The sequence below is a fragment of the Lissotriton vulgaris genome, chromosome 5 (genome assembly GCF_964263255.1).
Source record: "Lissotriton vulgaris chromosome 5, aLisVul1.2, whole genome shotgun sequence".
NCBI classification, from domain to species: Eukaryota; Metazoa; Chordata; class Amphibia; order Caudata; family Salamandridae; genus Lissotriton; species Lissotriton vulgaris.
This window is the reverse complement of record NC_141693.1, coordinates 1,931,067,286-1,931,139,374: the sequence shown is the minus strand read 5'-3', so window position 1 is coordinate 1,931,139,374 and position 72,089 is coordinate 1,931,067,286. Positions and strand designations below refer to the sequence as shown.

Here is a 72,089-nt window from a genome sequence, read left to right as displayed (position 1 = left end):
TAATTACCAGTGGATGGATATGCTGCCTCTAATTACGCTTTAAATCTAGCTTGATGCCATGCCATGTCTAACTCGGAAAATGCATTCAGAAAGACGCAAAACGTTATTGAAAAAGTTCCACCAAAACGGATGCTAACAGTATTTCGGCTACAGGAAACTGATAAGAGAAGTAAATGAGAAACAAGTATTGGTAACTGCAGGAAAATATCCTACTGCTAATAGAAATTGAGGAAAGCCAGCAAATAGAGGGGTTGGGATATAAGCCCCTTTTAAGATATTATATAAAATACAATAGATTTCACAAACAAAGTGCAAGTGCTGTGTAGGTGAAACCTAAAAACGGTTGGCTGTTGCATTATACCACAGCTTTCCAAAACTGTGTGGCGCGACACGTTACTGTGTCGAGCCCCAAAGGGTAGGTGTGCCTCGCTTGTTAGGGCTGCCCCGTGCTGATCTTTCATTTAGCACGTGTTTGGAGCTCACGCTGCGGTTGTAATTACTGTAATCTCTGGAACAAGCATTTCACTAAGCCGAGAGGGTGGCGGGGCTCTGTCTGCTGCAACACTGGCGATCTGTCTTGTTTGAGCCCTGGACAGGACAAACAGAAGAGGAGTTTAAACAAGCATTGGAAATGCAATAGGTCTCGCAGTAGTAAAGTTTGAGCTATAGGTGTTATTTATTTTTTTGTTTTTTATTTATGTGTTGTTTTTTCTAAATAGCTAAATTAATAGCTTTCTTCTTTACAAAGCCAATAGTTATAATTTTTGTAAATGTGACACCTCTAGCATTTGTAAAGCAACATGTTTTGTATTAACTGGACTTATATGTGACTTATATGTATTGATATAAAAAATCAATGGCTTTAAAAAACAATTAATAATTAATACGTAAATAAAATGGATTTTATTTTATATTGCCAATAGCTTAAAGTTTATTAAATATATTTAGTGAAGATGCTGTGGTTGCGCTGAGTGAGGGTGAGTGAGGGTGAGAGTGAGTGAGGGTGAGGGTGAGTGAGGGGTTGAGGGTGAGTGAGGGTGAGGGGTTGAGGGTGAGTGAGTGAGGGTGAGGGGTTGAGGGTGAGTGAGGGTGGGTGAGGGGTTGAGGGTGAGTGAGGGTGAGTAAGGGTGAGTGAGGGTGAGTAAGGGTGAGTGAGGGTGAGTGAGGGTGAGTGAGGGTGAGTGAGGGTGAGTGAGGGTGAGTGAGGGTGAGGGGTTGAGGGTGAGTGAGGGTGAGGGTGGGTGAGGGTGAGCGAGGGTGAGGGTGAGTGAGGGTGAGGGGTTGAGGGTGAGTGAGGGTGAGGGGTTGAGGGTGAGTGAGGGTGAGGGATTGAGGGTGAGGGGTTGAGGGTGAGTGAGGGTGAGTGAGGGTGAGGGGTTGAGGGTGAGTGAGGGTGAGGGTGAGTGAGGATGAGGTGTTGAGGGTGAGTGAGGGTGAGGGGTCGAGGGTGAGTGAGGGGTTGAGGGTGAGTGAGGGTGAGTGAGGGTGAGGGTGAGTGAGGGTGAGGGGTTGAGGGTGAGTGAGGGTGAGGGGTTGAGGGTGAGTGAGGGTGAGTGTGAGTGAGGGTGAGTGAGGGTGAGTGAGGGTGAGGGTGAGTGAGGGTGAGGGTGAGTGAGGGTGAGGGGTTGAGGGTGTCTAAGGTCTCATCTGCATAACAACGATCTGATCAATACAGTGTTTAAAGATGGCTCCTATTGGTTTAATCAAGGGCAGCTGTACAGCTCTATCGGGTCAGAGTTTCCAGGGAGTTGTTGTGTGCGTTTGTGACTGAATTCAGTGTACGCTGGGCCCTTACTGTTTGTCTCCTTACAAGTGACTGAATAGCCAGGTATTGCACATACACAATGTCCGTGGTTTATGTTCGGAGCTGTGTCTTAATGGCTGCTGTTGTAAGAGGTCATTTGTGGTGCTCTGTTCAGGCCCACGCCATTATTTATTTCTGCCCTTTCGTAATACCCTGAATATACATACCCCTGGCATTGTCTGTCATATTATTGCTTCCGAACATTATTCAGTTTATCACTGGAATACCCGAGTAAAGGAATGCAGCACTCTTCCTATGTTCTTTCTTTGTGGACACCGATGTAAAATTAACCTCTTTAGAAATCAGGATTTGCATCCCCAAAATATATTTGAGAATCACATCTCGGCACATTTATCCTAAAAGCAGAACGTTTTAAAAGGCCATGGTTGTTGACCTAAATATGAACCCCCAAAAATGCTAATGTTCTGCTAAGCATCGCAGAGGTCATGCATGCCGCAGAGTTAAATGGCAGACTAACGTTGAACTAATGAAATGAGTACCACTGGTGTCGGTGAGAACACGTGATATGCCACAGCTGCTCAGTGTGCGGTCAGTACGCTACTTAAATGGTCATTGGCATATTAATGGACCCAAAAAAATCAGTGTGCGGGTAATATAATTAAGGGTGTGCACATGCGTGTTTGAGGTGGTTTCGTGCAATTGTTGCAGAATGGATTCTGAACCAAATCACCTCGTAGTCTCAAACTTTGACATTTACATAGCGCCCAGCTGTCAGAAGCGCTGCCTAAAGCTGCAACTGCAGCGCTTTAGGAAGGCATTCAGATTACATTTTGTACCAACAGGATGTCAGCATTTTACTTTGCGAGAGCACGCTAGAGAACAGAAACAGCAACAACATTGGCGGTTCAAAGGCTAGACTCCTTAATCCGAAATATGTTCCACTGGCTATGGGTTCCAGCAACAGAAAGGCAGCGCCATTTCTCGCGCCAGTAGTGGCACGCAGCCGCTGGGGTGACCGCAGCTCACACAAAGTAGGGGCTGGCATTCCTGGGATGCCAAAGATCTGAGGTGGGGGAGGGAGAGGTGAAAGGCTTCACAGATTTGTTCAACAAGGAAGTAATAAACAATGCGCGACGTCGGGAACTGCGGGCGAGCTCTTTTTGTGTGCATATAAAGTGTCAAATAAAGCGACTGCCAAGGTAGCTGTAGCCAAGGCGTGGAACGGCCGCCATTGTCCCGGGCTGATTGGAATGGAAAGTGAAATGTTTCAGGAAAGCATGTCGTGCCTGCATAGAAGAAGCTCATTAAAGACAAGACGGAGGGAAGAGAGGGGAGGGGGGAGGAGAAATGCGACACAGCGGGAAGGGGAGGGGGCGGAGCGGGTAAAATAAACAAACAAGACGGAGGGAAGAGAGGGGAGGGGGGAGGAGAAATGCGACACGGCGGGAAGGGGAGGGGGCGGAGCGGGTAAAACAAGACGGACGTGCACGCGCTTTTAAGCTCAATGCGCATGCACATTGAGCTTAAAAGTCACGGGCACTGCAAGGAATCGCCACGATTCCTTGCAGTGGATAAAGAGTGGATAAGCCCCCATAGTCTCGCTTGCTCGATGCGCATGCGCATCGACAGGCGAGACCTAAAAACCCATTTGGGGGAAAATGTTCTAATCCTAATCGCAGGCTGAAGGGGGCAGGGTTCTTGGCATGTCAAACAATGGACTCCACTAGCATCTTGTGGTTGCGTTCTGTCTTTATTTATGTACTGTACTTCTCTGTAAAAAGAAATGCAGTTCAGTGGTTCCATCAACAGTTTATATCGTCTTAGGGCTATGCAGTGATAAAATCCAATATTTCAGTCAGAAGGGGAGAAAGAGAAATTATATAGTGCCTTGTTTACCAATTTGTAGTTACATTGGCAGATAAATTCACATGTACTCGAAGGTCATCCTCAACTTGCCATTCTTCTTTTTAACACAGTCGTTTCAGTTTGTACCCTTTAGGTACAATCGAAGCCGACCACTTACAGATGGATTCTGCTAGGCCCAGTTGCTACCGTGGATTTTTGACACATTGGAAACTTTTATGAAAAGAGTGCCAGTTAATTCTGGTTGTGTCTTCGAAAAGGTTACTCGTGTCTAACATTGTCAATTTGTTACAGTTTGCATTTTTGCTCTTAATCTATTAGACTTCTGCTTGCTTTTTCCTGCTCGGCCAAAAACGCACGTGTGATAAGTGGGTGCAGCTGAAACCATTTGCAGTGAACATATACATAGGAGAAGTACATCCCCTTGAAACGTTTGCAAATGATAAGCTCGAATTTCCCTCATGATTAGTTTATATGATTGATGTATGGAAATCGCATTTTAATCATAGGGGAGCATTATAATCACACGTGTAGAGCGCAGCCAATATAATTGTATATAAAAGTATTACAATTTTGAAATATATTAACTTGAAAATTGATGTGTTTAACCCTTGGAAAAGTACAAAAAGAACAATTGATGGTTAGAATTCAGAACAATGTCATGCTTTCACACCAGTACAGAGATATGGCCTAAATCCATGGTCTTTTTGCTCACCGTGCCATTCCAGTTTAAACCCAGTCATATGCAAATCAGTCTTGACCCTGCACCCAATGGGAACAGTCTAGTCCCAACTGCCAGGCCAGGTCCTCCCTGGACTGGAACCAAGCAACCGAGGACCAGTTTCGGGATATCACCCCTCATCAGCCAGGATGGCTTGACTCCAGTGGCATGGATAGCACGGGACCCACGTCTGGGCATACCAGGCCCACTCGGGGTGACAATGCAAAAAGGACAGTTGATGGACAGAATGTAGAACAATGTCATGCGTTCACCCCAGTATAGAGATCTGGGCCTAAATCCATCGTTTTTTTGCTCACCGTGCCATTCAAGTTCAGGGGTCACAACAAACGTTTGTATCCGTTCATTAGCACTTATAAATTAACTGTTGCAAAACCGAAAGTATCCACTTTTGGCAAAGTACAGAAACACGAGATGCAACAGCTCATTAGGCCACTGGGTGGCAAGAATAGGCTTGAGTGTTGTGTGGAAAAGCAAACCCAGGTAAAGCCAGGATACTAGATCAAAAGTGTGGCCATGAAGAGCAGAGTTTTACGAGACAGAATTCCTCCAGGAACATGCAACATTCTGGTATTCTAGACCACAGAGATTTAGTCTAGTGCCGAAACTGGTGACCTGGTGATCTGGAACTTTTGGTTTTAATTCCAACTCTGGCACTTGACTTTAAAATGTGTGATTCTGAGCAAATGAGTTGACCTCACTGTGCATAAAATTGTAAATATGTGTGGAATGTATCGTGATTGTAAATATATAATATGTAATATCACAAATGTGCAAATCTCCTGTTCATGCTCTGTTATGAACCATGTGGGTTTTCTTCAGATCCATACAAAACATATGTACATTATCTGGGGGTGGGTGTGTGTGGGGGGGTGTGTGGGGTTGTGTGTGTGGGGGGGGGTTGTGTGTGTGGGGGGTTGTGTGGTTGCGTGTGTGTGTGTGGGGATGTGTGTGTGTGGGTGTGTGTGTGTGTGGGTGTGTGTGTGGGGGGGAGGTGTGGGTGTGTGTGTGTGGGGATGTGGGGGTGGGGTTGTGTGTGTGGGGTTGTGTGTGTGTGGGGTTGTTTGTGTGGGGGTTGTGTGTGGGGGTTGTGTGTGGGGTTGTTTGTGTGGGGGTTGTGTCTGGGGGTTGTGTCTGGGGGGGTGTGTGGGTGTGTGGGGTTGTGTGTGTGTAGGGGGTTGTGTGTGCGGTTGTGTGTGTGGGGTTGTGTCTGGGGTTGTGTGTGTATGGGGGGGTGTGGGGATGGGGTTGTGTGTGGGGGGCTATGTTTGTAGGGGGTTGTTTGTGTGTGGGGTTGTGTGGGTGTGTGTGGGGGGATGGGTGTGTGTGCGGTTGTGTGTGTGGGGTTGTGTGTGTGGGGTTGGATGTGTGGGGTTGAGTGTGTGGGGTTGTGTGTGTGGGGTTGGGTGTGTGTGGAGTTGTATGTGTGTGTGGGGTTGTATGTGTGTGTGTGTGGAGTTGTGTGTGGGGGTGTTGTGTGTGTGTGTGGGGTTGTGTGTGGGGTTATGGGAGGTCGGGCTAGCTCGCTGCGCTTACGTTACCGTGTCCCTGAAAAAAAATTCACAAAAAGGTGTGTCACCAGCATGAAAAGTTTGGAAAGCTGTGCATTATACCATAACGATGCAGTCGTGCCTAGCTGCCCAGCGAAGCATCAGAATGCGTCATAACATGGGATAGCTTCCAGGAGTTTTAATGTGAGCTGTTGTCTTAAATTGTCCTGTTTTCCTCAGCATACATAAACTACACTGTACAGTGAAGCAACAATGGTGGGTGATGCTGGCAGGAGCCAGCAACCGCCAATGTCTTTTAAAAACAATAGTATGTCTCCTTTGTACAACCGCATCATAACATACACGTTTATAATAACGTATTTTTTTAGCAAATTTTAAATCCACTTTTGTGTGACCATTTGCATTCAGTTAAAGTTTTTAGTTCTCGCAGGAGTGGATGTCTGTCAGGCCATCTGCGCTTGCTTAAAGTTGACTGTAGGGCTTATGAGGTTCCTCATCATCCATGATCCGCAGGGGACATACTGCTAGCCCTGGACCCCAACGCTACCTATGGCAGCGGTGTGACTGCAAGAGGTCCCAGCAAGGGGTGTCCAGGACAGGCCAAATTGTGGTCTATCCACATAATATCCAACAGGCCATGCCAAGCCACCCTGACACAGCAGCAGTGCTGGTGCTGGCAGGCACACCAGGGTTTACTAAAAGCTCTTCAGTGCCTCATCAGGGATTGGATGCGGTATAAATATGCAATAATGCACCGCTGATGCGTCTTCTAAGGGGTCTGCCTACTCTAGGCTCAAAGTGCTGCTTGGATCGCGCTGACTGGCTGAAGCAGGGCAGGATCTTTTTGGAGGAAGCTACAGTTTTTAGCGATGCTTCTATGTGTTAGATGGAATAAGAAGCGTCACCAGTGGTTTAGCGGGGGGCGGCCTGCCCCAGGCGGCACTAGTTTTAGGGGTGGCTGCCAGCCCCCCTCTCTTACTCGGGCCGTGGCGGGGCAGCAAGGACAGGAATCGCCATTCCACCACTCTGACTGCTACCACCACGGGCAGCAAACGGTCTAGCCTCGCCACTGAGCACCACACAGCCCAGAAGTGATCAGATAGACGCTGCCAGGGCGTAGCTTGACAGTAAGACTGGGGGGTGTGAGCATCAGATTTACCGGAGATTCAAACAAAAAGGGGGTTGCTGCACTGTTCCTGGAGAAAGATGAAGAAGTGGGGAGGGTTTTTCTGGCGTGACCAAGGGTGATTTAATGATACCCTGGGGCATCCATTATGTTGGATGTAATTGCCTCACACACCCCGAAGAGTGTCATGCTTCATCATCGGCGGTTGCTCCTCGTCGGGGAGGCGGTGCAATCCCCGACGGGCACACCTCAAAGAGGGGCTCTTTGGCGGAGATCTTTTTTCCAACTGCCTTTTGGTGAAGTGGGGGTATGTGGGCAGGATGGTGTATTCCTGTGATCAGGTAGTTAAAATGTAACAAGGGGTACCGGAATGGACTTTATTCTGGGGGTCCCCTGGCTACTGTTAAAAGGTGGGGCTAGTTTCCTAGGTGTCAACTAATTATGTTGTGTGACCCTAGAAGAAACTAGAAGTGCATGTGGTCAACATGTTTCTCGCTAATGGTATGTTAACCGCGATTCTTCAGGACCAAAGTGAAAACAACAACATGCTAGTATCATATGTGTTGTGTTTGTTACCTTAGTGGATCCTCCTATGCCTATACATAGAGAAAGGATAAGGGAACAGTAATTAAACAGATATGCAAGTCACAACATTGCCAGGGAGAAAATATATACATATACTTACATGCTGGTGGTACTGAGAGTGATTTTACACAACCACCGCATGCCAAGTGTATTGAGCGTGCAATGTACAAGGTGAAGAGCACACGCAATAACTGAAACTGTGACTAGGACTGTGATTAGTGAGGGTGACTTAAAAACATGAATGTAAAGATTTCTAGTTAAAAATGCAGCAGTCTTAATATGGATGCCTGCCTGTAGTGTGTCAGGTGCTGGGCAGGTCTTTAGTGCAAACACCAGTTGGCAACTTTTTAGGCGTAGCAACAAAATCCCACTGTGATCTGAGAAAACCGTTTATAGAAACACATGTTTGGTTCCCTACTCACCTACTGGTCATATGCTAGAGGCCACATGAGTGATCGGCGGGGCAGAACTACAGAGCTGAGCCCTAAGAGTGTGGCTGAAGTAGGGGTAGAAAAAACGTGTCCCTGGATTAGTACAAGTGGGCTACACAAGACCAAGTAACTGGTGTGGAACTAATCGCTTCCCCTCTATTTAGCGCTAAGCGCACTCACCTTTAGTCTTCTGAGTCCGCGTGTTGTGACCTACCCATGACCGCCGAGCTCGAGTAGATGTGAGAGCTCGGCGGCGAGGGTTATTTAAACAACACCGGAAGACCTGCGTGCCGCGTCTGGTCACCGCCCCCTGCCCTAGGTCACGTGTGTAGAGCCGAGTGTGTGGCGGCCATCTTGTGATGGTGTACAAACAGCGGAGTTACTTCTGCCCTGGGTTTCACACCGTTTTTATCGCTAAACAGAGCCTCGGTTGCAGGGACCTTTGTACAACTTAGGACACGGAATGGACCTAGATGGGTATGGCGGTAGGGGTTATTGAGACAATCCAATAATTATTACACTTACGTCAATACAGACCGGGCTGGTGTCTTATGACGGACGGCGGCCATGATGTAAGAGGTCCCTGAGATCGCTAGAGCATAGGAATGCCGATGACTGTATAAGTTCATGCTGCCCCAAGGCGACCATGGTGCCAAGGACTATCCATACTATACAGAAATATGCCGGTGGCTGAATCGGATCTATATATGACATTGGACCAAGGTGTCCATGTAAAGGGGGACCAATGGCAATGGGTGTGTAAAGGTCAGCAGTGGCACTGGCGAGGGTGGGAGTGACCCAGAGTTGGGTCGGAGTGTGGCACTGGCGAGGGTGGGAATGACCCAGAATTGGGTCGGAGTGTGGTCTTAGTATATGTCAGATCTCTTGTCACAGGAATGTGACTGATAACTGTGTCTCATGGGGGGGATTTGAGACATTAGGAATTTACAATGAATGCCAGGGAATGTCTTCGTTGAGCCCCTGTTTATCAGATGATAGTCGATGCACCCATCTCTGTTCCTTGTTGAAGAGGACTTTTGTCGGGCAGTTGGGACTGGATTCCAAAACTACCCACTTCATAGAATTCTCATCATGGTTAGATTCCACATAATGTTTGCACATTTTGGTGTGGGTCTTTCTGCAGCGGAAATTGCTGCGGTGTTCTATGATTCGAGTCTTGATGGGGCGGGTTGTCATCCCTATGTACTGTAAGCCACACGGGCATATTAGCAAGTATATACAATGTGATGTATTACAATTTGTGTGTTGTCTAAGTTCCCATTTGAAGGTCTCGGTGAGCTGTATGGTTTTGAGGGTTAGGGTGTATCTACAGACCCCACACATGCCACAAGGGTAGTGGCCCATCACGGGGGGTAAATGCCATAAGGTTAGTTGGGTTTCTTTCCTCACATGTTTTGGCCTGGTGCTAATCAAGATATCTTTTAGATTTTGTGACCTCTTGAAAGCAAACCTGGGTTCCTCTAGGGTCATGTCACCTGTGTTAAGTATGCCCCAGTGATGTTTAATCGTGTTCCTGATTTTGTTGGACAAAGGGGTAAATGTGGTTACACAGGTGATCGGTTGGTTTTCAACAGGGACTCTTTCCTGCCGTTCCAGAAGGGCTTCTCGATTATTGTTTCTGGCCCGTTTCCTTGCCTTGAGAACATCACTCTTGGGGTAGCCCCTATCTAGAAGGTTCCTTGAGAGAAGTGTGGATTCCTTCTTGTAATCAGATACAGTGCTACAATTACGCCTAATTCGTAAGAATTGGCCAAAGGGCAAGTTGGTACGTAGGGCCCTAGGGTGGTGACTCTTGTAGTGCAGGAGGCTGTTACGATCTGTAGGTTTACGGTACATGGTGGTGTTTATGGAACCTGCTTCCAATCTGATAGTTAAGTCAAGGAAAGCGATTTCATGAGGTGAGGATGCCATGGTGAAGTTTAGGTGAGGGTTTAGTGTGTTGACCCATACCAAAAAACCTTCGTGTGAGGTCGGTGGACCGCTCCACAGGATCAGGATGTCATCTATGAAGCGTTTCCACATTCTGATGTTGTTAAGAAAGGGATTGGACTCATGGTGTATATGAGTTTCTTCAAATTTAGCCATATATAGACAGGCCACCGAGGGGGCGAAGGTACTCCCCATAGAAGTCCCCTGGGTCTGATGGTAGAACTTGCCTCTGTATTCAAAATAGTTTTACGTCAGGGCTAGTGTGGCGCACTCCATGATGAAGGTCTGGGGAGTGTTGGAGCTCCAAGGTTCTTGACCCAGTCTTTCCTCAATTACCTCTAGAGTGGCCCTCTGGGGGATGTTCGTGTAGAGGGCTTCGACATCTAGGGTAATTAGAAGGTCAATCTCTCCCGTATCCTGGACTGTATCCAGTATTCTTAGAACATCCGTAGTGTCCTGAATGTAAGAGGGAATGCTTTTCACCAGGGGTTGCAGGAAATGGTCGCAGAATTGTGACAGGGGCTCCAACACAGAGTCTATCCCAGAGACAATTGGTCTCCCTGGTACTGGCCTGGTGGCTTTATGGATTTTAGGCAGGATGTAAAAATATGGTACCCTAGGGTCCTTTTTCATGAGAAATTCTGCCTCCTTTCTGCTGATCCATTGATCACATTCAGCACTGGTAACCAGGCTTGTGATCTTGGTCTGTAGTCGTGTGGTCGGGTCATCAGTGATTGGAGTGTAATATCTCTGGTCACTGAGCTGTCTGGTACATTCCAACTCATAATCCACAGTATTCATCAGAACTGTGGCTCCCCCTTTGATTGTGATTAAGGGGTCATTTGCCAGTGATTTTAGTACAGCCAATTCATTCTTAGAGATGTTTGAGTGTGGTGTCTGCCGGTCAAGCCTATTGATGTCTCTCAGTACTGCTTGTTCGAACGTCAACACTTCGTTAGGGACCATTCCATTATGAGGTGTAAAGGTTGAGGGATTGTGGAGTCCAGAATCTTCAGTGGGTTCACTGGGTTTCCCTTCAAAGAAGGCTTTCAACCTTATTTTTCTAAAAAAGGCTTTGAGTTCCCTGGTTTGTTGGAACTGATCGATCCTGGGTGTTGGGACGAAGCCCAAACCTTTTTGCAGGACTTCTTCCTCTCTTTGAGTAAGGTGGCGATCCGATAGATTGACCACCAAGCTCACTGTTGTCCTGACCAGCTCGTGCTCCTCGTGTCCATCCCTTGGGGGCGTGTGTCCTCCCATTGGACCCTTTTCTCTGCTGTGTTCCCTCTTTTTCGCCCTCGCCCTCTGCCCCAACCTCTGCCTAAAAAAGGAGGGTGTGAGGGGTTTTGGGGGGGATAGAATGGAGGGTATTGTGTTGCAAAAGGAGGTTGGAAGTGGGGGAATTGTGGGTATTGCCAGAACGGACCCATAGATTGCCCCTGATTTTGGTAATTGGGGAAGTTGTGCTGTCCCCGCCCCTTACCTCTTTTTGCTCTGGGGGGCATCTGGGCAGGGTTGTTGTCCCCGCTGCTGTCCGAGCCACTATTTGAGCCCCTCCTTGATGAAGTCGTTTTGTAAAATAAGCGTTTTTTAGGGCTTTCAAAACAGAGATGAGTGTGTTTTTTGTCAGTGTGTGCATGCAAAAATCCCAGGTGGAATCCGACAGACCTCTCTCCATACCCGACTGAAAGCACCTGTACACAACTATTCATCTGAAAATACATTTATTAAGGGGGGTGTAACACCCCAAACACTCCTCCCCCTCAAAGATACGCCCCTGAGACACAGACATATAGAAAGATCACCGACCTCCATGGGCTAGTGACAGTGAATAGGGAGGAGTTCCACAGGGGGGCAATTACATATTTATAAAATAGTTTAATCGCCCTTCTCTCATCTTACTCCTCCGTCTGGGCCTGGAAGCAAAGCACACTTCAGTGCTATGAGGGATATCTCTGCTGTCTCGGGAAACCAAACCCACGATTGCTCTGAACATCTCGGCCTGTAGCAAAAGATAATTGCTTGCAAACCATATAGCTTGGGTTGCTTCCGCAGCATATGCGACCTTCAGTCTAGTAACAGGCACCTGGCAGCCGAGGAGGTATGACGCCTGATACACCAGGGGGCAGTTTATGTGCAATGTGTACATGAGCACCAGTTACATTACACAAGGACACGTTTAATGTTTAGCCACGGGGAGATTGAGATTCGCCCAGAATCACAGGATGTCGAGCCGAGACCCGAACCTTGGTCCATATTATCAAGAAAGGGCGATACATTATCGCCGCTTTTATCGGCCGGAAACTGCAGCTAAAGCGGCGATAATGGGCTTGATAATATGCCCTTGTGAGTTCCCATAGAAGCCCAGGTACTGTTGTTAACCTGGGCTTCCATGGGAATTCACAAGGGCATATTATCAAGCCCATTATCGCTGCTTTAAAGGCAGTTTCCTGTCGATAAAAGCGGCGATAATGTATCGCCCTTTCTTGATAATAGAGCGCCTGGTTCCCCAGTTCCAAAGTTGCCAGCTCTGACTGCTGCCATGTTCCTTCACAGAACGAGGCACTACCCTAGTCCTAGCACACACCGTACCAAACACTAACCGCAGACCGCATTGAGGAGGAGAACTGTAAACAAAAGGGAAAAGGCCCGAATTTAAAGAGCTCCTCCTTACTTGCGTGCAAAATGAATGTAGAACAAAGCATGAAAGGATTGTAAGTAAACTTCTCAAACAGTGAATTGAAAGAGTTCTAAGAATTACCATCACCGTTGCCTTTTACACGCCTAACACTGCCTCATAAAATGGTATTAGTCAGAAAAACGTTTTAACAAGCACACTAAACTAGACCATTCACACCCTTTTCCGCAGGAACAATTTTGCAGGTGCCCAGGGCCGGACTGGCCATAGCGGGTTCCGGGCAATCCCCCGGTGGGACGCACAGGTGGGGGCCAGTTGTGGGCCCCTCGAGGCCGGTTTTTTTGTTACAGGGCCGTTATTGCAGTCGGCCCTGAACCAAAATAGGCCAAAAACTGCCCGGCAAAGAGCTCAGCGGCACCACCAACCCCCCCAATCTCCACCCCGCTCCCCCCCCCGAGTGGGGAGGCGGAGGGGGGAGCGGCCGAGCACATTGCCAGGGCCGGTTGTGGTTCCCACTCCGGCCCTGCAGGTGCACGATGAAAAGGTTCACCCAGCAAACACATTCAACATCACCAAGATGTGTGGGCGGTCATAGGCCAGTAGTATGTACACACTCCTCGTGCAGCTCGGCCTTTATTGTAACTGTAACTGCATTTATACTGTGCATACTAGCCCTGACGAGGCGTCAGATCGCTTTTCGGTGGGTAGAATGCTACTCCGGGACCCAAAAAGAATTAGTGGTGAATTAGTATAGAGAAATATGAAGCTATTTGAGCGGTGGACATGTTAGTCTGTTATTTGGATTGAAAAGAAAAGTGGGAGGATAGCAGAGAGAAGGGTCTAGAAAGTGTTTATTTGGCGATCATAGCAGGAGGAGGAGATTTGGGATGAGTAAAGGAGAGTTGGAGCGGGCAAGAGTCTGTAAAAGTGGGTTTGGGAGAAAGATAAGATATCGGATGAGTCTATGAGGGATACATGAGGCTTCCGCTGTGAGACCTGCCGCCATAACCGCAGCTTTTGGCGGAAAAGCAAAAAAAAACACTTGCTACATCAAAGCCAACGAGAACCGTGGCCAGCAGAAAAGAAACAAAGTTTTAAAGAGCATTGCACAAGACAAGTAAAGACGCAGTCCCGTGCCAAAGCTTTTGGATCTGATTCAAAAATCACATATTCCTTATGAATATACAATGCGTGCAAATGTGTTTGTGACATAACAGTGTGAGTTTCCAATTCCAGTTGTTTCTTAAGTAAATACTTCTGATGCCCCATGCAAAGCACACCAGTCACATCACAGAAAAGTTCACCTTCATACTCAAACTCGAGTGCAAACTGCTAAAAGTGCTTCTCAAAGAAGGTGCACCTCAGTAACCCTGGTGTAATTTTATTTTGTTAAATCTATGATTATAATACCTTCATGGCGTCATACCAATTATTTTCATGGCGAAAAATGGTGGTACACGTGAGGCCGGGCTTACACCACCAATCCCCTCACCCGCCAAAAAAAGTAACATAATGGGCAATTATCACTCCTAATAGGTCAAGGGAGCCATTGGTTGGAAAAAGTTTGGGAACCCTATTCCAGCTATTTTTGATTGACATCCTTGTTGATTTTCTCTAGACACGCTTACCCTACCTGTCCGATGAAGGGTATATTAACGACAAGTGCAAGTTCACAATATACAGGGGCGTAACACAGGCCCCCCGCAGTCCCCAGGGTGCGGGGGGCCTCCAAGCTCCAGGGGTCCCCCTCAGCATCGCCTTCCGGCCGGAGAGCTCCTTGTTCAATCCGTGGCAGCTCCTTTATAGGGGACAAAAGGGCGGCGACTCCCCAACACCTTATTCCTTACTCTGCACCGAATTGTTATGATATTACAGCTTTTAAATGAAACGATCTTACCGATCGTTTGTTTGCATTTAAAAGCTGTAATATCACCCAGAAGAGGGCTCCCCGGGGCAGTATTATGCATGTCAGGTGTGGGCTGCAGGGCCGGACTGGGAACCAAAACCGGCCCTGGTAAAGTGCTCGGCCTCCCCCCTACCCCTCCCTCCCCACTCAGGGGGGGGTTGGAGGTGCCGCCGAGCGCTTTGCTAGGGCCGGTTTTCGGCCGATTTTATTGCAGGGCCGATTTTGCTGCAAAAACGGCCCTGTAACAAAATCGGCCCCCAGGGGCACAAAACGGCCCCCACCCCGGCGCACCGGGGGATTGCCCGGTGCCGCTATAGCCAGTCCGGGCCTGGTGGGCTGTTCCAGCCCGTCTTTTCAAAGAGGCAATACATATCAGGCACATGATGTACTGGTCTCAGGCAGTGCAGCATGTCAGAATATGATGAATAGGGCCTGTCCCTCACGCGCCCTTATGGCCCATCAGAAGCCACGATATTGGAAAAGGACAGCCTTCCGTCCTATCTGGGCTTCTGATTGGGCATAAGGGTGTGAGCCTCGCTCTGGTGCACTTTTCACTGAATCTGGGCAGTTGGGAATCGTGATTCGTGAAGTGCATGTCATGGACTGCCTCGGGTAAATTGCACCTTATGTATATGTCTGAGAGCATGTACATATTGTTTCAGTGTGTCTGCGAGCCTTCACTGGTGTATGTGTATTCGAATGTGTGTATGTGTGAGATTGTACAAAATTGTATCAGCATACATTTAAAAACAAACAATTGTCTCTTTACTCACCCTCTCATGCTGTGTCATCATCGCTGGACTCCTCGTTCCACCGCGAGCTGAGTAGAGCTCGATTGATGTGGAGGGAGCCCAGTGGGTGAGACACTTCCTGCCAACTCTGCACTTCCGGTTGGAGGAGGTGAGCGGTCTAGCGCTCATACCTCACTCGCCTTAAAACCTGATGCGGGCGACAACGCGAAGAGGTCGCGCCGGCGGCGCACCAAAGGCGCCCAAAGTCAAGCCCGTCTGCGCCCGTCCGTGCCCGACCGGGACCAGGGGCCACCCCCCCTGTCGGTCATCCCTCCACCAGGGTGTACTCCCCTGAGAAGCTGCTCACCTTACGTGGCCAGGAGCCTCCCACTAAGCACCTTCTAACCCCTTATGATTATTCTGCCCTGTCGCAACACTCTCACTTTCCCCATGTTACCAACCCTACAACGCCCAATGCCAATTTAGATCTTAATGCCTTACAAACTAGCTCTGTCCCTGACGGTCCTGGCCATGGGCAGGATTGTCTATCTATCTGGTATTTAAACACCCGCTCACTGGTTAAACACCAAGTCGAGATATTTTACTATTTAGAAACAATTAAGCCTGATATACTGCTGCTGTCAGAAACATGGCTCACGCCAGAGTCTAGTCCTGACATCCTGGCTGCTATCCCCGACGGCTGCTACATCCTTCAAGCAAATCGACCACAGGGGAAAACTGGGGGTGGTGTGGCTGCAATAATCTCCAATGATTATAAAATTAGCTCCCTTATCATGCACCCCATATAGTCGGTGGGGTATGTAATTTTCAAATTTGAGTCGGTCACCCTTCCCCTCACTGTTGCCCTCTTTTATCGTCCTCCAGGGTAGTCGCCTGGTTTCTTGCATTCCTTTAGCAGCAAAGCGGCTGAACTAGCAATTAATCACGCTAGAACCCTCATAATAGGAGAGTTTAATTACTGGCCCCACACCCAACATGAAAGCGCCTCGTCTAGGGAGTTTACAGACCTATTAGTTGGCCTAAATTTCCTTCAGAACATTCATGCCACTACTCATGTTAAGGGTCACATCTTGGATCAGCTGTGGTCCCTAAATCAGGATGTCCTAAACCTTCAGATTTCACCATGTGCTTGGTCCGATCACTTATTTATTTCGTTTACTGTTTCTAGAATTCCAGTCACAAAAACGTCCCCCACTACCTGCCCACTCATCCGGAATTGGGGCAAAGTAGACATCCCCTCGCTTTGTCTTTCACTGGCCACTACAATTCCCTCCTTGTCGGATGAGACAGGCTCCCCTTTGTCTGTTCATATTTAGGCCGATAAGATTCACACCTGGCTTGCAGACGCTAGGGAAACTGTTGCTCCTTTAAAGAGGCTTAGGAACAAGCGTCCTCACGATGCACAGCGTTGGTTCTGTAAGACCTTGACAGACCTGAAGCTTGCCCTCCGACAAACCGAGCGCAAGTGGAGAGCGGACTACTGTCCTTTCAAGAAGCTTATTTTTTTGGCCGCATTGAAAAAATACAAATCTGCTATTTTGGAGGCAAAAACCAAGTATTTTTCGGATAAAATCCTAAATTATTTTAATAAATCCAGGGAGATTTTTGCCATAGTTGACGAGTTAGCCAGACCTGACCGGATTACGATGCCCCCTTCCTCTTCTCAGCACCTCTGTGACTCCCTCAACAATTATTTTGTTGAGAAGATAGCCTTAATCAAAGCTAGTATCCCTACACCTGATGCTGGCTTTGATACAGGCAATATCCCCAACAGTTCTTCCTCTTTTTCAAACTTCCCGTTAATCACATGGGAAAAGTTCGTATCTCTCCTTAGTAAGGTTCGCTCTGGCTCTCCCGCTGACAGTTGCCCTGCCCACATTGCCTGTGAGATCTTCCTCAGTCTTCCAGAGGTGCCCCTCTTGCTGCTTAATAATTCTCTTACTGTGGGGACGGTCCCAAGTACATTTAAATCTGCCGTCGTCTCACCCATTCTTAAGAAACCTGGGGCAGATCCGACGACACTGAGCAATTTCCGGCCCATATCCCTGCTCCCTTTCTTGGGTACACTCTTAGAGGCCCATGTCTCTAGCTGCCTTGGTTCATTTGTGGAAAGCTCCCGGTTCCTAGATCAACATCAAGCCGGTTTTAGACCGCAGCACTCCACTGAATCCGTGATGGTGGCAGTTTATGACGAACTAAGGAAAGGGGCTGACCAAAACATCTCCCAGGCCTTGGTGCTCCTTGATTTGTCGGCGGCGTTCGACACCGTTGATCATTCCATCCTTCTTAAACGGGCCGAGAACGCCGGCATCAGGGGCACCCCGCTTAGGTGGCTAACCTCTTTTTTACAAGATCGCAAGCAAGGTGTTCGTCTTGGCCCCTTCACGTCTGCAGCTCAGGACCTTACCTGTGGGGTCCCTCAGGGTTCTTCCCTTTCCCCGCTATTATTCAATCTTTATATTCCTCCCCTCATTTACAGGCTACGGGAAAGACCAGGGGTCATCCTCAATTATGCGGATGATCTCCAGCTCATTTTTAACATTGATTCCTCCCCTGCCTCTATTGAGAACTTCCAGTCTACTATGTCATACATCAGTAATTGGATGAACGCGAACCAACTCAAGCTTAACCCAGGAAAGACCGAGCTTGTACTAACTGGACCCCCGGGCAATCCTTGTAACTCCAGCTTCTGGCCACACTCGCTGGGAAGTGCCCCATGCCCGGTGAGCTCGGTCAAGAGTCTTGGAATTACCATTAGTGAGGATCTGTCTATGAAATCACAAATTAGATCTGTGATGTCGGCATGTTTCTTTCATCTTCGCCGCATCAGAAAGATTAGCAGATTCCTCACTCATGAGGCTTTAGTTCAAGTCACGCTAGGTCTGGTTATTTCCCGTATTGATTATGGGAACACACTGTACGCTGGCATTCCCCTTTACAAGTCTCGCCAACTCCAGCTTATTCAGAATCAAGCAGCGAGACTGGTCTTCCGGCAGCCTAGGGCAAGCTCAGCCAAGCATCTTTTGAGGAGCCTGCACTGTCTCCCTGTGATCCAGCGCAGCCTTTTCAAGGTGGGCTGCTTGACCTACCAGGCCCGTGCCTTCATATCCTCTCGCCTTCATCGATACATCCCTTCCCGAGCTCTCCGTTCTTCAAGCTCCAATCTGTTGCTCATGTGCCCCTACAAGCGGAAAAGGCACGGGGGATTAAGATTCACCACTCAAGCTTCCCTTTTTTGGAACTCCCTGCCCTCGGACCTCCGGCTTATCTCTTCTTATCATCCCTTTAGGAAGGCTTTAAAGACTTGGTTGTTCTCTCAAGCTTTTGATTAATGATTGATTGATGTTTCCATCTCGCAGTCTTTTCCTCTGTCTGTCCAAAGCGCCAGGAAGCCGTCGGTGAACGTGCGCTGTATAAATGTTTTTCTCATATCATCATATCAATGGTCTTGGCGTTATTAAAGGTAGAGCTATTGGTATTGCTCATGACATTTTTTATTGATTTTTTTAAAAATCATAAATAAATGGCATTGTCATTTACATTGCTAATAGCTTAATCGTAAAATAAATGGCATTGTCATTTACAATGCCAATAGCTTAATCGCTCGCAAATGCATGACCTATTGCATTTACACCCACACAGAGCCACACACACAAAGCCACCCACACACACATACTGAGCCACCCACACAGAGCCACACATGATTGTAAAGAGGGAGATGTGTGGTATTGAGAAGTACTGTATTGATGTCGTAAGTGTGACATCTCTCAGTTCAATGGTGGAATGTGGAGGAGAGAATGTTGGGGAAGGACCGTTGGGAGACACAGTTAGGAGAGATCTTGTTGGAGTTGGGCATGTTTACCTGCTCTACCCATTTATGGAATACACATACATATAATTCCTCAGACTGGTGTACGCTCTCCATTACAGGGACTCACCTGCTCCACAGATAGAACAACCTGCTGGACTTCTGAACACAACTCAGATCTCACTTTCTCTACTGACGCAACCCCCTCGCTTCCAAAATAAGACTCCACTGTTTATCTCAATGCAGCTACAGAAATCCCAGGAACAATATTATCAAATTAGCTGCTCTCTTTTACCAAAATAGCCCTTCATTTTTTTTAATTAAGGATTGAAAGCGTTGATCTTGGAGGGAAGAGTGCATAAGAAACTCGGCGGTCCCTGTAAAACACAGCACACAGTAAATATGCAGTAGTAAAAAGGGTATGATAATCAGCTATGTGTACACGCAGTTTCAATTCAATAACTAGCCCAGTCTCTATATCAAGCTTGGGGAATAACAGGCTGATTTGGCGGTATGTCCGTTTGCACCTATGATTTGATACATAGCCATAACTTGCTGAGAAATCTAGAGTTGACTGTATTATTATTTTTTTTAGGAGTTTCATGTAGCCCCAACTTGACCCGAAAGTATCAGACTGCTTTACGCGAGCACCAGTTGCATTACACTGGGACACATTCATTCTTGTTAGGTGCAGGGAGATTAAGGAATTTGCCCAGAATCACAGGATGTTGGGCCTCATTGCCGAGACTCTAACATGGTTTCCCAGATTTGAGATCCACCGCCCTAGCCGCTAGGCCACATCCTGTATTGTTGGAGTTTGTGCATCTTAAATCGGAAAGATCACACGCTGCTTGGGTTAAAACTACTTTGTAATAGGTAAGGGGCGGGAGAGGGGCCATGCATGTGTGTATGTGTGTGAGATGTTCGACGCTCACCTGGTTACATAATGGAAAACTCCACGTCACACAGGGCGGAGGGGTGAGAGGTCGGAAGGTAATGTGTAATAGTTTAGGATAACGGTACATATAATTGCCAAACGTTGTTATCCGAAGCAAACCTAGAAACCATATTTACTGTATATACTGAATTTGGTTTTAAATAATGGATCTTTCGAGCAATTGCGATTTTCAATGCCGCAGTTGCCCTGTAGCTGGATTCAATGAAATCTGAAGTGTAAACAAACTTCTGTGCCGGGAGAGATTTATCACGAGCACAATGTGGGTCATTCTTCAGCCGACGGGCTCCGGGGCCCAATTATCACATCTGCCTTATCCTGCGGGAGGGGCTCTCGGCAGACTCGTGTCTGACACTGTGTGCTCTGCAGACGGGGAGGGGGTAGCGCAAGACATTAGTGTCCGTGTTCTGGCAGGGAGACCGGAGGGTGGGGAAACTGAAAACAACTCTTTACAATGTGTTATTTTCTTTTTTCTAAAGAACTCGGGATTTCCCGTTCTCCGTGGGAGGAGACAGTTCAGTTAAGAATGTTCCAAGCGCTGTAAAGCTGTATTTGAGGCCATTCATGAGCTTCCAGGTTTGCTTAAAATCCAACCTCCTAAATTGCCGACGCGGGTGCAGAAGACCCGGTTTCGAGCCTCGAGGTCGCGTTCAGAGCCTGCAACTATGGGCAAATCGACAGCAAGCACAACGAACGCGGGGGGGGCGGGCAGCACACCGAACGAGGGAGCAGGACAGCAAGCACAACGAATGCCGGGGGGGTGGCAGGACAGCAAGCACGAACAACGGGGGGCAGGACAGCAAGCACGAACAACGAGGGGGGGAGGACAGCAAGCACTCACCTGAGGACGACTTCTTCCGGCGGCGGTCGGGCTGAAATGGCTTTAGAAAAGCGCCGACATTTTCTGATTGGGGGCGTGGTTTTTCGTTCTCTCCTCTCCCCATTGGCTGGAATGTAAGCCAATGGGAAGAGGAGCCAAAGAGACGAAAAAACACGCCCCCGAATCCGAAAAGGACGGGTCTGAAATGGAGTGACGCCCCTCTGCTCCAATGGCTGGCCTCCGTTTAGGAAGCCAGCCAATGGAGGAGAGAGGCGGGTTCAAGCCCCCATACTACAAAACATTAAATCTCTCACAGAGACTGCGCAAGCGCAGCCTACGGTCCTCGACCTAATAAAATGGCCTTTGTTGCAATATTACCTGCATCGCTTCCCTTCACCCTGACAGTGTAGTCTAGGCCCAAATAATAACTTCTTAGTAAGCTACAAAAAACATTTCAAACGACCCCGCCCCCCAAAACAAAATGTTCTACCAATGCATGCACCACGGAGAACAGTCAGTAGCAGTGATAAGAGTCATACATATCCGGTTTATATGGAATGCTACAGACAGATAAATAGAAAACTCTGATGGCGTTACATTTCTTATGTGTAAAAGTGCAGTTTCACAATGTTTGTTATTTTCTGATCTATGGCACAGCTCCACTTTAACAAGCACCAAAAACAGCTGTATGGTTCCAATCCCTCCAGGTTACAAGACCCCTAAACCTGACTAGACTGTCATCTGAAGATATTGTGCTACTAAACTGGGAAATCACTTTACACAAAATGGGTGACAAACCCCGTACCTGTAAAATCCTGTGTAAAGAGAGCTTACCTGGAATTGTATAGGACTAGAAAGTGTTTCCTGGTTTCAGTTTTATACGTGGACGCAAAGAAGCTGACTTTTCTTGCATCAAAGGACACATTTCTAGTAAAGCTGATAGTTTCCTAATTTCTAAAGAAGGAAAGGACCAATTGGAATGTTTGAGTTATCATCCAATTTCTTTAATCAATGTTGACGTCAAACTTCCCGCTAAGATATTGGCAAGTAGACTGCAAACTGGTATATCATTGCAGATTCAGTTATTCCAAGTACGCAACATCCCAGGCAGATTATTTAAAATCCTCCTGAGGTCTTTCTATCATCTCCTGTGGCAAACAAGAACTTCAAACAGATAATCTGGGTATCTCTTCAGTAGCCTAGAAGGCCTTCCACCTCTGTGGGGATACCTTTTCAGAATCTTAATAGTGCTGGCCTTGCGCTGGATTTATTCTCCAAAGACTGGTGGCTAAACGTGTACCCTACTCAAACATTAATTGTGGCAGTTTTCTTACCCGCACAATAAAGGCTGGCCAGGCATGCAACAGGGATGCCCACTTTCCACCCTCCTTTTTCTTTTGGTCTTGGAACTTCTGTTGTGTCCTGCTGAACATAAGAGATGTAATTTGTAGGCCCCATCAAAGCGTTTGTCTATGCAGATGACATACTGCCAAGTCTCTCAACCTCTACCCTTCCAGAATTGTCTTTAATACACATGTTCTCACAGTTTTCAGGCTATAAAATCAAGTGATGAAATTAAGAAGAGCTTCCCATGTCCTGTATCACTTCAAAATCAAGTCTCTTTGAATATAATAATCTATCAAGCTCAAGGCGTTAGGTCCCTCCATCAGCTCCTACTCAACTTCGCTTTAGGGAATTTGAAACAACTGAGTGCCCCAAATGGACAGCAGTGATCAGGGACCAGGTTTCTCTTCATGTACTGTGGGAATCCTTCACAAGCTTCACACATTTTGAAAATACCACCTATAGCCATGTGTGACCTTACAGAAGCATCATCCCTCACCAATACTTTAGATTGTTTCATAGGTTCCCTCAGATGTTTAGTTATGTCGGCAAACCCACAAATTAAGTTGTCATAAGATCCAAGCTGGGCCAGACTTGGTACTTATCGATAGGATTTAGGGCTTCAATAATGGCTCTCTGCAGATCTTCCTTCAGAGAGGCCCAATCTTGAGTAATTTAAAGGCGAAGGAATCCACTTCAGTATTGCTAGAATTCCACAGTTTTTTATTCCTCTTCAGTACCTTTAACGCCTTAAATAAATCTACATCATGATCTTCCTTTGATTGATTATGTTCTAAAGATTGATCTTCAAAATACGTACTTAAAGACATTGCTTCTCATAGACCGCTGATGCAAATTCTAGCCAAAATTCTCCCGTTTCCCCACCAGAAAGGCATTCTCAGGACTAATTAATACATTAATAAAGAGATAGGAGACTGTCTGGACCCCCTAAAAGAAGGTCCAGAATTAACGGAATCCTTCATAACCCTTACAAGCATAGTGGATAAAATGCTGGAAGTCAAAGGCCTGAGGAAAGAGCAGAAGAACCCACGCTGGTTCGATGAGAGCTGCTCCAAAGCATTAAGGATCTAAAAGCCTGTCTTAAAGTTAAACCAAGGAACAAGACAGACGTGGCCACTTGTAGATTAAAATACAGAACTAAAGTAAAAGAGCGGAAGAAGCTGCTTCAAGCAGAAGTGTGGGCAGACCTTAGAGAGGCGGGAGAAAACAGGGATTTTGCAGAATTCTGGAAAATTGTAAATTGGCCCTGTTTTAACGAGAATTCTGCCCCTGTGATTAGTAATAACATCCTCCCAGAGGAATGGGTCAACCACTTCCAAGGGTTATACAACAAATCACACCTAGCAATTCAGGAGGGCGAATGGCAGGGTACGCGGAGTGATAAAATAACCTTCTCGCTAGGGGAGATAACAAATGCAATTAGTGGGTTGACCCCAAACAAGGCCCCTGGTCCGGATGGTACCCCACCGGATCTATATAGAAGTAATATAGATCTATGGGCACCAATTTTAACAAGGGTGCTAAATGCAGCCATCAAATCTGGCCTACCACGCTCTTGGTCCACGGCACTGATTGTACCCATATTTAAAAAAGGGTCCAGGGATGACCCTAAGTGCTATAGGCCGATCTCGCTCATTGATGTTTCTGCTAAAATTATGGGGCGAGTGATTTTGAACAGGCTTATGGAGTGGACGGCGGAACATCATATCTTGGCAGAAATACAATACGGGTTTAGGGAGGGTAGATCGACAAGTGACCAGTGCCTAAATTTGTATCTTTTGACAGCTAAGTATACGAAAGCAGGCAGGGGCACGGTCTATATTGCATTCATGGACCTAGCCGCGGCCTTTGACAATGTCAATAGGTCTAAACTATGGACCATGATGCATAACCTAGGGATAGAAGAGGGGCTGATCAATATCCTGAAAGAGCTGCACTGGAACACCACGGCCAAGGTTCGTTTCAGTCCAGACGGGGGGCGAACTGATCAATTTTTATGTTCAGGGGGAGTAAGACAAGGGTGCATATTAGCCCCTTTTCTTTTCTCCCTTTACATTAATGCCCTAGAGAGTGCCCTCATCGCCCTAGAAGTTGATTCCCCCAAAGTAGGACCGCGTCATGTCCCAGTACTATTGTACGCGGATGACGCGGTCCTGCTGGCCAGGACCCCAAGGCCTTTGCAACTTCTGGTGGACGGATTTGTTAAGTTCATGGGGAACTTGGACTTGTCTGTCAACCTAACAAAATCCTTTGTCATGTTGGCCAGTAAAAAACCTACTAACAAGAGTGTGTTCAAAATTGGGTCACAGACTCTGGGCAAAGTAAAGACCTTCCCCTACTTAGGGCTGCTAATGGATGGGGGCATGTTATTTAATCACCTGCTTGAGGCCCATTGCACCAAGCTTGTATCCTCAAATGGGGCTATTTTGAGCTTTGCCCATAGATTGGGACGCTGGTGCCCAGAACAGATAATGGCATTATATGCCTCAATCAGTACATCTAAGGCCTTGTATGGTGCTGAGATATGGGGCTTTAGGGACTGTAAGCAACTTCAACAGTATGAAGATAAATTCTTTCGGAGAATCTTAAAAGTCCCGCAAGCCATCCCTGCTGAAATTGCCCATGATGAATTAGGGATGCCATATATTTCTGATATTGTTCAACTAAGGCCAATTATGGCATGGATGAGAACTTGGACTAACCCGGAGGCAGATCTGACCAGGGAAATAATTACAGACTGCTTACAAAGAGACAAGGCCCTACAAATCCCCTGGTTGAAATATGTGAAAGACTCTTTAACAAGTATTGACCAGGGCCAGCTTTTTAATGATCCCTCCTTGATTGTAAATAGTTGTAAAATGAAGGTAAAAAAATTGCTTTTAGAAAAATATGTCACTGACAGAAGAAGTTGTGGCCTGGCAAAGAAATCACTAGCAGCCTATGACCTTGTAAGAAATGGAGGGGGAATGGAATCATATATGTTTCTTATGTATAGCCAAAATGATCGGTTTTAATGTGCCGTTTTAGGCTCAATTGGTTACCAAATATTTTAGCTTACCCTGCTGGTTTTACCGTATCAATTGAGCAGAAGGGTGCCTGCGGCTGCGACAATAGGTCTCCGCAGGACACCCTTCATTTTGTACTTTTATGTTCATTTTATAGTAACCCCAGACGATTGTTTTTGGTAGACATTTTAAAGAAACAGAAATTCCGCCAAGCAAGAACTGCATTGTTGTTTTTATAGAAAGCCACTGATCCCCACACCCTATGTGCCATTTTAAGCTTTTTAAGTAGCAGTAAGATTGAGGAATACAAGAAATGAATTAGTGTTGTAAAATTATACCTGCCCCGTGAATCATATCCTCTCTTCTCTATTGTTTCAGGAATGAAATGTAATGAAATTTTATGCAATGTGCTTTTATGAGGAATTTTTATTCTTCGAAATAAAGATTTACTGACTGATTATGTTCTAAAGATTGATCTTCAAAATACGTACTTAAAGACATTGCTTCTCATAGACCGCTGATGCAAATTCTAGCCCAAATTCTCCCGTTTCCCCACCAGAAAGGTATTCTCGGGACTAATTAATACATTGTGTTAAACACCATAGAATTATCATGAAAGAATATCGGATAATAACAGACAATACGTCTGAGGTAAAACAGAGCTACCTCCATAAGAGTCACCAACATCTCATTAATGTTGCTGTCCAAGGGGGCGCTAGAGGGCGCACGAGCTAATGGCCGCACTTCTGTGAGGCTCTGGTTGCCTGGCCAAACCTATCCTGCATTTCTCTGCTTAACCTGGGAGTTGGAGCCTGAAACTCACACCGAGGGTGGACCTACATGTGCTGCAGTGCCTGACCGAGTTTGGCGAGGATCCGAGGTCCGACGCCTGAGATACGGCTCTGAGTGCATCCGCCGGGAGAAGGCACCTCCGAGGGCTGCTTTGGCGCACGGGATGCTGACCTGCGCTAGGCCGCGGCTTCCCACGAGGCGGCTAGGCCGCAAAGTCGCGGAGCACGGCCTGAGAGGCGGGCGAACAGCGGGCAGATCACCGGGGGCGACCGGTGGTGAGTCTTGCCACCACTGGCAGCGCCGCAGCGAGGGACAAGCTGGGACACTTTACCTGGGACCGGCTGGCACTCCCGGTACACACAGCGCGCCCTGCCTGGGCCTACCAAGGGAGATACCATAGCACCCGGCCCCGCTGTGAGCCTCTCTGCCAGCCTCCCTGGAGTACCTGAGGGACATTGCTACCGCCGGTTATAGCGGCTGTGATAACGGAGGACCACCTGGGAGGTCTGATAAACGAACGCTCTAGGAGCGGACTGGGCCTCCTATTGTCATACTGTCCTCCACCTCCTAGGTGCTCCTGCCGCCGAGGATTGCTCATCATTGCACGTGCGAGCTGCGACCTGCCTACCAGCGCGTAAGCTCCCAAGAAGCCCTGGACATTGCAATCTAGGCGCGAAGGAGGGACGGGGGCCACTGGGACTTGCTGAACTGCTCATCGGCTGATACTGCCTCGGTGGGGTTCGCCACGTTGGGGGCCACCGAATCGAGCACCATAGTCTGGAGAAGGGGAACCCTATAGCTGTACGCCATTTGCCGGGTCTGATTGGCGCCAACAGACTGGGCACTATGGGCAAGAACGACGCTAAACAGCCCAAGCTATCCTTCGAACCCACAGCCTCCAAAAAACCAACACGAGGCACCATGGGATCCAGCGGCGCCTCAGGACCATCGAATCCTGACACATCCTCTGCACCTGTGGCTCCAGAATTGAGACTGCTTATCGACGAGATGCGGCAGGGATTCGCGACAATCGTGGATAAGGTTGACCGCTTGTCTTCCAGGATGGACGGAGTTGCGCAAAAGATAGAAGTCCACGAGGAGCGGCTGACGGAGGCGGAACGGCGCATCTCCACTACTGAAGACATGTCCAACACTCACGAAACGCGCCTAACCCGAATGGATAACGTCCTCAGAGTAATCGCGGCTAAGAATGAGGAGTTGGAGGCGAGGAGTAGGCGCAATAACATCCGCGTCACGGGAGTTCCGGAATCCACCAACACCGGACGGATGGAGGACTATGTGGAACGCATACTGATAGCCGCAATAGGTAAAGAGGCCTTCTCTAATCAGTTCATTGTTGAGCGGGCACACCGCTCACTGGGCCCGGTCCCCAAACCGGGGGCGCAGCCGCGTCCCATCATCGCACGGTTACTCAACTACCGTGATAGGGATGTGGCGCTAAGAGCAGCCTGTACAAGCCGTAACCTGACCTGCGATGGTGTACAGTTCTCCTTGTATCCAGATTTCACACCCATGGTACAGGACCAGCGGAGAAAATTTCTGGATGTGAAAAAGAAACTAAGAGACATGCAGGTAGACTATGCTCTTCTTTACCCGGCACGCCTCAGGGTAACTCATCAGGGCAAACAACACTTCTTTACGAACCCGCAGCAAGCTGAGGACTACGTAAAAAGGCTTCGCGCTACTAGGAGGGACAGGCGTAATGATGAGGAGGATGAGGCAGGAGGACATCCAGCCGAACAAGAGGAGTCTTGATGGTGGTCTAATGCTCGTGTTATCGAGGGCTCCTTTTTGAATTGCTGATGCTTGCTTCGGAGAATGTTTCCTTGGGATACTGGAACTTCCATGCAATACCTACGGAGCCAATGATGACTACTACCTTGCATTCTAGATAAGCGGCTGGACGATAGGGGCTGTTGAACATTTTGCCCCGCCATTGGTATGGTGTTGAGAATGCGCGGACATATGGTGCAGCGGAGATAAGTAGGAACAGCGGACTACATTTAGGCGACAAGCTTTGCCTGCACAGTACATTACCTGCCGAGATAGGGGCGTCGGAGGGGTGAAGCCCTCACAATCGTTTGGGCACTGAACTGCTCGTGAACTACTGGAGCCTACTTCGGAGCATATGCCCTGCGTCCGACGGGGCAGCCCTACCTACCAGTGGCGGCATGAGCGGACGCTTGCTGGCCACGAAGACTCGCTGCTGAGAGCTGTATGGTTTGCCCAATATGCGCCACTGGAATGACTGATGGATTGCGTAGGCTGGTGGTGTTACAGGAGGAAAGGGGGGGAGTAGAAGGACCTTTGGTTACTCAACTAGTCCTCATTGTTGACCCAACCCCCAGTCCTCATTGTTGACCCAACCTGATGGGAGGCGAGCGGGAGCTATTATGGTGTGATATAAAGGCTAACCTGAAGGGGTTATATGCCCGTATGGCATGTGCGGGGTGGGAGGGGAGTGCAGGGGTGTATGGGTGCGAGCCTCTAATGCCCCCAAGAGGGGATACCCCACATGGCTTAGTTATGGTTCTTGAGTATGGGGAATGGGGTGGTGGGTGGGTTTCTGATACTGGCAAGTTTGGGTTGCTTCAGTGGGTTGGGGGCGGGACGGGGTTGCGGGAGCTGAGATGTTGCGCGTGGAGAGAGGGGGGGAGGTTAACTGTTGGGATGAATGTTGTTGAGAGTGGTAGAGCAATTGAGGTTGAAATACATGGTACGTGTGCTGGTGCTAGTGAAGCGGAATGTTACCGTGTGGATGATCGAGCACAACGATGGTTCATGACGCCGGAGAGACTGGTGCTGGTTACGCTCCTACGACGGGCTGGAGAGTTGGATATGTACATGCTTTTAGATTGTGATGACAAGCGCGGGTGATCAAGCCTTGTCTACTGTATCCATATTGTCCTGGAATGTTCGAGGTCTTAATAACCCACGGAAATGTAGGAATGTAATTGCATATCTGGATAGGCACCAGGTGCAGATAGCGATGCTCCAGGAAACCCACCTGAGCCCACGCTGTGTTCCTCGGCTCGCAAGTAGATGGGCGAATGTGAGAGAATTTTCTTCCTATTCCACTTATTCCAGGATGGTGGCCATTCTGATAAATAAACGGTTGATGTTTCAGAAGTTGGGGGTTCGGGCAGATGGGGAGGGGAGGTATGTGATTCTGTGGGGGCGACTGGGTACCGATGTGATAATGCTTGTAAATTGCTATGCACCTAATGTTGACACACCGGGGTTTTTCTTGACACTTTGGGGTCATGTGCTAGAGGTCGAAGCCACACACATAGTCTGGGGAGGGGATTTCAACCTCTCGCTGCATCCGGGGATGGACAGATTGGACGGTAGTGGACAATATAATACAAAAGCTAGGGACAAGCTACAGGGTATACTTACGGAGGCGGGTTTACTGGATAGCTGGCGACACTTACACCAGGGGACTAGGAAAGGAACCCACTTTACCACATACGCACGATCATGGGCAAGAATCGACTACTGTTTTGTCTCTCGGGGCCTGGCTGGTGGAATTGTCCGGGTAAAACATCTGCCTCGTACATACTCGGACCATTGTCCTGTTATGACGGTTATGGAGATGCCTGGCTATGCAAGAATGCGTCCCCCGTGGAGACTTTTCCCTTCGGCCCTGCTTGATCCTGTCTTTAAACAGGAACTCAGTGAGGAAATTGAAGCCTTCTTCCCTAGGAACAAAGGGTCTGTCGACAAGGTCGAAACGATATTGGAGGCCTTTAAGGTTACCGTGAGGGGTATCACAATCTCCAAGAGCTGTGGCGTACTAAGGGAAATCGTACGTACATTGACTGCTCTTGAGGCGGAACTTAAGACACTGGAGGCGGAGATGGTCAGGAATCCTAGTCCTGACCTAGAAAGGGCATTTAGGGCTAAACTGTCGTCCTATGAAGAAGAAGCTGCCAGAGAAGTGTAATTCCGGGGCAAATAATGGACCGCCAGGCGGTACTGCGAGGGAGATAGGCCGGGAAAAGTCTTAGCAGCACTCACGTGGCACCAACGATTCGCCACACACATCTTAGAAATCTCTGATGGTGAGGGCAGGTCCTACCGGGATACTAAGGGGATACAAGACACCTTCCTACAACATTACCAACGTCTATACTCCACTCAACAGACAAGTGAGGTGGAGTTTGGCGACTTCCTAGACGATATAGCACTCTGCTGGCTAAGTGACAGTGATAGGGCATTCTTGGGATGCCCCTTCGAGCTGGACGAAATCCGGGAAGCGATCATGTCGCTCAGCAATGGCAAGGCTGCAGGGCTTGACGACCTTCCGGCCGAATTTTATAAATGCTATATCGATATCATGGCACCAGTACTGAAGGAGGTATTCGAAGAGTCGCTGGAGGAGGGAGTACTACCAGGCTCCATGAGGGAGGTAGCGATCACCTCGCTACTGAAACCAGGGAAGAACCCAGTGGATACCGATGCCTATAGGCCCCTGTCATTGCTAAATTGTGATGCGAAGATTTTGGCGAAAGTGCTTGCGACTAGGCTATCCCTCCTTATGCATACTCTGGTCCTGCCAGATCAATCTGGATTCATCCCGGGGAGAGCTACTTCCCATAACCTCCGCACATTGTTCTCCCTCGCACCCACCATATCGCCCGAGCTTCCGGTCGCTGCTGTGTTTTTAGACGCCACCAAGGCGTTCGACTCGGTGGAGTGGGGATATCTCTTGGCCGTATTGGGCAGAATGGGGTTCCCCCGGATATTTCTCGCCTGGGTAACACTACTATACACTTCCCCAGTCGCCAGGGTTATCGTTAACGGTGTGCTGTCGGCGCAGATGCCGATCACGAGGGGAACTAGGCAGGGTTGCCCCCTGTCACCCCTGCTCTTTGCCCTGTCAATCAAACCGCTAGCCTGCAGGATCCGACAACTACATAAGGCCAGCGCCTTTAATTGCAACCAACGGCAGATTGGCATATCCCTCTATGCGGATGACGTCACTTTATATGTGCGACATCCACAGGACAACCTCAATCCACTGCTGAGAGAGTTTGTTTTATTTGGTGGCATTTCAGGTGTGCACATCAATTGGAAAAAGTCGCAATTCTTCCCCCTCACGGCATCCGTAACCCGTTTCCCGCTGGATTACCCCTTGGAGTGGTGCGACTCTGACTTAAAATACTTAGGAATCGAGGTGTCGCTCGACAAGGAGGACACGATCCGACTAAATTATGGGGTGGCCATTTCACAACTGACTGACAACGTGACTCGCTGGATGGCCCTGCCGCTGTCGATGGCTGGTAGAGCCTCCCTGATAAAAATGGTAGTTCTCCCACGGTTTCTATACTTATTTCAGAATATACCTTACTACCCAGGGGCCTATTTTTTTAAACGCCTCCGATCCGAATTGCTGCGACTATTCTGGGGGGGCAAGCAGCCGCGCCTCAGTTGGAATGTCCTCACACAGCCATACGACAGGGGGGGATTTGATGTACCAGACCTGGAGGTGTACTACCTCAGTGCCCAGGCTCAGCATGCCTACCATTGGGTTAACCCCGCGCCCTTCATGCCCCAAGTTGCCGCTGAAGACTGGATCGTGCACCCACTGCCACTCAAGGGCATGCTGATGGGATTGGTGGGGGATATCGAGACGCCGCCTACCACTGTCACCTGCACCATAGACTCGTGGCGGAGAGTGACGAAGCTGCTAGGCGCTCCTATGCTCTACTCGCCGGCAATGCCCCTCGCATACCACCCGAAACTTTCGCTGTTGACGGAACGTGGATTCAGAGCCATGTACACCCGTGTACAGCTTAACACCTGGGGCGATTTGTTTCAAGATGGACGGTTCCGTACTAAGGAACAGATTTTCCTGAGCACCCCGCCGACGCCAATGGAGGTGTTCTACTATATTCGGCTTTGCCAGGGTATGAGGGATATACTCCCCAGCTTTCCGGAGGAACCGGGCACGGTACTGCCTATGCACATATTGCTGGTGTCGGACGGCAGACATTTAGTGTCGAAATTGTATGCTGCCATTCGAGAGCAGCGTCCCCCTGTCCTGGCCAAGGCGCGAGCTGCCTGGGACTCTGAACTACCCACGGCACTCACCGATGAACAATGGAACTATTGCTGCTCAGTCACGGCCAAAATCTCCTCCAGCTGTAGACTAAAAATTATTCACTACAAGTTCGTACAGCGATACTACTACACTCCAGTTCGGAAGTTCCGTTTTCACCTTTCGGATGATGATAGATGTGCGAGATGCCGGGCGGAGGGCGCAGATTTTCTCCATTTGGCCTGGGAGTGTGGAGCTATTCGGGCATACTGGGAACAGGTGCATGCTGCGCTCCAAGTTATGATAGCTGGCCCTCTTCCCATTGACCCCGTGGTGATGCTGCTGGGCTACACCAGGAATATACCCAAGGCTGACCGCCGATATGTTGATATAGCGCTGCTGCTTGCAAAGAGAAGAATTGCGTGCAGGTGGGGTAGGGTAAGAGCGCCAAAATTTAAGGAGTGGTTGGACGATCTCAAGTACTGCCAGGATCAACATGGCGTCTATGCAGAGCTGATGTCTGCCCGTTGTAAACCCAGCGACTTTTGGTCCCCCTTGCAGGTGTACTGGTTATCCCAGACAACCCACAGCGACTCCTCTGGAGATGACGAGTCGGTGCCGGGCCCATGATCGTGTATAGATACCTCACGCCACACACACCACACTATATATCACATGTTGGAAGTAGCCTGACCCGCTCTGCCCGGGGAGAGATGGGACGATAGCCGTTGAGGTGACGTTGAGAAGCCCGGCAAATGTATGATACACACAGCATTGCTTGGACGGCCGGTCGCTCTTCATCTTCCACTACTTTGACGTAATGGGCCAACGGGAGTGATCAAACGCGATGATCCCTGCCGCCGCCAGTCGTTAAAGATGGCTGCTGTGCTGCAGAGCGCTGCGCCCTGATTTGTGTTGCGCCCTATTCTGATCACTCTTTCGCTGACTACCATTGGGTTACTTGACGGACAGCGCTTGCTTGCTGCACATAAGACACGATATTATACAGGGGGATGTAGATAGCTGACCAATTGCTGCCAAGACAGACGTAGGTTGACATGACCAGCGATGTTTCCCACCCTACCTGCCGAAATGCCTATATATGTCAGATTGGGACTATATCTCTGCAACCTGCGCCCCTGGTTGATTAGGGGGGGGGGCCTCAGGAGGCGATGTATCTCAGTCCTGGACACCATAAGAAATGCATGTACTGAACCAGGCCTTGCGAAGATGATCTCTATCCAGTGTATGTGCCATGACCAGTCTTGTATCGTATTGTTAATGCTGTGATTTTCATGCCTCTGTGTTGAATGCCACTAATAAAAAAGGTTTAAAAAAAAAATAAAATAATAATGTTGCTGTCCAAAAGTATCTTTCGTGCACCATTGCTTCTTCGCTTCACTTCTGTACATCCTGGCACTTTTCTGCCGTTTGGTAAAGGGCTGGCTGAATGGGAAGTTGGATACAAGATATAACCAGATCCCCATGCTCACAATCTAAAACTTTTTAACGAGTCCTCTATCAAATGAGTAGGAAAGCCAGCGATTCTTGCAATCCACTCCACAGTTTTTTTTTAATCTGTAAAAAAACACAAAACTCTGTTGGGCAGGTTTATGCACAGATAACTTTATTACTACAGCACATATATAACATTTGAATCACACAAGCTTCTCTGGGAAGATGGTGCCGGGACCTTATCATCAGCACAAGAGACATTAGGATATCCGAGCAGAGACAGATATGGTGAGAGAGCACCATTGACCCCCTCATCAATTGCCGTCGCACCTGGAGGAATGAGGCGTCTCCTTCCATCATCGCTACCCCCAGAGACCTGGATGAAGAGTTCTCTCTTCCAATGGTAGACAGGGTGGATTCAGATGAACACAAAGCAGCATGGGATGGAGAAATCAAGTATAGCCACTTTGTAATTGAATCATTTGCTTTATATCTAATATTTGAAAACTCCCGTACAACTCTGAATCGACCAACTATCACTACTTTGTAAGGTTGTCCTACTCTTTCACAATTGAGTAGAGTGGACCTGATCACTAGCGATGGCCTGGCAAATCCAAGGCATGCTCTGAAGTTGACAAGTCCGCACGCTCAAAGCATTCTGGAGCAAGAGCCCAGAATACCTAACGAAATGGGGCCAAGCACTGCGTGGCACCCAGAGATCTTGTTTCATCCGCCGCCAGGACCACCTCTACCCAAATTTAGGAGGCAAAGGCCCAGATGCAGTTCCCTGGCACCACACAGACGAAATCCCTGGAACCCCTCTCCCCCCAGCCATGAGCACACAACTCAACTACTGCAATCAGCACTGTCCAGATGGTGATACATCATAGGAACTTCCAACAAAACGTAGACGAGAAAGAATAACACCAAATGCTTGATATGTGCGACCAGACTAACTTTGCATACCTTCAACCCACTGACTCCATCCTCTTACATTCTCCTTGTTAAAAATCTTGTATACGCGAACCAGTGTATGTCACGTCCACCAAATAAGTTCAACCAAGCAGCCTGCCTCACACAACTAACTATTCACCCAGCATATACCCTCTCAACTATATCCACCACCGCTCTATTCACGTGTACTAATGGCGCTCCGAAGTGGATGAATGGTGGTGTGTTAAGGCAATATAGGAGACTGTGATAAATAACTCCACTGGGTAATTCCAGTGTATTTCCAGATAGAACCAGTGGCTATAATGTTAATATTAGGTAAATAATGCATGATTCAGTATTAAACCATTTTCCAGCTGTTTGAGGATTATTTTAGTTAACATACTGTGCTGAGCAGCCTGTATGGAGGATTGTGCTTCTCATGTTTCGGCAGTGTAAATAGAGAGCAGCTCACTGCATCTAGACTGCAAACACAATCTGCAGAAAGGGAAAGTACAAAGTGCTAACCGAGTAAAGCACGTGCACCTGCAACCACAGTGCAAATAAAGCTACATTACATTGAAAAAAACAAACATAAAGTGTAACTGCAAAACACCTATAGTGCTAATTCCGGCTCCAACTGTGCAAGCATAATGCACCTGTATTTAAACTTAAATGAAAACAAACTAAAAGCAAAACACAACCTGTCACAGCAGTACAAAATAATGAACCATAGTGCAAATAAAGTGCACTCAGAAGAAAAATACAAAGTATTTGCATTGTTGAGAGCATGTACCTACAAGAACAGTGCAAGCATAATGCATCTCCATTACACATAAAATACGTCTATTAGCAAACATAATGAAAGCATAGAGCTAACACAATCTAACAGCAAAACAAGTGCAATGCAATGCAAACAGAGTGCAATTGTAGGACAAAGAAAATACACCCCTGGTGCAAACACAATATAACCACACTTCAATTGCAAATACAATGTAGATATTAATGAGATGTATGAAGTGCAACCTAGCTACAAAGCAATAGAGCACTGTGCCGAATGTAATTTACCAAAGAGCATATGTTAAGGAGTACAGGTGGGTTCATAATGGTGTGGGGGTGGTGAGACCGGGGTTTGCAGCACATCAAACGTAAGGATTGAAGAGGGATTGCAAGTGGAAGGTATCTGGAGTTACCATAGGTAAGGAGATTGTAATACAAGAGTGGATTAAAGTGTAGGGAGGGGGGTCATAAGGAAGTACTATTAATGCCTAGGCAAGGATAGAAGATAAACTGAGTGGGAGACTGAAGGACAGCATTGGGGTGGACTCCAGGGAATCACTTCCTGTAGTTACTTCGAGAGGAGGATTTGATGGCAGAGATGGTGTCTTCATCTCTTTCTTAACTGGAAATTAAGTAAATTCTAGGCGATTTGGGCTGAGATAGAGTTCTGCGCCTTCGGAGCATGGCCGAAGAAGGCTCAGCTTCTCATCTTCTCCTTCTTGCAGTTTCAGGTTTGCACGGTGGCAGTGGTGCTGCTCGTTATGCGCATTCTGCAGGGGGTCTTAGAATCGGTTGTTACGTACGTCACAGTGCAGGAGTTGACTATCTTATAGACGATGCAACGGTTCATTGACGTGACGTGGGAAAGGCATCTGGAGCCAATGGAGTGCTCATCCAGTGAAAATACCTAGATCGTCTAGTACAAATACAGTGAACATGCAGTGCAAGTAATGTATTTGCAGTATAAACACAGCATCCATTCAGTGCAACCTAACTGCCCTGCAAGGCCAGTGAACCTGAAATGTCCAATACATATAATGCAAAGTTGTAGTGCACCAACATTGCAGTCTGTTGTGTTTCGATGCCTGGGCGCTTGCAGTCTGGGGGCATACTGCCACCAGTACTTATGGCTCCGCGGACTCTACTTACGGAGCGGGAGAGGAAACTCAGTGCCAGATTCATTCCATTGTACCACCACAAAAGGATGCAGCAGCTCAAAAACTGACCTCAGAGATGAGGCATCCTCCCTCTCATGGTCTGTCGAGAACATTCTCCATAGGCGGTCCAACCTGGTAGATAACCTTCATGCTACAGTCTGACCTATGCCTCCATCTGTCAGGACCGCTCAGGCGCGATATGCACAACTTAGAGCTGTCAGGTTCTACTTGATATGGGAACTGGATGCTGAATCTATAAAAAGCACAATTTCCTGTCCAGCAATCTGACCAAAGCTATTTTGCTGAACAACTGACAGACTCTTCCCTCCTAACACAACTAGAACAACATAACAGCCTTCCATTTGTTCAGATCAATTGACATCTTCTTTTGGCATCACTAACTCTTTTGATATCTATGGCATTGTCCAGTGGTCAATTACATGTCAAGAGCCCCATCATTATTGCAAGACTTGTTGAAAGGGCTACTAGAGTATTAGAATGGAGGAATGCGCTGTAGGAATAAAAAGTGCCCATAGTTGTTGTGTAAATATTTCCATGCATTTGAAATTAAATGGGTTGAAGATATGTAATGTATAAACAGTGAAATGTTGTGTGAATATGGAAGAGGGAATTTAAGCGAGTCCGTCATATCAGTTGTTTGACTCAGTTACCTTTGTGTGGCAAACTTTATCCACGTTAGGTCAATTTTGTCTTTCAGATGCTGATTTAGTTCAAGAAAAGGCCTAACTTAATCAGTGTTATAGGGTACAGCAGACTGTGATATGTTAGGTAATTCATTTGCCTTGGGTAGGAGAATGTTGGAGGTTGGGTGGGTGTCATGGTCAACTTGCTGTCCTTGGTCCTTAAATAAACTTTTTCCTGTTTGATGAACTGGTTAGGCTAAGCAAGGGGATGTCGGTCTTCTCTCATTTCCAATAAGTTGGTCAACAAGTCTAGAATTTAGCGATGCTGCAGTGGTGGTGCCCCAATGTGTCATGATTATCCCAGCTATTGACTGGGTAAGTGTGTTGACCAGTCTTCTCACTAAGGATGACTCAGGTTGAATTGATTTTGGGCAGGCTTGTCTTTCTTTCCAGTCGGCTGGTGTATCACTGGTTAAGGGAAGGTGGGAAAGGGTTGGGATTTTTTTTGGCTGCACATCCTATGCCACCACCCGGTAGTTAGCATGGATCTCAGGTTTGATGTCGCACACAAGGGTGAGGAGCTGCCGGAGAACTCTCTCCTTATTCCGCTGGTGGTTGGCTTGCATGGTCTGGATCTTCTTCCGTGTCTGTTGTTCCACCTCAGTCGACAGGTTCCCTTGTGAGCCCATGACCTGGAATACATGTAGAACTTTATCACACAACTGCAAAATCTTACCAATCAAATCTACTCATAAATTCTCTACCACCATTGTGTAATTGCCCCCATTTGACTTAGAATATTTTCAGATCTTGAATTTTGGTTGCAATACATTATTTAATACAAGGACACCACAAGTGCTAGTTAAACCCTGGTGTGTGTGTATGTCTGTGGTTTGATGCTGCTGCTTAATAGCAAGAAGGCTTCAATGAGAAGGGATTGGCAAAGGCAGCCTGATGGTACTACTCCATGGAGGGCACTAGATGCTTTGGCATAGCCAGATTGGTCAGTCCAGCAACTGGGGCATATTATCAAGGCAGTCAAAATTAAATTATCACCGCTTTTGCGGCCGTTTTCGGCCGCAAAGCAGCGATAATTTCATCGCCCTATTAGCAAGCTGTCGCTAACACCAGTTAGCGACAGCCTTTAGGTGATAGCGAGCGGTTTGGGGCCCGCTTTGAATGTCAGCAATATTTATCGCTAATGACATGCAAAGTGGGCGTATCCAACCAGTTAGTGACTGAAAGCAGTTGGTAACGTCGCTATCGCCTATTAGCAAGGCAGGCTTAGCGATAAAAAAAATTGCGCTAAGCGCAAATATCGCTACAAACTAACGCCTGCTCAGACCAGTTCTTAGCCATTATATCCAATGGGAGGTGGATATTCTGGCTAAGACCCTATTGGCGATGATGCGTGAATATCGCTGGTTTTCCAGAAATATTCGTGCATTTCGTCGCTATCGCCGGTTATTTTATCGCATTGGAGATAAACGTTGCTAATAGCATGTTATCTCTGCGATAAAATCTGGCGATGCTTGGCGATAAAAAAATTCCGCTAAGCTTCTTTAGCAATAAATATCGCTAGTTGTTGATAATATGCCCCAGATTCTTTCCACCTGACAGCAGGTTGGATGAACTACTGGGAGGGTGTCTAGTGCAGAAAGTGTTAATTACAGTTGCTGTTGAGGCGCATGTATGGCTGTCAATAAGAGATGCTTTCACTCTTATCTTAACATTAGCACAAAAAACACTCAAAACCTCTTGTTTAGCACTCTTTATATGTGTAACCCATACAGCCCAAGCTAACATCTGTTTGTTTTATAAGTGAATTGAAAATGTGGTTGTGATTTACTCAAAGTAAATGTGATCATCAAATTGAATATGTAGTATGATTATAATGAAAATTGTTGGTTGAATAACATGTGATACAAAACATGAATTATACTGAGTAATGAAGAAAGAAAGAAATGAATGAAAAGTATTTGATTAATTATTGATTACGTTGTAAAAAATCAGAAGGTGTGTTATATCACTAAATGAACAGTGCGTGACTGGACTGACACTTTTGTCGGCTTAAATTCATATGTTTTATAAGTGTGTCACTTAGCATCATTTCTAGACTAATATATTTGCTTACCTGAATTCATTTATCTGTGGAAGATACACAAGGTCAAGTGAAGTTCTGCTCATGACAATACTTTTTTCAACTACTGTTTGCATGTAGCACACACATAGTCGTTCCCGAGGGATTAATACATCCATAGCATGAAAACAGACCCGCATGGAAAAGCGAGCTCATGTCCCATGTAACACTTTAATTGATGTATCCAAAATCATGCATGTAGCAGAAAGAGACAGGAGATTACAGTGGAATGAAAGCAACAGTTCAACCAGGTCAAGACCCCGGAAAGACTATATGTGCAAAGCACCCTGTACCAACTAAGGTAAGTCTTTCATTGTCATAGGGCATGACTAGTTCCTAATGCATTCCTGAAGCTGTGATCATACATGAACCAACTGCAGTAACACATCTGTATGCATTAATTTGTAACAGGATGGTGTGTGCTACACCATGTGTACAGTGTTGCCATATGTCTAGGGTAGCTTCATTGTTGAACAAGTGCATTGCAGTAACATCTTTCAGGTTGCTTCCCCTTTTAATTAGCTGCAGATATTGGCTTGTATGTTGTTGGAATCTGCCTTACAGAACTGCACTATCAGCATTATAGGGAAATGGACTCTTAAAAAAGCAAGACATCTTGCTATTTTATTTTACACTCACTGCCTGATCTCTACGGATCATCCCTGCTCCAATCCCTTTTACTAGAATGGGAACCTCACTCCCATGTGTGCCATGAAAGAGTCTCCTCAGCTGGACTGCGGTCTTTTTAAAAAAAATTTTTTTTTGTTTTATTCCATTTTTGAAGAAAACAGCCACGTAAATGCCATACAAAGAGAGATATACATTACGATTGTGACTAGGCCTGGACGTTAAATTCCGTTCCGCTCGTGGAATTTGGGTAATTTCGCGTTCAGCGGAGAACGAGAAATTGCTTAAAATTTGCCGTTCGGCGACTTTGTGAAATTTTTTGCTTGTTCGCGTTCTCAAATGAGTGTTCGCGAGATATTTCCCCCCGAGCACGCAAACAGCGATTGCGAACAGTAAAAATGCATCATGAACAAGCAATTCCGCATGTTCGCGGAATTTCTGCGTGTTCGCAGAGATTTTTTTACTGTTTCAAGGAGATTTACGTAACGCGATTACGCAAATACCGCCCACCCCTAATTGTGACCCATTTAACAGAGTATGTAACATTTGCATATCATGAACATAACAACAACGTGGGAACATTGTTAGTAAATTGTACAGTAGGAATAACAGTGTTTTTACTATGTCACATCAGTCTAGACAGCATCAATAGGTTGGTAAGCTTCATTACATTGTATGTAATATCCGGACATCAGATAGTGGGCTACCTGTCTAGGCAAACCAAGCGGGGCAATATGTCCCCGGATACTTTGCTCAGTTCATTCTGGTGCCTCTTCTAAAGGAAGGAATTGCAGGTAATCCTTGAGAGGTTGTCAAATATCTCGAGGTCGTGAGGTCATAGGCAGTAGTGTGGCATAAACATCACTTGTTGTGTTACAATAAAGGAGGTCACGAAGCCAGTCTTTTATTGTTGGTGATTGTACTCTGCCCCAATGTAAAGAAAGTTGGCGTTTTGCCAGTAGGAGGGCTATTGCAGTGAACCTTCTAATGCACCTTTTAATAGGTTTGACATCTTCCAACAATGCCACTAGTGGTGTAGGTCTCAGGTTATGCTCAACCATGATTGACAGATGGTAAAACCCCTCCTCCCAATATGTCTGAATGGGTACGCAGTTCCGAGCAAGATGGGCAAAGTCAGCCTCCAATGCGCGCACCTGGCGCATGCACTAGAGGCTGCAGGAGTTATCTTGGACAGTAGTTTCGGGGTAACATATATTCTATAGAGGTATTTGTAATGTAATAATTTGGGTTTATAGTTGTTTGAGATATATTGCGTCTGTGAGCAGCAGTATAACCATATGTCATCAGTTAATGTTTCACCTAGCTCCTGTTCATAAAGCCGTCCTTACTTTAAGGCCCACTGAAGGACGTAGGGTTTGCGATAAGTGATAGAGGCGGGAGACCTGGTAGGTGCAATCTGGGAATTAATAACAAGTGTGAGAGGAGGAAAGTCTTCTGGTTCTGTAGTTGTTTCAGGCAAGACGCTCAATAGAGTGCCTCTCACCCTATGGAGGAGAAACCTATCCATGTTATGTTATGTTATGATAGGCTGAATTTGTAAAGCGCACTGACACCATAAGTTTCCTGGCGCTGAGAATGAGTGCAGAAGATGTGGCAGAGCAGGCTAACCGGACCTAGCGAATAACCAGGTTTTTAAGGCTTTCTGAAGTTCAGTAGGGTACTACTGGTCTTGATCGCCAAGGAGAGGGGATTCCACAGCTTGGGTGCCACGTGTGCAAATCTGCGACCTCCTAGCTTTTTGAGTTTGATAGTTGGGGTGACCAGTAGGTGAAGGTGAGCCGACCGGAGATTGCGAGCCGAGCAGTGCTTCACAATGAGGGCTTTCAGGAAGTCTGGGTGTTAGATCTGGGGGTCTCTAGTTGGCAGAGCTAAGTACCTTAGACCAAGTAGGGACCCTTGCTTCTAGTCAGGGTGAAGGAATACGCACTGTAGATAACCCCTGCTCACCCCATAGGTACCTTGGCACGAGCAGACAGGCTTATCCCCAAGGCAATGTGTTTAATATATGCACTCAACACATACAATGACCCCAAATCCACCACAAACTGAGACCACACAGGTAAGTATATATATAAAAATATAACTTTATCTAGTTGCAGCAGTGAAAAGTAAACAGTTACAAGATGGTTGCATGTTATCTTTAGTTTCTCTTGGTATTCTTTTGTCACGTAGGAAGCTTTCACTCTATAGAAATTGTCTCAAGTCTCTAAAAACAAATGCTACTAGCACAACAGGACTGTAGGGCCAAAGCCAGCTTGTTATATTCTGGTCTTCTCCTCCTCTGCTGCTCAGCCTGTGTGTGTGATGTCATTAGAATGTTCGTGTATGCATGGTTTGAATGTGTGGTCAGTTTGAGTGAGTTGGGCTGAGCAGCTGGATGCTGCTCCCGGTGGGGCCTTCCTTACTACCAACTATAACTAATAAACAAACTTAAGTATACCTATGATTATTGGATCTACTTATTTTACAATGTACATTTAACTTTGTAACAATGGCGACGAGGGAGAAAGAACCACGTGTGCAGGAACTACATTTGAAACTTGAAACATGGAACTACAAAGATGATTGCAAATTAACTGTGGAAAAAGCTTTAAGAAGACAAGCAACGCTTTAATGCCCCACCGGTGTCATGTTACATCTGACAGCCTACTGAAGACATCCATAAAGGTATGTTTGAAGCGTTGGACTTTGTGTGGCTTATTGTGTTTTAAAATAGCAGATTTATTTATCTGGACCGTCGGACTTTGACATAAAAAAGGAGGAGTTTCAGCGTGAAGGTGTATTTGACATTGTATGGCTGGTATGCATAGAAATCCATTGCCATTTGTAACGTACTGTGCTTTGCCTACAGTAATTTCCAACTGTCGTTTTCTTCAGCTGAAGATCTGTTTCTTGGCCGGCTGAATGCTGAATGATGACGCAACAGAATACTGCCACAGTATTGGTGATTCTGTGGAACGCATCGTCATCTATGGACGCGCGTCAGCGTCATGAAGGGTCAAGTTCACGCAGTGTTTATGCGCACGTACGTGCATCATTGGCAACAACTGTCATGGCAGGGTCAAAGAGCGTCGAGATTACGCATGACTGGCTGCCTAAGTCCTTCTTTCATTGTGCTCCTGTCTCCTCAGTTACATCGAGTGGATGTTCCAAGCGTTCTTCATGAGAAAGATACTGTTTTGATAGACATTTTGACCGAGGTGGATTTTGAAACTGCCACAGATCGCTCACCGGAGCTGTTTTCCTCGGAAACTTCCAACATTACGTACTGTCTTTTTAATTCTGTTCCATCTGCGCCATCTAGTGTCTATTTTTCATCATAGCAAGACTACATGAAAATATTATTCATGCGATTTAGACACTGTGGATTCAATTTTTTGAATGTCATTTACCTGCCTTGCTGGAGAAGTGGAGCTGTTTATCGTGACAACGGTGACTACTTTTATTGTTTTGGTTTCTTATTTTGAATTATTTGCTAATCACATGTGTATTTGTGATGATATGTTTACGGTAGTTTACATGTTGTGTTCAGAGAGACTGATTTAGTTTACTTTTACTGCATGGAACTGTTTATGTGCTGAGATTGGTAGGTGTTGAGATTTATTTTGCTGTATGTTTTTGATGAACCACTTTTCTTAGTGCTCTATTCTAATAGAGGAGTTCACATTTTTACTGTGAGGAGTTGTGCAGGGGCTACATTTTTCTTCTATTGTATTGAACCACTTTTAGTGCTCAAAATGTTTTGAGGTGTTCAATTCTAGTCTGAATGTTCTGAAGATTAGTTTTCCAGTTTTGGATTTTTAGTGTGTATCTTTTGCGGAGCCACATAGGTCCTCATTGATTGAGGTGCTCCATCTGTTTTAGGTTAAATTAAATGGGGCTGCAGAGTCCTCAGTTCTGTTCTTTCTCTGTTCATTCATGATTTATATTGTTGAACCACGCAAGTGCTCTATTCAGTTAGAGGTGTTCAGTTATACAGAGAGCCGCTGGGGAGTCATGTACCTCGTGCGGAGTGTTGTAATTTAAGTACATTAAATTGGGGTGTCATGTACCCCATGCACTAGGAGTTATGCGCCTTGTGCTGTGTGTTTTATTTTAAGTGTGTTTCGGTTAGCGTGTGGGGAAGTTATGTACCCCTTTGATATGTGTTTGGGTATACCCCATGCCGTTTGTTCTACCTTGTTGTGTTCTATTGTAGACTGTTATGTGCGGTGTGTTGCTTAGCTTAGAACTGCTGCGTCCTATCTTTGTTATTCTATTGGGACGCCATTTTATCTAGTTTGGTTCCCTGTTTATTGCTTTTCGTGACAGTCTGGCCAACTGGCATGATTTGTAATATTTAGGGTTTTGGTTTGTGATGGGGAATGGTGGTTATGTGAGGTCTAATTTGTCAGATTTGTGGATTCTGGTAAGGGAAGTCGAATCGCTTCCTTCTCCCACAATTGTTTGTTGGTTCCAATATTATGAACCTGGAAAGGTTTCCTCGATCGCCTCACAGTAACGGCATGGATGGTCTTTTTTTTTTTTTGGGACCATCCATGCCGTTACTGTGAGGCGATCGAGGAAACCTTTCCAGGTTCATAATATTGGAACCAACAAACAATTGTGGGAGAAGGAAGTGATTCGACTTCCCTTACCAGAATCCAAGAGCACCGGAGCATGAGACGTCGCCAATAGGGGATTCTACACACCCCCTTTTTGTGAGGTTGTCAGAGGATCTACGAACAACACACCCGAACACAAAACCACAGAATCAACGTGGCAATTGGGAAATCTAATTATTAGAAGCGAGAGTCAATAACCTTTTCACGAATTTGAAGGACCTGGGCGTACGTTTCCGGTGTAAACCTTAGTCGCCCTGAAGAAACTCCTTGGTAGGGAGTGAAACGCGTTGGCTGATTTTGTTGTGAATTGCACGGTAACTGCTTTTAAAAGGATGAAATATTACAAATAAAGAACTTTTTTATATATTCAGTGATAATTCTTTTGGACTTCTTTTTGGTGCGCCCCCATAGAAAACTAAACAAAGTACTTATGATCTGGAAAGCACAGCGACGCCAATTAGCAGCTGACATCGGGGTGGTAGCACAGAATCTTATAAACCTTCTGGAACTGGGTTCTAGGTGCGGCATTGCAAGGTCCGCTGCTACAAGTGTTGTGCTTATCAAGAGAACAGCCACTTTCTAAAAGTACTGTTCTCACACACAGAATTTAAAAACAACCTTTCCTAAAAGATGTGTTATTAAATTCTGAGTTCAGGGATATCAATCACTTATGTCCCATCTTGTTCCTATGAGAAGATAGACTGGTATCCATTGGGACCAGCCTCCCCCATGTTAGTCTATGGAGCAAGATAGCCTTGCAGCAGTGAGAACACAAAATGGCTGCTGCTCACTACCAGAGCATGTTACCTGCACTAGTACATGCTCTACCTTACCTATACACTGCACCCGTCCCAGCGGGGTATCTTGAGCCTTCCATAGGGGTGACTGATGTGCACAGCAAGGGAAGGGTTAGGCCCAGCCAGTGGGGACACTGGCCAGTAGGATAGGGCAGTTCACTGACTGCCTACAGGCACTGCGGTGGCAGGCCTGAAACACCATTTTAGGGCAACTTATGTGGGTGGCGCAATCAGCGCTGCAGGCCCACTAGTAGCATCTGTCATCACCAGCCCTGGCACACACAGTGCGCTTTACTAGGGACTTCATGGTGATACAAATATGCCAATCAGGTATACCCAATCAATATGACAATTTACATAGGGAGCACTTACACTCTGGCACTGATCAGCAGTGGCAGAGTGTCCAAAGCATCTAAACCAGCAAAAACGAAATCCAGCACAGCATCAAAAATACAGGAGGCAGAGGCAAAAAGATAGGGGAAAACCACGCCAAGGGTGTCAGGTCTAACACTGGGCTGTTTCAGTGGAGGGCTTTGAATATAAGACAGCCGGTCTTGAAGGTGGCCCTTTGTTCGATTGGTAGCCAGTGCAGTTTACGCAGCAGGGGTCTAGCTGATTGCCATTTTGGAGTTTTGTAAATTAGTCTTGCTGCCTGATTTTGCACGATTTGAAGGCGGCGGAGCAATGACTGTGGCAGGCCTAGGTAGAGGGAGTTGTAGAAGTCGAGAAGGGATAGTATCAGGGAGATCACAACTTGTACCAGCGCCGCGTGCGAGAGCAGGTGGGAGATCTTCTGGATTTTTCGCAACTGAAATATGCTAGATGAAATCACTGCCCCCAGCTGAGCCTTGAAGGAAATATCGGAGTCGATGATCACCCCAAGGCTCTTCACCGAGCCAGAGGGTGTGGGGGATGGGCCCAGCTAATTAGGCCAGAACTGTGGGCCCCAGTATGCCATCCATATGTGGAACATTCCTACCAGATGTCAAGTCCGTGATCGTGCGTGGACGAGAGTCCCTAAATAGATCCTTAACTAAGTGAAGCCTGAGTTAGTCTCGTGTCATTTTAGTAAGAGTTTCAGGGGTAGGGGATATCCATGGGCTGTTGATCAAGTGTCAAAAGGTTGCACTGTAAATAGCGCCGTAATTTAGTCCATGCCCAGCAAGTCATAGACATTGTCTGTATCTCAGTCGGGCAGCGTGGAAGGCCCGGTGGCAAAATCGTAAGGAGTGAGCGTGGGTGTACCTGGGATCTTTCAGGGCTGAGGTATTGTATACGGGCATCAGAGGGTGATAATATTATGTAAAGTGAATATGCACTACTAGATAATATAAGTAAAAGTTGGGGACTCCAAAACCACCAGCTCATATGGCATTGTCAGTGTAGTCAGACTTATGCGTGGTTGTTTGCCCGCCCATATGAGGCGTGTCTGCATGGAGCGTAAGGTGTTAAAAAAGGATGTAGTTAAGGCAATTGGAATGTTTAAAAATAGATATAACAGTCGTGGTAGGACTACCATTTTAATTATGGCAATCCTGACGGCTATAGACAGGGGAAGTTTGATCCATCTATCAAATTGTGTGTATCAAGTTGGTCAATTGCCGGCCCTTAGTTAAAGCGGGTAACTTCCGCAGCGTTGCAATGCAGATAAACGCCCACTGGACTGCCGTATTTCAATCAATCAATCAATTATTTGTAGAGCGCACTAATCACCCGTGAGGGTCTCAAGGCGTTGAGCGGGGGTGGGGGTGCAACTACTGATTGAACAGCCAGGTCTTGAGAAGTCTCCTGAAGGTCGGCAGGTCCTGGGTCTGTCGTAGCTGTGTGGAGAGGGTGTTCCATGTCTTGACAGCGAGGTAGGAGAAGGATCTGCTGCCGGCAGAGGTTCTGTGGATGCGTGGGACGGTGGCGAGCCCGAGGTTGGCGGAGCGAAGCTGGCGATTCGGGCTGTAGAAGGTGAGACGCTTGTTGAGGTATGCTGGTCCGGCGTTGTGTAGTGCTTTGTGGGCGTGGGTGAGGAGATTCTTGACAGGGAGCCAGTGCAGGTCTTTCAGGTGGGCAGTGATGTGGGTGTGGTGGGGTATGTGGAGGATGAGGCGTACAGAGGCGTTTTGTATGCTTTGGAGCCTCTTAGGGAGTTTGATTGTGGTCCCTGTGTAGAGGGCGTTGCCGTAGTCCAGTCTGCTGCTGACGAGGGCCTGTGTGACCGTCCGTCTGGTGCTGATCCATCTGTAGCTCTTGCGGAGCATGCAGAGGGTGTTGAAGCAGGAGGAGGAGACGGCATTGACTTGCTGGGTCATTGAGAGCGATGAGTCCAGGATGAACCCTAGGTTGCGTGCGTGGTTGGTGGGTGCGGATGTGGCTCCCAGGGAAGATGGTCACCAGGTGTTGTCCCAGGGGGGGTTAGTGTAGTGGATCTGAGGATGAGGACCTCTGTCTTTTCTGAGTTAAGTTTCAGGCGGCTGGTCTGTATACAGCTGGTGACGGCCTTCATTTTTTAGTGGAGGTTGGTTTTTGCGGTGGCAGGGTTTTTGGTGAGTTAGAGGATGAGTTGAGTGTTGACGGCATAGGAGACGATGTTGAGATGATGTTGAGGTTGTGCGAGTGGAAGATGTTGCCGAGCAGTGCCATGTAGACGTTGAAGAGAGATGGGCTGAGGGCTGATCCTTGCGGCACACCACAGATTTTCTTGGTGGCTTCGGAGCAGAAAGGAGGGAGGTGGACCCTCTGGGTTCTGTCGGTGAGGAAGGAGGTGATCAAGTCCAGGGCTTTGTTGCATATACCTGTGTCGTGTAAGCGTGTGTAGTGGCAGACAGTGTCGAAGGCGGCCCAGAGGTCCAAGAGGATGAGGGCAGCGGTTTCGCTGTTGTCCAGTAGGGTCCTGATGTCGTATGTGGCAGCGATGAGGGCGGTTTTGGTGCTGTGATTGCTGCGGAATCTGGATTGGGACGGGTCCAGGATGTTGTTCTCCTCAAGGAAGTGGGTCAGTTGCCTGTTGACGCTCTTTTCAATGACTATCGCCGGGAACAGAAGATGGAAGATGGGCCGGAGGTTCTTGAGGTCCTTTGGGTCCGCTGAGGGTTTCTTGAGTAGGGCGTTGAACTCGGCGTGCTTCCAGCTTTCCGGGAAGGTGGTGGTCTCGAAGGAGCTGTTTATGATCTTCCGAATCCAGGTGCGATGATGCGGTTTGCTTTGTTGAAGATGTGGTGATGGCAGGGGTCGGATGGTGAGCCTGAGTGGATGGTATTCATGATCTTGATGGTGCCGTCGTCAATGACATGGGTCTAGGAGAGCAGGTGGTTGGTGAGGCTGGGGGGCGGTGAGTCTGCTGTGTTGGCAGCTGTCGGGGGACTGGGTGTTGAAGCTGTTGTGGATGTCTGCGATCTTGCGGTGAAAGAAGGTGGCTAGGGAGTTGCACGTCTTTACTCAAGACTTCCTGTTTTTGCAGCTCAGTAGTTGTACTTCATGAACCAAATATAAACCAACATTTCAGTGTTGTTATAGGTTTGGAGGGGCACAGGTAAAGCTAACTGACATCTAAAGTCAAAATTACCTTCACCAAACTATGGATTCAGAAAGGGCCTCTGCACTCGTGGCATCAGCCACGCAGTCGTAGGAGAGTCTGAGCACTGGGCGGAATCTCCACATTGAGAATTCTCATTCGCGGATATTCCGTCCAGAGTGAACAGACTCCCCTACTACTGTGGGGCCTCCAGCACGAGCGAGGGTGCACTTTGTGAATAAGGCTCTTGGTTTATGTACTATTGCCTTCCACATTGTTAATTTCAGCAACTGGAGTAATCTATCCAATTAAAAAGCACATGACAGCACAAAGGTGGAGTCCCAGCTAAGCAATGCATGGTCTCCAAATCACTGCATTTGACCCTCTATATGTGTCTACCAAAGATGCCTGCGCTTACCGCCTGCTGTTTACGCTGGAACTCCTTTTCGCGCTCAAGCCTGTACTGCTCGATCTCTGCCTGCGCCTCCTCCTTTGCTTGCTTCAGCCTGCGAGCTTTGCCTGTGGAGGAGGGGATGGAAGGGAAGGGAAGGAGACAAGAAAAGAGATATTAGAAAGCATGATTCTTTGGAGCCTGGCAATGTTGATTGACTTGTAGTTCCTTGTGGCTGTGACTGGCCTCACAAAGCTTAAGTCGATGCAGCGAGTTACTTTGTGAGGGATTTGCTGAGGGCAATTAAATCCTTTCAAAGAGGAATTAAGACTAAAATGTTTCATCACTTAGTGCAGTTCTGCATTTAATTTCCTTGGTTGGTTGAAAGCTTTTATTCGATATGCAAGATATCTTGAAAGCATACATACATATAAAAACAGCATTTCAAAACAGTAAGTAGGTGTGTCAACATTAAGGTACTAAGACAATAAAATAGGATGTGACCCTAGATAAATTAGCTAAAAAGTGAATTAAATTGAAATTGACAGTCTCTTGCAGCAAATCAACCATGAGCGTTTAAAAATTTTGGAAACACCACAAACAATTGGAGGGGAGGTATCAGACAATAAAATACGTAGTGCAACCAAATGCCTACGTTTAATTTCTTCAATATGGCAATAGTTCTCCTGGTGTGGTGCCACCCAGGTGCAATTGACCTAGCAATACTGTCTCATTTGCCTGAGGTGTGGCCTAAGTTGTATATTGGCTATGGGGCACAGGAGACTTCTCTAAATCGCTGCACCCCATTACCGTTTGCATTTGAGTCAGTGAGCGGAAAAGCAGAACTCTTCCCAGAACATATGGTGTGGAGGCTGCTCCCCGTTCACGATAACTTGGTAAAAGATAGTACCAAACTATGCTACCTAGCCAAGTGTCACATTGCACAGAATGGGTTAAAGCAGTGTCATAGGAACACAGCTGGGTGTCTTACAGCCAGGCTCATGAAAGAGCTACATGGAGTATCTAAACTTTTCCAAACACCTTTGTCAGTACCCTTGACATGAGATGACTCTTTGAAGGGATGAGGGGTTTTCCTTGTCTTCAAATATTGTTTATTTTTTTAAGATTCTTGCTTGGCAGCTTCTCTCACCGCACTCACATCACACCACGCCTAAAGGAGCTGCACTGGCTCCCCATCCACAAACAAGCACAATTCAAACTCCTCAGCCACACTTTCAAGGCACTGCATAACATTGGCCCAGTATACCGTGACAACATAACTTCTCAAAGGAAATCTGACAGAGGTGGAAGCCGTCAACATAATCAGGAGAGCCCTGCAGCACATGTCTACAAAATCTCACTCATTTCTTTCCTATTTTTTGGAGTTTTATATAGCACAAACTCGAGCATCAGTTGCTTTACAGACGGACACATTCTTTTTGTGGTAGGCACAGTGAGATGAAGTGATTCGCCCAGAATTACAGGATGTTGAGCTCATGCCGAGACTCAAACCTGGTTCCCCAGTTCCAAAGTCGGCAGCTCAGTCAGTTGCCATGCTACTTCTCAATGCACTACCATAGACCCGCCGGCCTCGTACACTTTGTACCAAACACTAACCACAGACCTCATTGAGGAGGAGAACTGTAAACAAAAAAGAGAGAGGCCCACATTTTAAGCACCCCTCCTAACAAAACTAATGTAGAACAAGCATGAAAGGATTGTAAGTAAACTTCTCAAACTGTGAATTTAATGAACTCTAAACATTACCAGATTAAGTGATTTACCCAGAATCACAGGATGTTAGGTGTCCCTGCCAAGACTTCAAACCAGGTCTCTAGCTTCGAGGACGACTTCTCTAGCCATTAGGCTTCCCACACAATGCAAATAGGATCAGTCAGTGACCACACCCTATAGTCACCACAGCCAGGCAGCAGCAGCCGATCAGCTCATGCATTTCCTACCCTGTTATCTAAAACCACCATTCCCAGCAGGGTTGGATTGGGATTCAAAATCGGCACAGGCACGCAAAAAAAGGGCCCACATTTGCATATTGCCTTTCCTCAAAACACTGCTTCTGCAACATTTTATTTAAAAAAAGGGGGTGAGATACAAAAAAAATGGCCAGATTCGTTTATACTAGTAACTGACTCTGATTTAACAGACATCACCACGCCGGACAACCTAGGTGCGCTCTATAGTCTTCATCACAGAAACATAGCTCACAGCCACATCCCCATAAGCCCTAGATGTCTTCATCCCCAAAGGCTACAGCATTCGGGGCACAGATCACACACAGAAGACGTGGTGGAGCGGCCGTCATTCACATGTCCACTTGACACCTTAGTGAACTAGCAAGCGGTATTTGAACTACGCGCTTTCCAATTCTCTCACTCTGAATGCTACACTGCCACTTCCAGATCCCCCAGCACAATTAAGGACTTCAAACAAGAAATCTCAGAAACACCAAGATAATGAAATAATTCACCTACGCCCTTCTGAACACCTGGACATCAAGCAACACATCATCAAACCTGCCACACATCATCAAACCTATCTAAAGAAAGCAAACACCCTCAGCCTCAGGATAATGACCTCTCACCCCTTCCTATCTCCTTCGCATAATATCAGTGTGAGAAAATGAACATCCCACTCCTTCTATAAATCCCCCACAGACTCTCTCCAACAAGTGAAGCTCTCAAATCACATGGGTCCTCACTAAATGTCAACGTGTACAACACCACTATGAACAGCCATGTGTACTTCAACACAACACTGAAAGCATGATCCTCAATACTCAATACAAAGACAAGAAAAGAAATAGTGGCCGATTCACAGAACTAACTTAAGACAAAATCCTAAACGTACTACTTTTGGTATTCACAGAAGTTAGGAATTTTTCTTAAGTTTGTCTTAAGACAAACTTAAGACAGACTTAAGACAAACTTAAGACAAAATCCTAACATAAGTCTGTCTTAAGTCTGTCTTAAGACAAACTTAAGGCAAAATCCTAACTTCTGTGAATACCAAAAGTAGTAGGTTTAGGATTTTGTCTTAAGTTAGTTCTGTGAATTGGGCCCATAGAGATGATCTAAAAGTCCAAATGACCGTTCCAGCTCCAATCACTCCCCAATACATACAGGTGCATCACCAAGGGGGCCAAAGTGATCATCAATAATCAACAATGCTCAAAGCAACCAACAGAAACAAACCTCTTAAAGGCAATCAAGCACAGTGGCAGCTTCTGTATAGCCACCTATCACTTATTCACGGGGAAGAGAATCGAAACCAGAACCCACACGAATAAAGCTAGACATCCACCTTGCTTCCAATCGCCCGCCATTCCACTGCAAGTGGACAGCCTTCAACCTCGGGCACACCAACATTCCCCGCTCCCTCAAAGCCGCCACCTATTTAGACAACACTACACTGTCAAACACTGTGAAATCCCTCACAATACCCTCACACACTTCCATCTAGACAGACTCTCCCTTGCTGAAAAAGCTCACCTTGGACTATCACTATCTCTCCAACTATTGACCCATCACCCACCTATGCTTTCTCCTATAACTTGAGAAATCAGCCTCCATTCAACCATGAGATAAAATCAGTTAGAAGAGCCTCCAAAAGAATTACCAATCCAGCTTCAGACCAGACTGCAGCACAGAAACGTCCAATCTAGGAGGCTGCAGATGGCCTCGTAATCAGTGAGAGAAATGACGCCGGTCTCCTTGTGGTACCCAATGTCCCCGCAGCCTTTAACACCTTCACCTGCCTTTGTTTCAAACAAATCCCTTATTGACAATGCTTATCTCTACTCTATGGGGATACAGTGTGGGACCCACTTCCAACCCCCAATGCTTCACAAGTATCCACATCGCCTTCAACAAGAAAATTAGAGACAGCACGGTTTAGAAAAGCAATGTACAAAACCCTACATAGATTAACCAAAAATAAAGGTTTATTGCATTGAAAACTTACAAACATGTTCAAAATAGCACTGATTAATATTATTCCTATGTTCCCTAAGATGTGCGCATTTTCAAGGCCCACAAGCCTCCACTTCTGAATCCCTCTCTCGCTCACTACCTACAAAATCGTTGCATACAAAATAGAGTGGTTTTGTTCTTTATTCCCACCAACTGGGTTGTGGGTTATTTGTTCACAATCCGGATATGTACATACTATGCAGGATTGTGTGAAATGGAAGTAGAGAATGCGTGGGGAAGAGCATGAACACCCACCAAACGCACAGTTGTATTAGTGGCCTTTCACACATCACAAAGGTTAGATGTCTCTTGGCCTTTTGAGACTGGTGTCAGTCTTATTAAACTCAGTGATACATGTGTAGATCAGTGCTTAAATTGACATAATAATCAGTACTAGGGCCCTCGTCAGGAGCCCACTGCAACTTGCACCACCAATTACCCCTTCCAGTGCTGCCAATGATAGTACCAACACAACTACTACTCATCATGCTCCTGCCAGTGTGACAATTCAGACTATTGCAGGCCCCCAAGGCTATAAGAATGAATGCGGTGACAGGGTTTCGCCATTTTAATGCATATTGAATTAATAAACAACTGTTGTTGTGCTCATCTCTAAATTAGACAAACCATGCCAAAATGTGGCAGACTATCATAAGTGCCAGTGTTGACAATTAAGTGCCGGTGCTCAGCACCAGAAACCACTGGCTCAAATTAAGTGCTGGTTTAAATGTATTAACTTGTACTCTGCAGGGCACATGTGATTCTGACAACCTATTTACCTGCTCTTCTATAGTCCAAACTGTGTATTCCAGATTCCCTACAGGGTCTGAGTGTTGGTGCTGTTGTCTGTGTGAACGTTCAGCTACACAATTATCACACACCATTTTCTATTGGTGTGGCTTGGCTTTCAACTGTGTTACCAAAGCTTGCTTAGAAGAAAAGACAAAAGAGTTGTGAATGTAAAGATCCATGTAGGCCTGTTACAATGCACTCCAATGGGCTTTACATAGGGAATCACCAGTACCCTGGCAGATGGTGTGACAGTCCACTAGAGAGGTAAAGCCAACTGCCCCTGAGGACTGATAAAGCAGGAACATTTGCCTAAAATAGGTGCCTTCATTTACGCAAAAATATTAACATAAGAATGCAGGAAAACGTGCTTTTTCTTAAATGTGCAAATTAACATGTAGCATGATTTTTGTAGTAACCATTCATTTCTATCGTAATTACATTGCTAAGTTGACTAGGCTTCATTTACTATTTCTCTACCCTTTCTTTACCTTTAATTTCTTCTTAAATAAATTAATGTTCTTTAGGAAACGCTCAACTGTGCTGTATGAAATATTAACTTTCCTAAACTGCATGCTTGCATCGTATTTAGTTATTGTTTAGCTGCCACATACTCACCATAATGAATGTCAAACAGTATCTTAGAACAATGGTGCCTACATTAAATCGTAAATCTCATGACTCAACTCCGTAAGATATAAATAGAATGTTTCTACTATAAAACGGCTCATTGTCATTTAGTAGAATTCAGAATAGCTAATAGTTTAGACTGCAGGGTTCTCGTGGGAACTCAGAGTGACTCTAATGCACATGAATGTTAGCAACTAAGTAGACAACTTGTAGATAACACCTTGATGACTTTGTACGTTTACCATAGGAATCAAGAGAGGAGCAGCAGACCATCGGATGATCCTTTTTCATTGGTTTGAGGTGACTTAACATCAGCATGAATTGTTACATGTGTTTTTGTTCTTATCATATATGTGTTCCTAGTTAGATGCCAGAGCAATGGAGACCTGAGAGCCCAGACTTTCCTTTTCTTCATGCTGTCCAGACTGGTCCAAGCTATCTGTTCTGTGACATCCTTCTATTTCTTAGAATCCTTCGTCCTTTTCACTGTAAGCTACTGCGGACTGTGATTTCTGTCATCTACCATTTTGTGAGTGCCTATTCCAGTATGTAGGCCTGGAGTCTCAGAGACCCCTCTGAGAGAGTCCACTGCGTAAAGGGTGCCTCCCGCAACAGATATAGGGAAGTGATACCTCTTCCCCTAGGATAACAGCTTACTGAACTTTGGACGCTGCTTTGACTCGTCTACTGGTTTGTGTCCCCGTCGCCCTTCCCCTCCTCTTTCCTTGCGATGTCCTTCACCCACCCCTCCTCTTTCCCACCTTCATTCTGATTCGAATTCGAATCAAATTCGAATTAAATGCTCCTTTACAATCTTTCTCTTTTTCAAAAGAGCTCGTTATGGGTTCTGGTAATTAGTATCTGCTAGAGTACAGGAAGGACTTAGTTACCATTCCTTTAAGGAACACACTGTACATTTTCTTGATGGACTCTAACCATGATTTTCTTGATATTTTTGTAAACTGACATCTAATATATTAATTTGAATCAAAAGACAAAAACACTCTTATCAATAAATAAAGGTTTTCAAATTAATATAAAACTGTAATTATTGACTGAAAATAATAGAAAATGTTTATTGAGATGTTATTGACTTATGCTCCAGTCCAAAATGGAGGCAAAGATCCAGTCGACCTGAAGAAGAACAAGGCACGGAGATGGAGACCACCTTTATAAGTCACAGGTTGAAGTAATTTAATTAAAAAATATATCCGCGCCACCAATACCTTCCATCCTATTTAGCTATCCCACCACCCTGCACGTCTGGACATTCTGCCTTTTTCCCAGCCTGTATCTGCCATACTTCACATTGTTGACCTGGACAGGGAAATACCAAGATAGCCGCCCTGCCCTCAATCGTGTGTGGCGACCTCCACCATGACCCGGTGAGTCTTTGATTGGCAAACCACAGAGTAAAGAGTTACCTTTGGTGTTTGCAGCCGAGGTTCAAACAATGGTAACCCACAGTATGCCCCACTTCTAAGTAGAGCAGGTAAACAGGCTTGGTGGGTCCGTCTGATGGTCTCCTGACTGCGGCTGTGCCTAAAGCCACTAGAGATGATGAACTTGCAAACCACAGAGACTAGGATGCCAGTTGTGGGTGGTGCAGCTGGTTTTGGATCTGTATGGGCTGGCAAAGTCAACCAGTGGAGTTCCTTCAGGATGGGGGTGATGTGGTCATATTTCTTTCAGCCCTTAATGAGGTTTGCTGCACCCTGTAGAATGCCAGTAAAAGGGGGGGGGGGTCACTGTGCAGTATTACGGGCCGAGGAGGAGGGTATTGCGAATATCCAGATGCACATGGTAATAAACGAAGTTGGCTACAAAGCCAATATATGAAACACAGCAATCAGCCGTCATCAGCCAGCCGTCATCAGCCAGTGGCAAAGAGAGCAAGGGACCCACGTCTGGACACACCCTGCCAACTTAGGGTGAACAAAGCAAAACCAAAGGGATGATGGAGCGAGTGTTGAACATTGCAAGTACTCACCCCAACTGATCTGGGTTTAAGCCATCATCATTCTTTTCTCACTCCGCCACCCCAGTTCAGACTAAGCCATATGCTTGTTTCCAGTCCAGGAAAGACATGGATTGGCAGTTCGGGCTGGACTGTTCCCATGAGGCACAGGGTCAGACTGATTTGCATATGGCCATGTCCAATGCACTATGAATTTGTGGGGAAGGTTTGTGAAGGTTTAAAGGTAAGGGGACAGAAGGAGACTGGAACCTAGGAGTGGCAAATGTTGTGAAGTTCCCTCCAAGCTGGCCAACTCTACTGTTCTCCCAATACGCCTCAAGTATGTCTGATTTGCAGAGAACATTGAGTGGACCATTCACAGACCAGGCTGGGTAAAGGCTGCAAAGCTGAAATCTATTAGACCACAATCAGGGGTAAGGAAATAATGCCCGGTGCCTGCACCTCCTGAACCTACCCCCAGCGAAAGGGCATTAACTGATGAGCTGCTAGAGAACAGTCAGTTCTCCTGATACCTTCTTGTTGGGAAGAGATATAATGTTGTAGATGTGGAGGATGAACTGCATATATAAGGTGGAGATATGTAACCAAGTACTCCATAAATTGATGTATGTTTGCCTTGAGAAAGAGTTGTATTTTTAACATAAGTTTTTTTCGGGTCATACATATTTTGTTCTCGTCGTTTCTCCTCTTACAGAATTCTTTGAAGCACACAGATCAAGCACTAAACGTGAGTAACTTAACACATAGTTAACACCTTGAGCGCTTTTGAAAAACCACGAGCACTCAAGGCACTTTTTTCGGTCACCTCTTTATACCCATATGTTTGCACAATGAGCATGATCTCAATTAGCATGTTATCTAGCATGATAAAAATGTAGATAAGACAATGAGTAAGTCCTGTTATCATAATGCATTATGCTTTAACTTGTAGCTTTTAATCCCTGATGAAGAGCACATATACTCGAAATGCATTGGAGTGTATCAAGTGCTAAAAATGTTCTTTGAAGAGATGTATTCAGAAGAAGGAATTCATGGAATGCGAATAATTCTCAATGAAACAAAATGAATGAATAAATTCAAGAAAAAACGAAAAAGAGTATTGCGTTAAACATTTCAAACCTGAAGGACGCAAGTGGAGTGCCCAAAGGGGGATGCAACCAAGATTCTTGGAAGCACACATCATAATTCAGTTTCAAGGACGTTACTCACACGACGGAAACGTCACCTCAAGGAGCACCCCAAAAAGTTGCAAAAACATTACAAAAAGACTAAGGATAGTTCACCAAATTATCGGTTGTGCTCTAGCCAACAAATGGAATACGTCAACACTTCATGGACAGCCATTGAATTTGTGAATCATGGCAGATTCTCGTGTTGAAAGACCCCCAACAGGTCTGTAAAGCTAACACCTGTGTAAGTGCCTGGGGGCTCCTGTAAAACCAGAGAGTAAACTAGCCATTCGATGACCATACACAGTACATCAACAAGGGAGCAGTCCCACGTGCTGCATGCTAGTTCACACGTGAAGCAAAGTGCAAAATGTATGCAAAACATTTACATAAATGCATAACTCTTTTGTTTAAAGAGTAAAGGAAGCCTTGGCCCTGCAGTACAAGTGCTCAAATCCTGCCAAAGGGATGAGGGTCAGTGAGGAACTTTTAAACTTGTTTTTTAACTACAAGACCCGACTCCGGTCACTTGTACTATTTGTTTTTGCTAATACACAATAACAATGATGGACTCGTAGAAAGCAGAGACATATATCTCAGGCACCGCGAAGTGCATTAAGTGGGAAGAGAAGGAGGCAGGGTCTGTCTAGTATGTGCAGACTTTGAAGTCACTTCCTCTAGTGAAAAGGCATCAGTCCTTTGACTCCTGAGCCGAAAGAGGAATATATTTACCTGAATTCGACAATGTGTCTATACTCATAGAGGTGTGGAGGAGTGAGAGTGTGACGATTCACTGTGTTTGTACTCACAGACGCGTAGAGGCGTGAGAGTGTAACAATTCACAACTCATAGAAGGTTGGAAGCGTGAGAGAGTGACAATTCACATTGGGCCCAATTCACAGAACAAACTTATGACAAAATCCTAAACTTACTACTTTTGGTATTCACAGAAGTTAGGATTTTATCTTAAGTTTGTCTCAAGTTTGTCTTAAGACAGACTTAAAACACAATCCTAACTTAAGTCTATCTTAAGACAAAATCCTAACTTCTGTGAATACCAAAATTAGTACGTTTAGGATTTTGTCTTAAGTTAGTTCTATGAATTGGGCCCTATGCATTGAGGAGTGAGAGTGTGACAATATACTATGTGTCTGTACTCATAGTAGCATGGAGGAGTGAGAGCGTGACGATATACTATGTGTCTGTACTCATAGAAGCATGGAGGAGTGAGAGCGTGACGATATACTATGTGTCTGTACTCATAGAAGCATGGAGGAGTGAGAGCGTGACGATACACTATGTGTCTGTACTCATAGAAGCATGGAGGAGTGAGAGCGTGACGATACACTATGTGTCTGTACTCATAGAAGCATGGAGGAGTGAGAGCGTGACGATTTACTATGTGTCTGTACTCATAGAAGCTTGAAGGAGTGAGAGCGTGACGATATACTATGTGTCTGTACTCATAGAAGCATGGAGGAGTGAGAGCGTGACGATATACTATGTGTCTGTACTCATAGAAGCATGGAGGAGTGAGAGCGTGACGATATACTATGTGTCTGTACTCATGGAAGCATGGAGGAGTGAGAGCGTGACAATATACTATGTGCCTGTACTCATAGAAGCATGGAGGAGTGAGAGCGTGACGATATACTATGTGTCTGTACTCATAGAAGCATGGAGGAGTGAGAGCGTGACGATATACTATGCGCCTGTACTGATAGAAGCAAGGAGGAGTGAGAGCGTGACGATACACTATGTGCCTGTACTCATGGAAGCATGGAGGAGTGAGAGTGTGACGATATACTATGTGTCTGTACTCATGGAAGCATGGAGGAGTGAGAGCGTGATGATACACTATGTGCCTGTACTCATGGAAGCATGGAGGAGTGAGAGCGTGACGATATACTATGTGTCTGTACTGATAGAAGCATGGAGGAGTGAGAGCGTGACGATACACTATGTGCCTGTACTCATGGAAGCATGGAGGAGTGAGAGCGTGACGATATACTATGTGTCTGTACTCATGGAAGCATGGAGGAGTGAAAGCGTGACGATACACTATGTGCCTGTACTCATGGAAGCATGGAGGAGTGAGAGCGTGACGATATACTATGTGTCTGTACTCATGGAAGCATGGAGAAGTGAGAGCGTGACGATATACTATGTGTCTGTACTGATGGAAGCATGGAGGAGTGAGAGCGTGACGATACACTATGTGCCTGTACTCATCGAAGCATGGAGGAGTGAGAGAGTGACAATACACTATGTGTCTGTACTCATAGAAGCATGGAGGAGTGAGAGCGTGACGATATACTATGTGTCTGTACTCATAGAAGCATGGAGGAGTGAGAGCGTGACGATACACTATGTGTCTGTACTCATAGAAGCATGGAGGAGTGAGAGCGTGACGATACACTGTGTGTCTGTACTCATAGAAGCATGGAGGAGTGAGAGCGTGACGATACACTATGTGTCTGTACTCATAGAAGCATGGAGGAGTGAGAGCGGGACGATATACTATGTGTCTGTACTCATAGAAGCATGGAGGAGTGAGAGCGGGACGATATACTATGTGTCTGTACTCATAGAAGCATGGAGGAGTGAGAGCGTGACGATACACTATGTGTCTGTACTCATAGAAGCATGGAGGAGTAAGAGCGTGATGATACACTATGTGCCTGTACTCATAGAAGCATGGAGGAGTGATAGCGTGACGATACACTATGTGCCTGTACTCATAGAAGCATGGAGGAGTGAGAGCGTGACGATACACTATGTGCCTGTACTCATAGAAGCATGGAGGAGTGAGAGCGTGACGATACACTATGTGTCTGTACTCATGGAAGCATGGAGGAGTGAGAGCGTGACGATATACTATGTGTCTGTACTCATAGAAGCATGGAGGAGTGAGAGCGTGACGATATACTATGTGTCTGTACTGATAGAAGCATGGAGGAGTGAGAGCGTGACGATATACTATGTGTCTGTACTCATAGAAGCTTGGAGGAGTGAGAGCGTGACAATATACTATGTGTCTGTACTCATAGAAGCATGGAGGAGTGAGAGCGTGACGATATACTATGTGTCTGTACTCATAGAAGCTTGGAGGAGTGAGAGCGTGACGATATACTATGTGTCTGTACTCATAGAAGCATGGAGGAGTGAGAGCGTGACGATACACTATGTGTCTGTACTCATAGAAGCATGAAGGAGTGAGAGCGCGACGATATACTATGTGTCTGTACTCATAGAAGCATGGAGGAGTGAGAGCGTGACGATATACTATGTGTCTGTACTGATAAAAGCATGGAGGAGTGAGAGCGTGACGATATACTATGTGTCTGTACTGATAGAAGCATGGAGGAGTGAGAGTGTGACGATATACTATGTGTCTGTACTCATAGAAGCTTGGAGGAGTGAGAGCGTGACGATATACTATGTGTCTGTACTCATAGAAGCTTGGAGGAGTGAGAGCGTGACAATATACTATGTGTCTGTACTCATAGAAGCATGGAGGAGTGAGAGCGTGACGATATACTATGTGTCTGTACTCATAGAAGCTTGGAGGAGTGAGAGCGTGACGATATACTATGTGTCTGTACTCATAGAAGCATGGAGGAGTGAGAGCGTGATGATACACTATGTGCCTGTACTCATGGAAGCATGGAGGTGTGAGAGCATGACGCTACACTATGTGTCTGTACTCATGGAATCATGGAGGAGTGAGAGCGTGACGATATACTATGTGTCTGTACTTATAGAAGCATGGAGGAGTGAGAGCGTGACGATACACTATGTGTCTGTGCTCATAGAAGCATGAAGGAGTGAGAGCGTGACGATATACTATGTGTCTCTACTCATAGAAGCATGGAGGAGTGAGAACGTGACGATATACTATGTGTCTGTACTGATAAAAGCATGGAGGAGTGAGAGCGTGATGATATACTATGTGTCTGTACTCATAGAGGCATTCAGGAGTGAGAGCGTGACGATACACTATGTGCCTGTACTGATAGAAGCATGGAGGAGTGAGAGCGTGACGATATACTATGTGTCTGTACTGATAGAAGCATGGAGGAGTGAGAGCGTGACGATATACTATGTGTCTGTACTCATAGAAGCTTGGAGGAGTGAGAGCGTGACGATACACTATGTGCCTGTACTCATGGAAGCATGGAGGAGTGAGAGCGTGACGATATACTATGTGTCAGTACTCATAGAAGCATGGAGGAGTGAGAGCGTGACGATACACTATGTGTCTGTACTGATAGAAGCACGGAGGAGTGAGAGCGTGACGATATACTATGTGTCTGTACTCATAGAAGCTTGGAGGAGTGAGAGCGTGACGATATACTATGTGCCTGTACTCATAGAAGCATGGAGGAGTGAGAGCGTGACGATATACTATGTGTCTGTACTCATAGAAGCATGGAGGAGTGAGAGCGTGACGATACACTATGTGTCTGTACTGATAGAAGCATGGAGAAGTGAGAGCGTGTCGATATACTATGTGTCTGTACTCATAGAAGCATGGAGGAGTGAGAGCGTGACGATATACTATGTGTCTGTACTCATAGAAGCTTGGAGGAGTGAGAGCGTGACGATATACTATGTGTCTGTACTGATAGAAGCATGGAGGAGTGAGAGCGTGACGATATACTATGTGTCTGTACTCATAGAAGCATGGAGGAGTGAGAGCGTGACGATATACTATGTGTCTGTACTCATAGAAGCTTGGAGGAGTGAGAGCGTGACGATATACTATGTGTCTGTACTGATAGAAGCATGGAGGAGTGAGAGCGTGATGATACACTATGTGTCTGTACTCATAGAAGCATGGAGGAGTGAGAGCGTGACGATTTACTATGTGTCTGTACTCATAGAAGCTTGGAGGAGTGAGAGCGTGACGATATACTATGTGCCTGTACTGATAGAAGCATGGAGGAGTGAGAGCGTGATGATACACTATGTGTCTGTACTCATAGAAGCATGGAGGAGTGAGAGCGTGACGATATACTATGTGTCTGTATTCATAGAAGCATGGAGGAGTGAGAGCGTGACGATACACTATGTGTCTGTACTCATAGAAGCATGGAGGAGTGAGAGCGTGACGATATACTATGTGTCTGTACTCATAGAAGCCTGGAGGAGTGAGAGCGTGATGATACACTATGTGTCTTCACTCATAGAAGCATGGAGGAATGAGAATGTGACAATTCAATATGTGTTTGTACTCACAGAAGTGTAGAGGCATGAGAGTGTGACGGGTCTGTACTCATAGAAGCTTGAAGGTGTGAGAGTGTGATGGTTCACTATGTGTCTGTACTCATGGAAGTGGAGGCATGAGAATGGGACTTACTTCACTATGTGGCTGTAATCATAGACGTATGGAGGTGTGAGAATGTGACAATTCACAATGTGTAATCATTGAAGCATAGAGGAGTGAGAGTAGGACTCAATTCACTATGTGGAGGAGTGTGGCTCAATGGTTAGAGCGGCAGACCTTGATGCAGAGTTCTGGCCAGGGACCAGGGTTCGATTCCCGCCTCGGCGGGTCTCTGGCTCATAAATTCCGCTGACTGGATATTCTCTTCTCAGTGCCTATTCTAATCATGGGTCCCACGCTGCAACTCTGGGCAATAGCTTGCTTAGCCTCCACAACGGCCCCCTACAGCGCTGGGGATGCCTGGTTGCACCCCGGGGATGCCCAGGAGTGGACATTTCACGAGGAAAAGCCAGGACGGGTTCCCTAGCGGTATGAGTACAGCGCCAGGACACACTGCTTGCCGGGGTATCAGTGCGCTTTACAAATACGTCTACATTTACATCTACATATGTGTCTTAGCTCATAGAAGCATGGAGGCTTGACAGTGGGACTTAATTCACCATGTACTCAGGAGCGTTGAGGTGTGAGAATGTCACAATTCTTAATGTGTCTGTACTCAGAAGCGTGGTGGTGTGAGAGTGGACCTCAATTCACAATGTGTCTGTACTCCTAGAAGCATAGAGGCATGAGTGTGTGACAATTCACAAAGTGTCTGTACTCATGAAAGCGTGGACGAGTGAGAGTGTGACAATTCAATATGTGTTTGTGCTTGCAGAAGTGTAGAGGCGTGAGAGTGTGACGATTCACTATGTGTCTGTACTCATAAAAGTTTTGAGGCTCTTTGTCTGCAACCGGCAGCCTGACCTCTCCATCTGCCTATTTAAAAGCTTTTAAATAGGCGGATGGAGAGGTCAGGCTGCCGGTTGCAGTTTCTGTAAGGATTTTGAAAGAGATCCTTGACGAAGAGCCTTTTATGCTCGAAATGCATTGGGCATAAAGTAATGAGCCTACTTTGGTGCACGTTTCACCTTCATTCTTACGTGTTGCTGTGTAAAGTCTGGATGGGCACACAGGTTACATATGAAAAAGTCAAATAAAGAAACAAGATGGAACCACGCAGTCTCTGCAGTGATTTGATAAAATTGGAAAAGTTTATGAAAAAGGAATTGGATTACTACTGGTATCAAGTGATGATAATGGATTACTTAAGAGTCAATGGTTTAGCATGAGGGATGCTTTCCCACGCCGCAGTGCGACAGACGGGTGCGCCACTCATGTGCCCTTAAGTATACTTATGTATGAGCTGTGACCGGGTGGTTCACAGAATCTGATCGCACGCATCTACAGATGAAAGTATTTTTTCAAACTATGAATTTACCAAGGGAAGGAGTGCATTCTTATTACATATTTCTCTTACACATCCCTGTGTGCCATGTTCACAGTTACTGCATTAGATATAGGTAAGACACCCCTAAAGCAGATCTCATAGTCTGAAGGTAGGGTGCACTATATCTCCTGTGAGGACCCCGGCAATATCCATGTCAAATTTTGCGTATTGTAAGTGAACAGGGAAGCCATAAGGGGTAAATGGGCTGGACACTCATCATTACGAGTTTCCCCAGCTCCATGGTGGCTTCACTATACTATGGGATGTTTGGTACCAAACATCTTGTCTTAATAAACCTGCACTGATTCCAGTGTCAGATTTATTAATAATTGCACACAGAGGACGTCTTAGAGGGGTCGCCAGAAACCTACCAACTCTTAGTGTGGTCGCTGACTGGTCTAAGCAAGCCTGTCACCAACAAGCAGAGTTCTGACCTCATGGGGTGAGTGCCTCCACACAGCAAACACAATAAGATGGTGGACGGAGCTTGGAACCTTTTCAGACACTCACCCCCAGTCACTATTAGATCTGGGTTAAATCCATGATCGTTCTTCTGATCACTTTGCCACCCCAGTTCAGACCCAGCCAGATGCAAATCAGTCTGGATCCTACTCCTGGTGGTGACAGTCCAGCCCGTACTGCCTCCGCGCTCAGAGGTCGAAAACAATGCATCTCCAAGATCAGGAAGAGTCATCTGTGGCAGGAAGCTCCAAAGGACTTGCCGTCCATGAAACAGCCTTGAAACGCGACCCTGTTAGAAGTAGCAGCCCCTCCACCCCCTCCTCTCCTAACCCCTTTTGGCTGGAAGACAGGCAGGAAAGCCAATATAAGAAAGGGAGGTGCGCCCTCCTCTGCCACCCTTCAGGTGTTGGAGGCAAGGTAAAACACATTTTTCAGTGCCCATCATATTGAAGATGGTGGGACTCCACCAATCAGGGCCAGGGCTAATTCTTCATCCTACAGGGAGGGGGGCATAATAGAGGGTGAAGGCACCACAGGTAAGGGGCCCTTCGGCCTCTGCCCATCACTCCCTTGTAAACACCCCTAAATTTAGTATTTAGGTGGCACAGCTAGGCCATGAACTTAGATTCCAGGGACACAAGAAGAAGACAAATGAAGAAACTCTGTTGGACCAGGAATTACAGACCTCGTCGTGAACTTTGGACGCAAACTCCTGCCTTTTGCCGCAGTAATCCACAATCGCCATCCTCCAGCTCATCTCATCACTGTGTGGCCTCCACAAAGCCAGGAGGATCATCAGCACTTCGCAAATTGCCAGAGAACTACCTTAAGATAGAGGTACTATCTCCCGGCAGAGGCAGGCACCAAAAACAGCAAAGTCCAGTTCAGCATCATCCAACTCACTAGCCTGGCCAACGTCCCAGAGTACCTGCTGAAAATACACCTGCTCTGGAGGGCCAGCTCGGCCTCTGCACTAAGTCTTAAGGCCACAGGACCCTCTGGAACAGAAAGGCACCAACAGCCCAGGTACCAGAGCCCCCGCTGCAAAAACCTACAAAGCCAAGCCCAGGCGGACTACAACTTTGCCCAGCAGCTCCAGAATCATTGTTTCAAGTTGCCAGCCCCTAACCGCGAGGTTCGTCCGCGCGCCGCTGCCCAGCTGCCCATCTTCACTGCATCTAGCCCGCCCAGGGCATCTTCATTCCAGCTGTTCTGCCGCATCCCCAGAGTCCTTGAGACCTTTACTCCCCCTTGAGATCCTTTGGACTTGCCCACAAGTCGCTTTTTGCATTGCTTTTACAGGTGGCCCCTTTGCTTCATAGCACGCCAGCTACTATGTCTCTTTCTCCTTGCTCACAATAACACTTGGGATGCTCCCAAGAACTTTGCCTCGGAACTTTGGACCTTGGCCCTGAACGCTTTGATCTCCAAAAGTTGATCCACACAAACAACTGCATTGCATTGTTTTTTCTACTTGACTTTTTCCTCCCATAGGAAATGTATTGTGCGTAATTGTACACAACTCTAGATATTGCAATTACTGTGATTTTCTCGTATTACGAAAAGTATTTACCTTGTACCCAAAGTTTGTGGTGTAATATTTATATAAGTATTTTTCTAATTCGGTCTCGACTTCATTCTTTGAGTGTGGGCCTCATTTATTGCCTTGGTGTGTACAACAAATGCTTAGCCCTACCCTCTTACAAGCCTAACGGCTTTCCCACACTACCACAAAAAGTAGAGTATTAGTATTATCTACTTTTGCCTCTGTAATCCAGCAAGGGTCTTCTCGACCTCTCTGCACAGTGTTCCCCATTGTAGTGCACAATATGGAGAGGTGGGTTTTCCACACGTACACATAAATATGACGTAATCGTTCTATATCAGGAACAAAAACCCATGAAAAAGCGTGCATCGAACGCACATGGTATTGTGATAGAGGAAATCAAATGAACATAATGTTTCCAAACAAAAAATATGTAAAGACAGATAGATAGATAGATAGATAGATAGATAGATAGATAGATAGATAGATAGATAGATAGATAGATAGATAGATAGATAGATAGATAGATAGATAGATAGATAGATAGATAGATAGATAGATAGATAGATAAAGGCCCACCTCCATCCGCCTTCAACCACCCCCACGCAAGCCCATGTCATCACTTAACAAAGACGATCGAGATGTCAAAAATAAACTAAAACGTCACTCGCTGCACTACTGTGCACCAGAAGACGACACGACCTCTCCTCCCGCCATGGCAGGCGCCTCTGCTTTGGGACCAAGCGTCTAAGCGCTGCCTCGCAGGTGTCATGTCCAGTCAGGTTCCTCCTTAATATGGATTTCTTTGAATAATGGGGTCTGGCTGCTCACCGGTGCCGCGGCCTCGCAGAAACCCCAAGCTGAGGGATTTCCTGAGGGCTGCCCCTCCCCCACCTTCCCTCCATGAACTGGCGTGACATGCACGAGCCAAAAGGCGACCTCCAATCCCCTGCCCCCGTTCTCCTTTGATGCCCTATCAACATAGCCCCCTCACGCATCCATCCTCCTAATCTCCGTCTCTCGAAATACCCCAGTCTGCCTCTCCCAGGCCTCTTCGCCCACCCTCCTGATACCCCTGCTCCTACAGTACCCGGGGGCGACCTTACGTTTGCGGGCCTCTGCCACCTTCTCCGCGGCCCTCTTCTCGGCCTGCAGCAGCTGCTGGATCCCTTGCGACTGGCTCGCCATCTCTGCCCGCTGCCTCCTCCCTGCCTGGGTACCACAGAAGGAATGGATGCAGGAGGCAGGCGAGAGCGGGGCCTATGAGGGAGGAGTGGGAGGGGCAACTGGGCGGGCGGTAGAAGGGGTGATGGAGAGAGAATGTTTGCATATAGCAGGCGTTCAACACCAACGCCTCACACCTGTGACCTCTGCACATTACACACGGCTGCGTTCAAACACAATACAAATATCCCGAACACAGCCACACACGCATTACACCCACAAAGAGAGCATCCCTGGAACTAACACACAGCCTCATAACAAGAACAGCAACCACAAGATGTACACAGATGCACGCGAGACTGACATATGCAAGCACGCCACAACAGTATACAAAGCAACTAAAGAAACAGACCTTCATAATGCATGCACACACCCCATGTGCACGCCATAACAGACCTCTAACAACACCTACGCAATCTATGCATGACTAAAGGAAAACCACACTTCATATGCAACAGCACCAAAATAAACCGAAAGGGAAAGATGTGCCTTTACATTTCGAAACACATACAGCCACCCACATGACCTCCTACCACATCACACAACATAGCATACATAATCCCGCAATAATGCACCTATTCGTACTCCACCTTATTCACTCTCAGAACACATTCAGAGACCCACAATGCAACACCCACACGACGCCAGCATCGCTGTCCCACCTGCCACCACACACAGAAGCAGCCAGTCAGTCAAATTTGCTTTATTCGAGATAAAACTCATAAAAGCACAGTACATTGATAAAAAAGGAACACTTTTTGTTCAATGTTAAGATATTAAAACATTAAAACATGTTTAGACACTCCTGAACTTATCATTTCATTTTTAAAATACAATTTAAAAATTTTAAAAAGAGCAATATTTACCAGAAATACACAGTAAAAAGCATTTTGACATCAATAATTATAAAATTCATCAATAGAACAACCGAAGTAAACAAAATCACAGGGAGGTTCCAGTAGATACCCAAATTTGGTGGTCTAAACATTCCGATCATTTGAGCAGGTAGGAGCTAAGGATTAGAATTAATCAATCTATAAGATTTTTCACAGCAAGTAATTCTTTCTAATGGACCATGTCCACCCCAGAAATTTAGCAACCGCCACAGAGATGACCGGCAATGTACTAGTACAAATTAATCTTACAGCCACCTTACTATCCCATATGCCTAGAGATTTGCACATCGTTCTTAGCCAAACACGTCGGGGAATTGAGTAAGCGCTACAAACAAAAAGAAGATGGGAAACATTCTCAATTCCAGTTTTGCAAGCCGGACAAACATTAGAATGAGCTTCAGCCCATCTACCTGTTAGTGATCTAATCGGAAGCGAACCTGCTCTAAGCTGGAAGTAGAGTTTCCTATCCTCAGGCTTAGAGATGACGTCCCAGTAGGGCTCTAAACTGGGCAAAACTTTCGCCTCCAAATAGGAACCTTCCATGGAAGAAGGGTCAGCATCATTCCAGTTCCGATAAGCTACCAATTCCCAGTATTTATCTTTGAGAGTGGCTTTCGATGGAAACTGGGCTAACTCTGGGTCCTCCCACAACCCCTTCATGCCCATATTCTCCAGGATTTGGCACAATTCCTTTAGCCAGCCTATCTTATGAAATGTATCCATCTTGATCACATCCAAGAAACCCTGAGCATAGTGCGCAAGTTCAGGGGTAACCCAGATACGGTGCCAATATAGAATGGGTCGTAGTCTGGCCATATCCGACAGGGCTTTCCTACCTAATTCATAGCGCAGTGGTTTCATGGGTGTGCTTTTCGGAAGGCCAGTGAGATTTCGCAAAAAAATATTTTCAGCAAGTGTTAGAGGTGCTAGGTTGTCAAAGCCCCAAATTTCGGCACCATACAGTGCCGAACTAAGATCTTTCGCCTCATACACTTGGAGTGCTGGTTGTATCGGCTTGGTCAGAGATTTTTTATGCTCCACAATTATAGTACCTGCGTTTTGGCGAAGTTTGAGGGCCGCCATTTCGGTATGCTTCCCCCATTTTATGCGCTTTGCTACATGAATGCCTTGGTAGACAAACTCCGATAACCTTTCCACCTTTTGGCCATCCATGTAAAAATTCCCTTTAAAGCTAGGTTGGGGATTAAATACCATGGGGCATATTTACGAGTTCTGGCGCATCTCTGCATATCAGCAGAGATACGCCAGAACAAATGCGTTACGCAAAACTACCCTTGCGTCACGGCAGATGTGCCGCATTTACAATGCGGTGCGCCGTGGCGCAAGGGTAGGCAGATGCGTGACGCATCTCATGACGTAAGGGCGACGCATCACTGGAGTCACGTCGCAAGCGCGACGCAACTCCAGCAATGCTCAGGGCCGCCCAATACTTAACATGCTGCGTCAGTCCTTACGCCTGCTTGAAGCAGGTGTAAGGAATTCACGTAGCAGCGTCGCGGAAGTGCCTGCATGAAAACTTGTAGATTTCACGGAGGCACTTTTGCGAGGCGCACAGGCGCCGGAACGCCTACCCTGCGTGGGAACGCCCCCATTGTGGCGCTGGGCTTTATAACGTGACGCATCTCCCAAGATGCGTCACGTTGTAAATGCCTCGCAGGGATGCACCACATTTACGCCGCTGTTGCGTCACGCAAGGCGGCGTAAACGTGGCACAAGGGGCTTGTAAATCTGCCCCCATGAGCTTTGTCTTTGTTACATTAACTTCAAACACACGGTCAGCACAAAAGCCCTCAAAGATCTTCAAAGCTCGCTGCAGGCCACTGGGAGTTTTGGAGATAATGACCGTATCATCTGCAAATAGTAAAATCGGAGTTTTCACTCTGGCCAAAGTGGGAGCATCTACGCTTCCCATCAGCATACACTCCACTACTCCATTAACATATAATGAAAAGAGTGTGGAGGCCATTGCACACCCTTGGCGCACTCCCCACTCAACTGGAAATTCAGTGGTAACTTGGCCATGACTCCCCCACTGGATTTTCGCATAGTTTGACTCATGCAACCTCATAACTAATGTTAGGGTTTCCAACGGCATGCCCAACTCGCTAAACACTTTCCACATCTGGGACCGAGGGACTAGATCAAAAGCTGCTCGTAAGTCGATAAAGGCAGCGTAAAGGCTACCTTTCCCTAGCTGGACCACTTTCCAGTGAAGCAACGTGAAACGAAAAATCTGGTCTGTGGTGCTAGTTAACTTACAGAAGCCTGCTCGGAATGGGGTCAAAATGTTTTCTTCCACTACCCAGACCATTATTTTCTCTAGGGTTATTTTTCCTATCACCTTTTGTACCGTGTCTATTAGGCTAATAGGCCTGTAATTCCCAGGCAAAGTTTTGTCGCCCTTCTTATACACAGGGATTATTACTGCCCCTTGCCAAGACTTTGGTATTAAGGCCCCTAACGCCACAGCATTGGCCAATATCATTGTGTATCGACCCCATCGCACTTTGTTGTGGAGAAAAACATCCGCTGGGACCCCATCAGGTCCGGTAGCCTTTCTACATCGTTATTGTTAAAAGGAGGGTCAACATACAAGGTAGCCTCTACAGGTTCTCTGGACGTATCCACGGGGCGGCATGCATACTGGGGACCAAAGTATTCCAACCAACTACTCTGGGTTACATGGTTTGATGGTGGTTCAGGGCGACCTCCTTTCCCCCATTTGACAATACTCCAGAATAGTCTCGAATCCTTAGCAGCACTGGCAGCTTTTAAATCTTGCCAATGCTGCTCGTCCCATTGTTTCTTGGCCTTGGATTTACTGGTCTTGTACTCATGTCTAGCTTCGCTAACAGCAATAGGGTCTCTTCATTTAATTGCTGTTCCTAGGGATGTTCTAGCTAATCTGCAAGCCTCATTGTACCACCCCTCTCTCTTTGGGCGTTTGTTGTTACCTGCGGGCTTAGACACTACCCTCTGGAAGTGTCCCTTTAAAGTTCCAAAAAAGTTGTCATGCAAAATCGAAATTTCTTTTAGATCTTTTGCATTCGCGCTACTTGCCCTCATTGTGGCGTCCATAGCAGAAATGACATTATCTAGAGCTTTGCTAATACTCTCTAGCACCTCACTCTTCATCGCGATTTGGTCCCACCTCACCCGCCTCATACTATTTGTCGGGACAATCTCTGCTAAGGGTTCCTCACCAATACTTAGCCCCTCCGGATCCCCACGCCATAAGAGGTGAGTGATACATAGGGGGTTATGGTCGCTCTCTAGCCTGCCAACTACCTTCATGTCCTTCATCATATGCCAGATTGCCAAGTTACAGAAAACGTAATATATCCTACTTTGGAGTTCTACCATTTAGTGCTCTTAGCCCTCTTTTGCTACATATTGCAATAATCTGGATTATGCTAGCTGTCCATTTATTGAATAGTTTCAGGTCCAATTTAGGGATCCCCACTGTGAGTCCTCTTCTTCCCCTACATACCAGTCACCCTCTATAAGAGGCTCAAAAGTCATGTTCAGATCTCCTGCGATTATTAAATT

General features: G+C 46.5%; 1 protein-coding gene across 1 annotated transcript; it reads right to left on the bottom strand.

Annotated features, from left to right (window-relative positions):
* Positions 1-33,681: 33,681 nt before the first annotated feature.
* ATP6V1G2 (ATPase H+ transporting V1 subunit G2) lies at positions 33,682-67,633 on the bottom strand. The gene is made up of 3 exons (XM_086924559.1): positions 67,506-67,633; positions 49,151-49,251; positions 33,682-37,733 (listed from the first exon to the last, which is right to left on the bottom strand). The coding sequence occupies exons 1-3, from the start codon at positions 67,585-67,587 to the stop codon at positions 37,560-37,562; spliced, it is 357 nt and encodes a 118-aa protein (XP_086780685.1). The 5' UTR covers positions 67,588-67,633; the 3' UTR covers positions 33,682-37,559.
* Between the last annotated feature and the right edge of the window lie 4,456 nt (positions 67,634-72,089).

Bases quoted from the DNA above. Each gene is read 5' to 3' on its own strand.
- ATP6V1G2 (XM_086924559.1), bottom strand. From the start codon at position 67,587: ATGGCGAGCCAGTCGCAAGGGATCCAGCAGCTGCTGCAGGCCGAGAAG. The intron at 49,252-67,505 runs GTAAGGTCGCCC...CCTCCTCCACAG, and splicing joins GGTGGCAGAGGCCCGCAAAC to GCAAAGCTCGCAGGCTGAAG. The intron at 37,734-49,150 runs GTAAGCGCAGGC...CATGTATTCCAG, and splicing joins TCCAGCGTAAACAGCAGGCG to GTCATGGGCTCACAAGGGAA.